The sequence below is a fragment of the Chelonia mydas genome, chromosome 6, assembly GCF_015237465.2.
Source record: "Chelonia mydas isolate rCheMyd1 chromosome 6, rCheMyd1.pri.v2, whole genome shotgun sequence".
NCBI lineage: Eukaryota > Metazoa > Chordata > Testudines > Cheloniidae > Chelonia > Chelonia mydas.
Window position 1 is genome coordinate 96,496,943 of NC_051246.2, and position 72,089 is coordinate 96,569,031.

At 43.2% G+C, this 72,089-nt stretch overlaps 1 protein-coding gene and 1 long non-coding RNA gene across 2 annotated transcripts; both read left to right on the top strand.

Moving 5' to 3' along the window:
- The first annotated feature begins 14,773 nt into the window (after positions 1-14,773).
- On the top strand, positions 14,774-20,053 carry LOC122466248. The gene is made up of 3 exons (XR_006291625.1): positions 14,774-14,898; positions 15,182-15,519; positions 18,571-20,053. It is a non-coding gene; the product is annotated as an uncharacterized LOC122466248 (long non-coding RNA).
- A 110-nt stretch (positions 20,054-20,163) lies between these two features.
- LOC102936464 (cyclic GMP-AMP synthase) lies at positions 20,164-28,271 on the top strand. The gene is made up of 6 exons (XM_043549391.1): positions 20,164-20,174; positions 20,664-20,919; positions 22,465-22,696; positions 25,070-25,324; positions 26,472-26,571; positions 27,407-28,271. Exons 1-6 carry the CDS (start codon positions 20,164-20,166, stop codon positions 27,750-27,752), a joined length of 1,200 nt encoding a protein of 399 aa, XP_043405326.1. The 3' UTR covers positions 27,753-28,271.
- Positions 28,272-72,089: the final 43,818 nt, after the last annotated feature.

Here is a 72,089-nt window from a genome sequence, read left to right on the forward strand (position 1 = left end):
CCTTTCCTGGTTTCATGTTTACTGGGATCAAATATAGGACAGAATTCTGCACCTAAATCCATACTGGGGATTTTGATAATGATAATAATTTATATCACGGTAGCACCTAGGAACACCAGTCATAGAACTGGATCCCATTGTGGTAGGCATTATACAGCTATTCTTCTCTCTCTTCATCGGTGGAAGTCCAGGAAATTCGTCACCCCAGCTTGCAGGGAAAGCAGAATATTGGTGTCGAGATCTGCCAACAGATCTGACAGCAGGAGTTCAAGATCTTAGGACAGTTGTTTAAACATTTTTGCCTCAGTTTCCCCACCTATAAAATGAAGATAACAACACCCTTCTTTGCGATTTGCTTTGACACCTACAGATGAAAAGCACAGTGTCAGAGACACGTGTTATTATTATTATTTTATTTTACATTTAACAATGTTTTCACCCGATCAACCCTGATACTTGCTGCGCCATGACAAATATCTCTTCTTTTAGGACATTGCTTTCAAATGTCATGAGAACCTGGCTTGATTTAGACTGACCCATTGTATCCTATGGGCTCCATTCACTGTCTGTTTTCCATTCTAATCAGTCTGCATGGAACAACAAATGAGAAACAACTGGTAGGGCTTTTCTGGCTTTTCCTCGGCAGTGGATTAACAATATAAAGTACTTTGCCAGACAAGTTATTTGTTTTTGCTGTGAGATTAAATGGAATTACTTGGAAAACTATGTGGGTTTATTACTATAATCATTTTCATAAAGTGATAACTAATACAAGCACCACATTATCATCCAAATCAGTCGTTAATGGTCACAACTGCTGTTTAATGTTCTTAAATCAGTTAAGGGAAACTGGCTCTGAGGATTATTTTGTTTAATAATACTAATAAAAGCAACAAGAAAATATCCAGATGCTGATTACATTAATCTCAGGGGGAGGAGGAAAGGCAGTAATTATAGAGCACACTGAGGCAGAACTAAGATGACATTCACTTGGCTTTTCCCGACAAAAAATCAGTTGAGTTAATCAGCTTTTAAAACAAGCTTTTCTTTTCTTTCAACAGGTGTGAAAAATATGCTCAGAACGTATCCGTATGTGGGAACATAACAGTGAAAGTCAAGCTGCTATGCTGGAACCTACTACATTTTGAATAAATCAGCATATTTGGCTGTGTTTTGGAAAATACAGGCTCTCCTGGTGGGAAACTGGGATCAAAGGAGTAGAGAACAATCACAGTACTATCCACATCCTTCCAAACAAAGCTATATGACTCACTCATTGCTCAGAGGCTTAGCTTTTATGATATACAGGTAAGTAAGAGTCCAGCTGGTGAGGTGCTACTAGGGCCGGTCAGAAATTTTCTATCTACATTGTTTTTCAATGGAAAATTGTGTTTTCAACTGCATGAATTTTTTTTGCAAAATTTCCACAGAAAGTTTTGATTTTTTGTCAAAAACCCAAATGTCCCAACTACATCTCTGATGATGCACCCTCTCCATTATGTACTACCTCCTCTCTTCAAAGGGGAGACTGTGCTGAATCATGGGAGTTGTAGTTTGACCAGGGAGCCTGGCCTGTAGAGGAGACAGGGAACTTGAGGAAACTGAACTAGAGCTCCAGTGAGGAGCATTTTTCAAATAGAAATATTTTAGGTTTTGGCTGAAATTTTAGTTTTCAGATGAATTATTTTTGTATTTGCATTTCTGCTGAAAATTGAAATTAGCCACAGAGAAAAAAAAAAAAACATGTTCTACAATCAGACCTATCGGTGACCTCTTATAGGTGCTCTCTCTAAAGCACAGGACCCCAAGTTTTCATATTACCTGGCTTGTAGTTAATGCATTTGCCTTTGATTCTGATGTCAGAATGGTGGATTGGACCATTAGATGCCTCCCGCTCTGGGTCTGATGCCTGAGGGTTGGGGGAAGCCCAAAAGCACAGGTCCCTAAGCACTCACTTACACTTAAGTGCTTGTTCTTATGGCTAGTCCTGATTGCTCAGTGGTAAATGAGAAACAAAGCAAAATAAGTGCTTTCAAATCCTAAATGGTTGGGCCTCATTTCCTGAGCCCAAGTTGGCAATGTGGCCCATTGATAGACCACCATTGGCCACAAAATTAAAGTGTTCTTCCACAGTGCTCCACATAAGGGAATATTCCATCAAGAAGACCCTTTGCTCCCACCCAGTACCTTGGTTTAAAGTAAACCCAGTAGTATCAAAAATTTAATGATAGAAAAAAGTATATCATCTAGCACAGTGGTTCTCAATCCACAGACCCCCTGGTTGTCCGCAGACTATGTCTAAGGGTTCCATGAAAGACTTAGATTGAAAACTGACTGAACAGAATTCAAATATTTATATAGACAATAGATTTCCAAAGGGGTCCGCGCCTCCATTCAAAATTTACAAACAGGTCTGCACCTTCATTTGAAATTTTTGTGGATTTGAATAAGCAAGAAATGATATATTTACTTCCAGTATTGTATTCAGCCACTGGATGTCACCTTGGGTTGCACAAAGTTCCAGACACTATGTGGTTCCTGGTAAACAAGGGAGACAAAGCTGTAACAAAATCTGTGTGGTAGTCTGATTACTTGATCCACAATACAGATAAGAGACAATTAGATCCCAAAAATTCAAGCAATTTTATTAGTCTTTTTTAAAATTTCCTTTGGAGAGCTTTTTTAAGACATATGGACCAAACTCTGAAACCTTTATTCAGTGAAAAATCCCATAGACTTTAACAGGAATTTGCTTGAATAAACACTTAATAACAACTGAATAAAAACTGAATAAGGGCCTCTGAGCTTGACCCAAAGAGATTACAGGATACTTTTCTCCAGTTGTAATATAATGTCCTCACTAGCTTTGGCACCTCATTCACAAGGTTTAAGAATCAGAGAGGTAGCCGTGTTAGTCTGGATCTGTAAAAGCGACAGAGTCCTGTGGCACCTTATGGACTAACAGACATATTGGAGCATAATCCTAAACTGATGGTGAATCCCCCCTGCACGTCCACCAATGTAATCTACACCATCATGTGCCAGCAATGCCCCTCTGCTATGTACATCGGCCAAACTGGACAGTCCCTACGTAAAAGGATAAATGACACAAATCAGATATTAGGAATGGCAATAGACAAAAACCTGTAGGAGAACACTTCAATGTCCCTGGACACACAATAGCAGATTTAAAGGTAGCCATCCTGCAGCAAAAAAACTTCAGTACCAGACGTCAAAGAGAAACTGCTGAGCTTCAGTTCCTTTGCAAATTTGACACCATCAGCTCAGGATTAAACAAAGACTGTGAATGGCTAGCCTACTACAAAAGCAGTTTCTCCTCCCTTGGTGTTCACACCTCAACTGCTAGAAGAGGGCCTCATCCTCCCTGATTGAACTAACCTTGTTATCCCTCGCCTGATTCTTGCTTGCATATTTATACCTGCCTCTGGAAATTTCCACTACATGCATCCGACGAAGTGGGTATTCACCCACGAAAGCTTATGCTCCAATATGTCTGTTAGTCTATAAGGTGCCACAGGACTCTTTGCCAAGGTTTAAGAAGATGACTTCTCACATTAGTGTTGTAATTTACAGAACCCTTTTCTGTAAATCAGAAATTATTTAATTGCCACATTCAAATCTTATAAATTTTTTAGGTTAATTTGACTAAAAATATTAGAGTGCCTTTGATTTCAGACTAGACGTCTTTGATCAATGCAAAGGGCCTAGTGTTAACTTGAAAGAATTTGCTCCTCTCCTTCATCTGTTTGTCCAGTGCAGCATGATACCAGCTCCTCTCATTCATGTGTTTGTCCAAGAGATTAACATTATAATTCTGAAATGACTCTGAGAGTCTGCCTTGAATCTGAAAATCTTAGAAATTGAACAAAGCATAAACTATTAAATCATCTACTCCAGATAGAGGCCAGTGTAGTATTCTCTGATGCTTTGTCCTATCAAGTTTTAAATAAGCCAGACTCATATTGTTTATTTTGAAACCCCCTTACTATCAAGTAGCTCATATATGAAGAAGAGATGCAGCTATGGCTCCAGTCTTCTGGAACCTTTATGTTAGCTCCTGGATGATAATGGTTGGTTTGCCTACTGTGTGGTGTCAGCCAAGATTCTGGATAGTAACTGAATGACACTTAAGCCTGGTGATGCAACAGTCTTTCACCTCCAGATCCCCATATGCAGTCCCGCCCAACTCAATAACAGTCATAAGACATTACTAGCTGAAAGACTCTTTGCTGGCCCCATTCCAAGAGAAGAAGAAATGAATCACAATTAACACCAAAGGGTGCCCTGGTTCAGTGTAAGAAGAGAAGTCAAGGATTGAATAGGCCAAACTGAATTCCCTTCTTGTTTCTGGAAAAAGTCCCTCCATGTCAGGGATGAGGCATATTAATGGGACAGTTTGATGAAATGTGCACTACCACTGCTACAATCTACTTGCTTTCTGGCTAAACAGAGGATGGGCTGTTAATCTGGTTCCCATCACAAGTATTAAATTCACTCAACTATTAAAAATAAATGAGGAATCATTTAGGGTGGTCCAAGGGACTGAATTGGGAAGTGGTTACAAAGAGGTAGATTTAGGCTGCTCACTAGGATTAATTTAATAACGTTGAGATCTTTTACTCTGTGGACTAGACTTCCAAGGGACACGGCACATGAGTAATTTAAAATGAAGCTGGAGAAAGCACTTGAAGATATGGTGTAGCAAATAGTCTGACAAGGGGTGGTGCTAGATCAATGGTTCTCAACCTTTTTTCACTTGTGGACCCCAAGTTGAGAGAAGGTTCACAATTCTTGGACAATCTGTGAACCCACAAAGAAAGGTCATAGCTGATGTTTGCCACAAATAATTGTACCAGCTGTGTTCCAATGTTTCAGCCATCCTGGCAACTTTCTCAAGACATTTTGAACAGCTGAAAAAGTGATTCCTTGGGTATTTTTGTTCAGTGCTTACAAATATCACAGACATTGTTCATAATATGTATTATATAAGCACAGTGTGAAAGGTTTTATAGCAGTTAGATAATCAAAACATTATTATTTCTTTTGTCAACTTCCCATTGTCCCTGAGATAAAAACAACTCTCACCCTAATTTAAGCTTGTTTTGATCAGTCAGGTTTAAGAGTATTAACCTTCACTCACAGGAGTTTCTGTCTCCCTTTTCTCCTTATGTTCTATCTAGGAAGACTATACAACGGCTTAAATCTGATATGACATTTATCTTCTCAAATGATGAGTTATCATCAGGTATCATCTCCTGCCTACTGAAGATAAATGTCATTTCAAATCACACATTATTTATTAAGCATAAACAATACAAGTCCTTTTGTGGATTTTCCTTCCATCCAGGGTGTTCTATCACTTTATTTTTTACATAAAGCATTAAAAAGAAAAGCAAAGAAATAACCAAAACGTTCATACTTTTTCCAACTGCTATTCTATTCTATTCTATTTGATTCTATTCTATTCAACTTCTTATAGTATGCCCATCACCATGGAGTCTGGATACCAATAGTGCAAGAGGACTAGCTTCCCAGGTGCACCAAAGAAGCTTTATGACACCCTTTTGTGCCCTCAACCATGGGGACAGCTGGAGACTGAACCAGTTCGCAGTGCAAATTAGAGCTACCTCTGGGCAACGCTTACTGGTGCCAGCGAATAGGAGTGCTTTAGGAGCTGCTCTACAGGTCAGTATTACTAAAATGGACCATGCTTTGGCCCTGTTCCCTCCCAAACTTGACATCTCTCCCCCATGCCTGGATTAGGCCCCACAGGATATGGACAGGTGTGTGTGTGTATGGACCTCAATGAGAGTCAAACAAGCTTGTGCTGTTGCCTGAGATATTTCTATAGGTAAATCACCATTTCATTCCTTTGGGGGATTTCAGTAGTACCTGTAGGTTCTCCATCAACTCCAGGTAGTGAAGAGGACTGTGTTTTATGCTTTCTTCAGGAGCATCCAACATTGGCAATGTCAGAGACAGGAGAGTGGAGCAGCTGGGTCATTTTTGCAAACTCTCCTTTCACTAATTTGAAAGTACAGTTACATTCCAAAAGTTGTGAGACCAGCTTGTAAAAATTTGCCACCTATTATTTGTGGTGTTGAGAAGTGCCAGAATGATAGCCCTGAAGTCTAAAAATCTCTTTATCCACAGAGCAAGGGAGCATCCAAATAGAATTCTCTGCCCTATGAACAGTTCTCACCTGGAAGGGTCAGGTTCAGTAGAGATGGGGCAGATCAGTCTTCATGTTACTCTCTATACTGATCGCAGTCCACAGGCAGCTCCCATTGGCATTAATACCATATGGATGAGTGTGTCAGAACAACAAATATAAATAGATCAGTGGAAGTTCCACACCTGGAGTGAAGGTCGTCACTTGCCAATCCTTACTGCTTACGGTTTGATTACCAATTTATAGGTGCTAACGCTCATGATAGACAGCTGTCTATTAGGAAGTGGACTGAGAGCAGGCCTCTGAACAGTTATCAGATAGAAGCAGTGATCTAGAGGTAAAAGGCTTTGTGTAGCATTATTGATCTCCCAATCCATACAAACCCCATATATTTCTGTGTTTGCCCCTCATATTAGATTGTGCCCATTACCACTGTAGCTAGGAACATTCATTTTCATAGGTTTTAAAGACACAAACACATCTGGTTTGTCCTTCTAGATGTCACAGGCATTTTTAGAATTTTTATTACTGCCCTGTTTTGTTTCTGGTTCTAGGTTCTCAGGTGAATTGATTTAAGTGTTTCCCAGTCATGAGACTATGTCCTTCAGTTTCTGAGTGAGCTTTCTCTCCTGATAGGTATTCTCAAGTTTTCCCAGGTGAGAAGTACTCTAGATATTGGTCGGTTCAGTACGTTATATGACAGCATACCTACAGAGGGATGAAATTGTTTTGGAGGGCAATTAAGAACTCGAGAGAGTTCCAGAATGACACCAGCTCATAAAGGTATAAGTAATAAGAAGGAAATATGATGAGCTCTGATCTCATTTCCGATTAGAGCAGTGAGAGCTTTAAGGTGACCCCCCCCCCCCCATGTGAAGTTCTTTAAGTTAAGGAGAACACTCTAGCACATAACATAGCAAGACAATTTCCCTATACTATCAGGAAGCACAGGAAAATAATCAAAAAACGAGCATCCCGGGAACAGAGTCACAGTGAATGCAATTTCATGCAAGAAGGTAATAAACACATGAAATAAGCTGACATGAAAGGTGACTGGGGCCAGAAACAGTGATATATGTAAGGGAGAACTAGATGAGCTTTTTACACAAGACATCAAGGGGAAAGGAAAGGAAAGAAACAGACAGAAAATGCAACCATGGCAACAAGGGACATTCAAAGGGGACAGGAAAAGGTCTATGGACTTGGTTATCAATGGTGCTTTATGAACAACATAATTATTTCATTTTTCTTCGATAATGATAGCAATTTACATTGAAAGAAAGCTGTGCCGATGTTAACTCATACATCCTTCCAACACTCCTGTGATATGGGTAAGCAAGTAACTAGGCATGTCTGGAATGAGGGCCACTAAGCACGGATGGAGAGTGGAAACTGGCGGGTAAAACTGGGGAATATGTGGGATGGAACTTGAGGACACCTGAAAAGAAAAAATAGCCTATGAAATCATTCTTTGGTACCTACTAGTTGTCCATGCTACCTCTTCTAGCCCTTATCGTTTCCCCTTTTGTTCTCTTTCCACACTTCCCTAAGAAGTCACCCACTTTGGGGTAAGTATTTGGTTAAAAAGATCAAGGAGTGTGTCGTCTGATGGTTAAAGCCAATGATTAGGAGTTAGGACTGCTGGGTTTTCTTCCTACATCTGTCACTGACTCACTGTGTGGCCTTGGACACATCATTTAATTTTTGACAGGTTTCAGAGTAACAGCCGTGTTAGTCTGTATTCACAAAAAGAAAAGGAGTACTTGTGGCACCTTAGAGACTAACCAATTTATTTGAGCATAAGCTTTCGTGAGCTACAGCTCTGAAGTGAGCTGTAGCTCACGAAAGCTTATGCTCAAATAAATTGGTTAGTCTCTAAGGTGCCACAAGTACTCCATTTAATTTTTCTCTGCCTCATTGAGGGTAATGATACTTATTTACCTCACCCAGCAGTTGTGAAACTTAAGGTTTGCTTTGAGATCTTCCAATGGAGGGAGCTAAAGAAGTACAAACTAGCATTAAGGATCATCTTCCTCTCCAGCTGATGCCAGTGCTGATCTCTGAACAAATAATTTCGGGCTTGGTGCGCCTGCTGGGAAGGCTTAACTGCCTCATTTCTCCACCATTATCCTCCCCAGCCTCTGTAGAGAATCCAGGCAAGGATGCCAGATTCCAGCTCCATGTGACAGTACATGCTGTAGTCCCTACATTAATAAAAACTATTTAAACAGTTCATTTTCAATAATTTGTCTAATCTATCAGTGGACATTTCAAGCAGCTGTGTCAGATCAACCACATCTGAATCTGAGATGACCCTCAACACACACACAGTAACGGTAGAGAGGGAACCAATTAACACATGAAGGGGGGATTTGGCATAATTTTTGTGTCTATTTTTAGAAAATCTTCATTTATGGACAAACCTCATTTCACTAGCTCTCTGCTGTTTCCTCATAGGCACCCTCAGTAGTGTCTCTATCACTTCTTTATTGCATTGTAGTCCTTATTGCACACACACTCCAGCTAGATCGTCCCAAGCCTAACGTCTCTTACAACTCACAGTCTTATGTCTACCTACTGGCTTGGCAAGGAATTTCAGCCTATTGCTTATTACTAATTCCTTGACAGTATGTTAAATGCTTTTATTTTTCAATAGCTACAAAAGGGACAGTGTACTGAAATATATGTATTTTACAGGGAAGCCACAGTTAATTGAACGCCTGATATTTAGAGTTATATTCAAGTTTTGTGAGCCCCAAAATACCAATTTTAAGGGCCTCATTTTTGTTTTCCCCTCTTGACTATAATAGTTAGTGAGTTAAAGTTTTATCCAAACCTTGAGGGGCTATGACTCATGTGGTTTCACACTCATGTTTAGCTTAGCTTCAAGCCTTTTTTCTCATAACATGACAAAGGAAAAACTCAAAATTATTTCCTCCCTAGTTACTGGAAACTCCTTCAATCAATGCATTTAGGTTCAATGGTGAAGTACATATCTTGGAGTTTGACTCTTTATGTCTACACAGCAAAATGAGGGTTACTGGTAACTGAGTCTGATTCTAAATCAATAAGTCTAAGGAAGTCTAAGTAACCATAAGTTGTTGTAACATACTTGGTGAAAGACTTGGGAGAAGTCATAAGTTTAACCAACTTCGACTCCCTCTAGACTCCACTAAACTTACTTTGACTCCTTTAGACTCACCTCTGAATCTGTCCCTCAGTCATGAAGAGTTTTTACTTACATTTCCCCTGTCGACTATTCTCCTGGCTACAAGGGAGGAATGGTTCTCAGACATCAGAAATCTTGGCTGACTCATCTCCTAACCTTACCCACTTCTGATCTTAAAATATTTTAAAGGCATCCAACAAATCTGGAAAGCTTTCAAGTGGGTAACTTATTTCTCCTTCCACCACCACCATCACCTTCAGTGGTCCTTCATAGCTCACCCATTAGAACAAGAGCTTCTTTAAGAGGACTGTCTCCTTCGAGAACAGAAGCAGGAAAGAGACTATAAATAGGCCGGGGAGCTGAGGGGGAAAAGTGCTGGTGGAAGCTTTTGAATTGGCTCTGTTCTGAAATAAAGCCATCCTTTTACGTGTGTGTGTACGTGTGTGTGGTGGAAGGCTTATGGTGCCAACGATTGAGATGTCACGAATAATTAAGAGACTGCCAGAAGGCCCAAAAGGAGAGAAAAAAAATACAAATCTTTGATAGCCTGATGAGGCTGCATGTGAAATCTTTTCTGCCTCACATCAAAGCCCCAACTGTGCTCTCCAATTATTTGATAAGTTCGGTTTCACCATGGATAACAAGGCTTTCTCTCTCGCTCTCTCTCTCAAACAGTCTCATACTGATGTGCTTACACTGCTCAGAAAACACAAGACTTTATTAACTCTTGCTTGGCTGTGGATCTTGTGATAATTCACCCTACAAATTGCAGCCGCTATGTGTTATATCTAGTGCTGTGCAGGTGCAGTATAAGCTTGAGGATGCTAGGGGAACTTTAGGGGAGAAGAACAGAGCGGGGGGAGTAGGTACTGTGAATGTGCTTGAATAAAAAATTCAGTTGAATTCTACTGATTGCTTCCTTTCTTTGGTCAAAATGCAACAGAAAAATTTCTCATCATGCAGCTGTTACAGAGGATTGGCCGGACTGCAGGGTTGTATGTAAGATTGTGAGGTGTACCATGTCTTGTGAGAGGGCTACGATCACCTGCTGCAGACTCAAGAAACAGAAGACATAGCCTTCCTGGTGTAATGAAATGGTCCCATCCTTGTTCTGTATGTGTATAACTTAGGGATTATTATTATTTATTTGTGGTAGCAGTAAATCCTGAACAGGATTGGGGTCCCTCACGGACAAACATAGGAAGAGACAATCCCCCAGTATAAACAGCTCACAATCTATAAATTGTTCAGAGAAATGGTTATGAAGCGTGGTGCTGAAAGGCAAAGCCCTGGGCCCTCGGTGTGGGTGCTGAGGAGCAGAAAGAAAATGGTCTAGTGAGGTGGGGAGGGAGACAGATATGAGGGATTAAAGGAGAGCGACAAAAATAGTCCAGTCATAAAACGGCAGAGCACAAATGTGTAAAGGTCTGATTTTCCCTTACTTACATTGGTGTAAGCCAGCAATAACTGTCCATAGTTACACCAGTGAAAAGCTGATGTGAGATCAGAATCAGGCCCTTTGACTCTGTTTAGTATTTTGAAAGCATTTGCTGCCTTCCTTTTAGTCTTCTACCTCCTGTTCTTGCCTCGGTCTGTTGAGGAGTAGTATTGCTACTTATATGCGTTCTTCTTCACACAGCTCACAGTCAACCTGTGGAACTCCTTGCCTGAGGAGGTTGTGAAGGCTAGGACTATAACAGCGTTTAAAAGAGAACTAGATAAATTCATTGAGGTTAAGTCCCTTAATGGCTATTAGCCAGGATGGATAAGGAATGGTGTCCCTAGCCTCTGTTTGTCAGAGGGTGGAGATGGATGGCAGGAGAGAGATCACTTGATCATTACCTGTTAGGTTCAGTCCCTCTGGGGCACCTGGCATTGGCCACTGTCGGTAGACAGGATACTGGGCTGGATGGACCTTTGGTCTGACCCAGTATGTCCATTCTTATGTTCTTATGTATACATCTTGTTCTGGCTGTATGCAACTCCAAATTAACGTTTGGAGTTTAACAAATAACATGGACACAAAGATGTTCTCAGGAGACCTACCCTGAGTGGACAAGACACAGTCTCGCTAGACTCCAGAATATTGTGTTTTGGAGGAGAAAGGAGGTGTAGAAGTCCATGCCTTTGGTGGGATGGTGGGCCAGTGTCCGGTGCCTGCAGTGAACCATTTCAAACAAAACAAAAGCTACTTTGTTTGGGGGTACATTGCTCAAGAATTCCTAAAGGAGGGTGCCAGTGTTAGCCGAGTTATGGGTGTGTCTCAATTTATGTAAAGCACAAGAAATTCTAGGCATCAGTTCCTAAGGCCTTGTGCTGACATAGATTTCAAAGGCCCTGCACTGTGACAGCCGCAGCACTTTTCAAAGTTGCACACGTCTCTGGGGAGTAGCACTGGCACTGTAGGAGACAAGACTTGCACTATAATGTTTATTTTCTCTTTAATTTTTTAAAGGAAGGCCTGTAACAGCAATAACAATTGCTTGGCACAGAAAAACTTCTTAGGGAGCAAATTGAGGGCTGGACTTAATGATTCCTCAGCTTTGCCTCAAGCCATCCTCTTTCCACTTGGTCATTAATCCCCAACCAGTGCCAAAGGCCTGGTGTTGTTGTGTTTAATTCATGGAGGTTACACAGGCTACTTCCCAGGAAAATGTTCTAATGCAAGTCGAGGGACGGGTTTACTTCTTTTCATTCTTTGCAGGAAATCTCTAGCCTCTGATGTGCAGATCCATGGAGGGAAGAGGCAGCCAGAGTCTAAACACATACATCACAGCACAGAAAGGGGAGAAAAAGCATATCTTTTGGTTCGCCTCCATGCTGCCCAGACTGAAGTGGTGTGGCTGCGGCTTTCTGGGCTGCTGCCTGGGCGGCACCTGTTCTAGAGTCACTGCTCGCCAGGTCTCTGAACCTGGATAAATTCACAAGCGCTGAATTTGTTTGTGTTTTAAGCAGAAAATTGGAAGCTACTTTCCTTTGCCTCCCAACTTATGGCAAAGATTGGATTTTGTGGAGAGGGAAACGGCAGGTTTCCATTCTGCCCTATGTTGCAGGAGGTGTCCCGGTCATTCTTGGCTGGATTAGATGTGAAGGCGGTAATGGGTAAACTTCTGGTCGTGCAACAGAAAGCAAATAAGAGAGTGAGGGGATGACACTTTGACAGGAAACTGCTGCATAAAGAGTAACAATCCCCTCTGGGACCAAGGTCAGGAGCTAACCTTGCCCACAGTGGTAACAAGACAGTGGCAGTGTGTTCCAGGGCTATTTAACAACACACCGCTACACTATGTAACAGTTTAGGACTGGAAGGAGAATAGCACAGAATGCCTTAGTGTCTCAGAGCTATTTCTGTGGCAAGCACGATTGGATTTGAGGATACAAACTGTTAATTTCTGCAGCACTTGTCCTTGTTTTCTAGGTGTGATGCTGGCAAACCAAGTGCCAGCTGATGCCAAGATCCCCATGCCCTGGAATCAGCCTGGTTCGGCTAGAATTTTTAAAACAGATATTAGAGTTAGAAAAATATATTTAGTGTTTAGACTTTATGGAACATGTGTAAGTTGCTACCTGCATTAATCTCACTTATAACATCTATATCCCACGTTGTAAGGTAATATCCGAGCATCTGGATTGTAAGCCTCTGTAAATGTGTAAATCATTAGACAGGAGAGAGACATTACTTAGTGCAAAATGCTGGCCTCCAACAGAAGATGTTATGTCTTACCCTACAAGGAAGGCCCATAGACACCAGACGAACTATTGTAGAACATCGAAAAGGACTGCTGATTGCTCTCCCCCATCCTTGAAGAGATGTACAAGAGAATTCCTCCCATCAGCCGGAGGAATTAACTTGAAGTAGAAGGGGGGCAAGAGATAAAAACCCCTAACAAGGAGGAACTGTATCTCCTTTCTGCTTGCACTCTTGAAGGTAAGGTTTTCTAGGCAAAAGCAAGAGATCACCTGTATTTAGCCTGGGTTAGCCCTAAAGGACATATAGATCTTGCTTATTGTAGAAGCTTCTATTACTTCTTGAAATTTAAGATTAACTAATTTGTGCATATATATGTTTTCCTGCTTTGACCTTGTAAATAACTCTCCTGTTTCCTTTTTAATGAATCTTTAGATAGTTTATTATAGGATTGGCAACAAGTGTTGTCTCTGGTGTGAGATCTAAGGTGCAATTGACCTGGGGTAAGTGACTGGTCCTTTGGGACAGGGAGTAACCTGAATATTACTGTGATTCATACTGTAAGGGACCATCTACCACAAAGGCAAGCTTGCCTAAGTGACAAGATAGATCAGAGTTCCCAAAGAGACTGTCTGTGCCTTCATTGTTAGGCCGTTATAGTGCCTGAGGAGATCACACTTCATACTTGGTTGGAGAAATCTAACTATAGAACTCACAACCAGTTTGGGATTTGTACGCTGTTCCTAACAGTCTGCCCTGAGGATGGCATCCATGTTCTTGAGCCACTGCAGGACAGTGGGACATGAGGCTGATGATCTTATACCTCTTATAAAGATACAGTATAAAATATACCAAACACAACTAAAATGCTTTCATTAAAAGGCTGTTACATTACTGTATATTTCAGTTTTCATATGCTTGTGGGGGAATATGAACGCAATGACAAATCCCTTCATAGAGTCCCTCATCACTAGCAAACCTCCCCATCAAAGCCCCATACATAAGCATCAAGATTAATTAAAATGACTTGTATGTTCAGTTGATGATGTGATGCTGCCAGATTGGTTGCCTACATGTCAGTGTCACATGCCTAGTGCCAATTAATCATGGCTGACTTAATGGGCAACCATCTTGAATCAGGGGGACTGGGTAATATCACAATATGAGCAGAGTTGAAGGTACTGTGCACCATACAGTATTGGGCCCTTCAGACATAGAACTGAGATAGGAAAGCATTTTTCTTTCACATATTCCATTTTGCAGTTGGAATCTGATCTGAGGTGCTCAGACCCTTTGGTGACCAGCGTGATATAAATGGAGATAGAGAGAGATTTTACAAATTTGAGACATCATTCCACAGCCACTTCTGCAGCCATAGCATCATGGATGAGGGAGATGATGATGATGATCATAATAAACAACTTAGCACTTAATAGTGCTTTACATTGCCAAAGTGTTGCATACATAATGCATTAACCAATTCATCCTCAGCACCCTAAGAGACATTTTCATCCCCATTTTCTACATACAGGAGACCGAGCCTAGCTCAACTGATATGATATCACAGCAGCCTCCTGCTTCTTCTTCCAACAACCCTGTGCCAAGTAAATATCTCTGGGCACTTTCGTTTCTTACTCAAGCCTCATGAAAGATCCGGGAAATGGCATTAGCTTGTGGGTGTGGCCTGGAGAGATGGAGTGAGAAGGGAGGGAGGTGGAAAGATACTGTGTCTGTATGCTGTAAACTGTAGACATAATATCACTTCAAGGAAGGAAAAAAGCAGATACCTGAGACTGTAAGACTGTTCAGTTCCAGATACAGTTATTCTCCAAAAGCACTGACCAGAAGGTAAGGATGAGGCATGCAGGGTGAGTAGTGTGAATGGCTATAAATGGTTCATCACAAACATTTTATTCATTGCTGCTCTCACCCTCAAGGGAACATGGAGGGGATAGGGAGACAAGAGAAAGATACCTCCTAAAGGGAACATATAGGGTGTGTGTGTGTGTGTGGGGGGGGGGGGGGGGGGGTGGAAATTGTGGGGAAAGCAAGAAACACCATGCTGTGTCTGGAATGAGCTGAGATTTGCTTTTTAAAAGGAGTAATAATCATGGAATGTATTTTTTCCAAGGAAAAACCTGCAATCAGAATTAATGCTTTTGGGGACCACACATAAAATGTCTAAATCAATTCCTTCTGCAAGAACCAAGCAGGGAAAAGTTCCTCAGAGAAAAGCTGGGGACAGTAGAGGCAGAAACTCAAAGCCTGATGAGGGGACAGAAAAACCAGGAGTTATGGGTGCTCAGTCTGTGTCACTAGCAGCAGAATTTGCAGTCACCACATCTGGAAGAAAGTTAAGGGCACCAGAGGCTCCAAGTACTCAAGACTCAGAGTGCTCACAGCAGCCCTCAAAGACATGTCTACAGCTGAGGAGGGCTGGTTCTGCAAAACCAATAGACGAATCTGGAGGTTAGTGCATCTCATTTCATCTGGGTGCTTGTTGTTAAAGCTCATTTAGAAATGCTGCAGGCTTCATATTGCTGCCTTAAAGAAAGGAAACAAACAAAGCCTATCTATCTATGTCATGATGATCTTATCCCCCCTACCTGGAGCTTTAGGTAATAGTGCCACTAAATAGTTCAGTTTTTTGTGTCCTCTCTCTCAGGCTGTCCTAAGATCAGGATATTGGGAGAGAGTGTGGTGGATGGGTGGGCACAGCCGGATGAGGTGAGACAGCTGCAGCAGTTGCGGATCAGTGATGTGGCATTATCTGTTCTTATCTGTTCTTCCCTCCTGTATGTTCTGTACTATACAGAGACAATAATTCAAGGTCATATTATTACTACAAAGATTTGGACTTTCTAGCTGTTGTTACTATGGGTTCCTGCAAACTCTTACCCGTGCAAGTACAGCATGTCCTCACTATAATGCCCTGCAAAATAGGCTTGGGCTATAGTTAGGACCCTACCAAATTCAGGGGCCATTTTGGTCAATTTCACAGTCACAGGATTTTTAAAATAGTAAGTTTCATGATTTCAGCTATTTAAATCTGAAATTTCATGGTGTTGTATTTGCAGGGGCCCTGACCCAAAAAGGAGTTGTGTGTGTGTGTGTGGGGGGGGGCATCACAGGTTATTGTAGGGGGGGTTGTAGTACTGGTACCCTTACTTAGGGTTGCCAACTTTCTACTCACACAAAACCAAACACCCTTGCCCCACCCCTCCTCTGAGGCCCCGCCCCTTTTCTGAGGCCCTGCCCCTGCTTATTCCATCCTCACTCCCTCTGTCACTCTCTCTCCCCGCCCTCATTCACTCACTCATTTTCACTGCTCTGGTGCAGGGGCTTGGGGTGCGAGAGGCAGTGAGGGGTTTGGCTGGGGATGTGGGCTCTGGGGTGGTGCTGGGAATGAGGGGTTTGGGGTGCACAAGGGTGCTCTGGGCAGGGACCGAGGGGTTCAGAGGACAGGAGGAGGATCAGGGTTGGGGCAGGGGTTTGGGGTGCTTACCTCAGAGCCAGCGCTTGGGGCAGGGGCAGTGTGTGGATCCTCCTTGCCCCCTACGTGTAGGAGCCAGAGGGAGGTCATGCTGCTGCTTCCAGGAGCCACACAGAGCCACAGCTGGCAGGGAGCCTGCCTTAGCCCCGCTGCGCCACCAACCGGATTTTTAATGGCCTGGTCAGTGGTGCTGACTGGAGCTGCCAGGTTCCCTTTTTGACCAGGCATAAACCGGACACCTGGCAACCCTACCCTTACTTCTTCACTGCTGCTGGTGGCAGCACTGCTGTCAGAGCTGGGTAGCTGGAGAGTGGCAGCTGCTGGCCTGGAGCCCAGTTCTGAAGGCAGAGCCACTGCCAGCAGCAGCATGGAAATAAGGATGGCATGGTAAGGTATTGCCACCCTTACTTATAGGCTGCTGCCTGCAGAGCTGGGCACTTGGCCAACAGCTGCTGCTCTCTGGCCGCTGAGCTCTAAAAGCAGAGCAGAAGTAAAGGTGGCAACATGGCAACCCCCCTAAAATAACCTTGTGACCCCCCCCCCCCGCAACTCCCTTTTGGGCAGGACCCCCAATTTGAGAAACACTGGTCTCTCCCGTGAAATCTGTACAGTACAGGGTAAAAGCACACAAAAGACCAGATGTCGTGGGGGAAGACCAGGTCCATGACGCATTTTTCATAGCCATGAATTTGGTAGGGCCCTAGCTATAGTGAATGTTGTCCCTGGATCCCACCTCCAGCCCTGCCTGCTGCGGTGGGGGGATGAGATCTCCTCCAGCCCTGCAGCTGCAACAAGGGACTAAGAGCTCCTCCAGCCTTGGGTCCATGTCTGGGTTAGAGTGCTCCTCCAGCCTTGGGGTTACAGCAGGAGGAGCTCTGCCTCCCTGCCATGGCCCTGGGGCTGAGGAGCTCTGTAACTGCCCGAGGGGTTCATTATAGAGAGGGTGTACTGTAGTCCTATTGACATTAGGAGGTCTACTCATGTGAGTAAGGGACTGCGGGGTCAGACCTCAGATACTTCCCTGAACATACAGATAGGAACCAGACAATGGTAGATATTTTGCACATATCTCTTAATAATTGAGACAACCTGAGAAGTGTTTGAGCTCAGATATCACATGCTGGGTCCCTGAAATCCATCCTATTTTTCTCTCCACTTCAAATAAACCCAACAAATTTAAGTCTTTTTATCGAGACATTTTTAAAAAAATTATTATTGGACTGGTTTTGGTCCTGCATTTTTAACTATAGTGGGTCAAAAAATATTTTTGTTTGTTTGTCTCCATGGAAAATGTTGATGAAAATGAAAAAAAAAAACCCACCATCAGAATTTTCTATGGAACATTTTTCCACAAACCAAACCACAACAAAGCAACAAGTGAAAATGTTTCCATTTGGGGTTTTTCACCCCAAATATGACATTTCTGTTGAAAATTTCATTGTATCAGAAAACTCAGTTTCCATTGAAAAACAGCTTCAATGGACATTTTTCAACCAGCCCCATTTATAGCCCTTTCCCAACTTTGGTGCCTCCTCTCCCCACTAGTTACAGTTAAACTTCTGGAGGCTTGTTATGGTTTGTTTTTTTTAATGTGTTTTAAATGGTTTTTATGTTGAAGTAATGAAGACACGCCCCGAGCTCACATTTGCAGGCTCTCTGCACTTGCAGCAGTAGCATCTGAGTTTTGCACCTGCTTCGCCATGAAGTTCCAAGTGTCCATAGAGATAAACATGAAAGCCCAGCTGACCACAGATCCGCCCCACTACTTACATGCCTCACATGGCATTAGCCAGGCTTCATTCATTAATGTTTGTAGAAAAGCCAAGCTTATTAATGATTAATTACTGTTGTCATTATACTGAGGTAATAGATCTGCTTTTAGCTAGATATCTGCTTTTAGCTAGATACTGCACAGGGAATTCTGGGATGCATCTGCAATGACTTGTAACTTTCTCTATGTAAAGGCAAAAGAATCAATAAATGTGTTTGTTACTAGCAATAAAGCTAAGACCTTGGGCATTCTTTAGGAGCTACATCTGAGGTGCCTGAAACAATGCCAGCCAAAAGCCGGAGAAAGCAAAGTAACTGGGCTCCTGAATGTGAGAAGGAAAGAAAGATTCCTCAGAGAACAGCCAGAGGAGGGAGAGGCAAAGGAGCACAGGATGAGGAGGGGATAGAAGGCTCAGAATCGGTGGCTATTCTGTCTCCATTAGCCCGAGAGCAGCTCTCTGCGCACTGCCCACACCCCAGGCAGACCGGATCTGCCCAAAGAAGGAGAGAATCTGCAGGTTGGTGCAGGCAATTGCTGATTGGATGAGTAATCTAGGAGAGTGCCACAGTCACACTTCCTGTTGTTTCACCTAAGGAGGTGAAGCAAAACCTTGCTGTATGTGCTGTGATTATGTTATCCCTTCCTGTTGTTATTACTGTTACTGGGAGTGCCCAGTCAAGGGCCATGATCCTATTGTGTTAGATGCCATACAGGCAAGTAACCTGGAGATAGCTCTTGTCCCAGAGAGCTCACTGTATAGGTCTATAACAAGATGCAGCAGATGGATGAGTCAAACAAAGAGGATGAAAAAGTAGGAGTAAAATGAGCCCCCTTTGTTTTGCCACTGGGAAGCAGGGGGGAGGGGGGATCAAAAAAATAAAAAACCCAAACACCATAAAGGCTACATTTTTCATAGAAAAAAAATCATAAGGGGGGGAACTGTTATGAAAATTTCCAATTTTGAAAAAAGGCTTTTTCAACAACCACCAACAAAGACAACTACCAACAGACCACAGCAAACCACCCTCCCCCCCACACACATCCAGCAACCACAACCCACAACCACAACACATTTTTCTTCAAAATATTTCAATCAGATCTACTTCCTCCGACATAAAATGTGTTTGTTTTCATTGCTCCTTTGCCTTTTAAGTTTGCTACATTACCTGTCAAACCTTTTCATTAACCTAGGCTGCAAGGGCCGGGGCAGTCTACCTGTTGCGTGTCCATACAGCACCTAGCATGATGTCTCCCTACCTTAGATATTTATATGCCCCCCCACCCCCTCAATTACTGTAGTATCTGAGCATCTCACAGTCTTTAATGCATTTATTTTCACAACACCCCTGTGAGTTATCGGAGTGCTATTATCCCCATTAGAATAACAACAGGAGGAGATCATTCCTGGAGCTTTAGCTAGTGGGCTACCAACAGATTGTGCAAGTTACTCTCCTGTCTCCCTCACTTGGGCGTCCCTCTTGGGTTCAGGATATTGGGGTATCAAGAAGACACGGTTTTGGTGGGTGAGATGGCTGTTACAGTAACCCTGGCCATCCTAAATGGGCATCATGTTTTCTTCCCACTGGTGGATTATGTGCAGAAATAATAAAGACCTTTCTGTTGGCTCAGGCATCTGGCTATTTTTATTGTTGCTGCACTTGTTCTAAGAAAGAACCAGACACAACACTGGAGATGAAGGTGGTTGTTGGACACTGAAGAATGTTTTCATAATATCATTTATCTGGACTAAGTAACGGAGGTGCAGCACCTCTTGACAGGGAATACCATTCAGACCAGCCTTGTTTCAGGCTGAGGTAGAGGCATCTTTCATGTAAATTAATTCTGAACCATGTCAGCAGGGTGCATATACTGAAGGGATAATGTGTGGATGATATATGTCATTACTCTAGTCCTTATTTATCTACTTCAACATTTTTTTAAAAACAAGGAGTTCTAGTGGTAATTGACAAATGTCTGTATAATAGAAGGACATGATTATCCAAGGGGCTCAGGAGGCACTTGAATCCATTGGATAATCAGGAGCTATTGGGTTAGGTAGGGACCAGGGGTCAGCACTAGAAACTTGCTTGGAACTCTGATCTCTTTTACAGTGCAGTGAAGGCAACACTAAACCTAGGAGATCTGGGACTCAGTCCTGCAAGGTACTGGGACTTTTCCAAGGTGATGAGTCCCCTCTACCCCCATTCAAGGCAGTGGGAGCTGAGGGTTCTCAGCACCTCAGAGAGGGTACATTTTGGAAAAGCCAGAACATATCTCGTCTCTTGGTCTTTGGTTTCTGTCCTCTCTTAAATGTTCCCTTGTAGGACACCTTGGACAACTCTATTCCAGGTCCACCTCTGTTGACCTGTGTGAGAGCTCAGAGATAGCAGCAGCTGTTCTCACCACACCAAGCCAAGATGTTGCTCTCCGCATTAAAGAGAGGGTAAAAGCCCTCCCTCTGAAACACGAGGAGAGAACCAAGGCTGCTGGAATAATTAATGGGTTCATTGACCCATTCATTAGCTACCTGAAGGAGTATCCAGAGAGGCCCTACTTTAAGGAGGTGACCAAGTTGACCACGGGCAGCTACTATGAGTTTGTGAAAGTGAGTAACTCTCTGCTAACTGTCCTAATAGCATCATGAATTGGGATCCCAGTGCTGTCATTTTATCCAGCAGGACTAACACAAAGGAGAGACAGGTCTAGCATTCAGTCTGGGAAGGAGATCCCCAGATTCACTGCTTTTCGGCTGATATGGCCAGATCCTGCCCTCAGCTATGCCCTTCTATCCAAGGTTTTTCTATAGTGCCTAACGTTGCGGATTTTTTTTATATAGCAACTTTTACCACAGCATGTTTTATATATTGTCTGTCACTGTGGTGATTTTAAGGGATTGCAAGGGCATAACTGTATTTGCCCATAATTATAGCTTTCTATCCAGATTCCTAAGAGCCAGAATCTGATACTCTTACTCACTTTGAGTAGCACTTTAATCCTCAAGTAGTCTCTTTGACTCAGTGATTAGTCAATGGGACCACTATTAGAGTAAATTAAGATGCTTATCATGGTGGGTTAGAGTATCAGAATCTGGTCCTAAGTAGTGAATTCAGTTCACTGTCCAGATGCTTTATAGTGCTTGTGCTGTGTTGGGGTCAGTTTATATTCAAATTTCATTCATATTCATAAGTCTGAGGATCTAGCTCTCTCTGTACAGAGCTATACATACCGACAAAGAAGAATCACTTTATCTACTGCTGAAGAGCAGCCTTCAATGAGGCATAGGTGGCAGCTGTTTAACTGCCCCCAACTGTATTACACAGAAATAGTGTAGAAGTGAAGGAAAGCTTATCTCCATAAATACAGGGAGACTTTAGAGCTACAGGTGTAATTAACAAGATTGGGATTAGGCCAGGATATCATGTCTTATATCCTAACTCTTGCAAAAAGTGACATGGAACCTTTAATGACCACATTTGTTCAGGGCTGAAATGGCACATCTAGCAGCATGGTGACCCACATGCCACATTAAAGCAATGGTTTAGTGCTAACTTGGAGGACAATCGCGTATTGAATCACCAGTATCAGCTCCTGCATTCTGGTGCCCAAGGGGTGACTTAAAGCTGCCCTAGCTGGGCAGCTGAGGATTCTCCCAGCATGAGAGACTCTTTGGCTGATACAGAGCCAGTGTAACGATCTCTATGCCATCCACCCCACCCTATAAAGGGGCATCTCAGAAATATGCTGGGGTAGCAGGGGTGGATGGGGATGTGGCCAGAGTTCATGGTGCTTTGGCAGTCTCCACTGGCATAACAGCTCCTAGGGAGCTGTTGCAAACCAGCCTAACGTTGAGCTGCTAACTTCTGCAGGGGGCTGAACTGGCCCCTGGCAGCCCCCAGGGCGGTACAGCAGAAAAGTGCCGCACCTCAGGCCATTATTCCTTATGGATAAGTTGACCAGCACTATCTACAGCCATCAGAATCCTTCCCTGATATGTTCTCTGGAAAAGCTCAGGAAGCTAATGTGAAATAGTGCGGACAGCCCAATCTGCCACAACAGCAAATGAGGGGCCAGGATTCTGTCCTCCCTATATGCCTGCTGCTTGCACAGTTATTCAGTTGCACAGCCTCTAATGATGAAACCTTTCCTATAGATTGATCACCCAGATGAGTTTGACCTGATGCTGGCTCTGCCAGTTCCAAGATATGTTAAGTACACGGAGGTGGATGACTGCAATGGGCTCTACTACAAAGTTACTTTACTGAGGAAGCCCCGGAGCTTCCCCACACCTTTCCTGCTGGAGGATAGGAGTACCGTGTCACCTGTGAAAGTCCTGGAGGAGTTCAGGAAACATGTCAGTCAGTTCATCGCATCATCCTACAAAGGTAAGCAAGTGCCCATGACTGCAGATATTCCTGATCAACCTTTTCAGCATGGGGGCTGTGAGCAACTTTGCCTGCCATTAATATTATTAAATAGATAAAATTGTGAATGAATATAGTGGGTATGAAAGTATGGGATGGAAAAGCACTGCCTTGAACCATGCACTGGGTAAACTTCACTGGCAAAGCCACCTATCCCACTATCCTATGTATAGTCAAGCAAATGTGATATTGTTTTTGATGAGATTACCAGTTTGGTAACTGTATTGACATAATATGCTTAGACTTCTTAAAGAATTTGACTTAGTACTTCCGGACATTCTGATTAAAATTCAGCACTATACAAAATTAATATAGCACATAATAAATCAATTAAAAACTGGCTAGCTGATGGATTTCAAAAAGTTATCCTAAATGGTGAATCATCATCCAAAAAGTCATTTCTAGTGGGGTTCCACGGGGACTTGTCATTGGCCCAATATTATTTATTAATTATTTGGAAGAAAATATAAAATCATTGCTTGTAAAATTTCCAGATGACACAAACATTGGTGGAGCAGTAAACCATGCTAAGGCCAGATCAGTTATACAGAGCAATCTCGATCACTTTGTAAGGTGAGACTGCTTGACCAACGTGCATTTTAATACAGCTAAATGCAAGGTCATATACGTGACGGGTTGGATCACAGAAACCCCCTTTGGGACTGCCACCTGATGTGCTGAGACTACCTCTGAGCCTCTTTTCCCTGCCAGCTTGGGACTTCAGTGCCCTGCCTGGTTGTGCCAGACACGCTAGCCTGCTACAAACACAGACCCAGGTGTGAGCCACATCCACCACAAGCTGTAGGCTTAACTGAAAACAGCTTAAGAAGTGTTCCTGTCTCCAACACTCAGGTACCCAGCTCCCAGTGGGGTCCAAACCCCAAATAAATCCATTTTACTCATAAATTGTTCATCTTCTATAACACTGACAGAGATATCCACAGCTGTTTGCCTCCTCCAGTCCCCAGGTATTAATACATACTCTGGGTTAATTAATAACTAAAAAGTGATGTTATTAAATACAAAAATTAGGATTTAAGTGGTTCCAAGTAATAACAGACAGAACAAAGTGAATTACCAAGCAAAATAAATTAAAACACGCAAATCTAAGCCTAATATAGTAAGAACTAAATGCAGGTAAATATCACCCTCAGAGATATTCCAATAAGCCTCTTTTACAGACTAGACCTCCTCCTAATCTGAGTCCAGCAAGCACTCACACCCCTGTAGTTACTGTCCTTTGTTCCAGTTTCTTTCAGGCATCTCCTTGGGGTGGAGAGGCTATCTTTTGTGCCAGCTGAAGACAAAATGGAAGGGTCTCCCAGGACATTATATAGTTTCTCTCTTGTGGGTGGAAACCCCTCTCTCCCCCTGTGTAGAATCCCAGCTACAAGATGGAGTCTTGGAGTCACATGGGCAAGTCACATGTCCATGCATGACTTTGTTCTTTACAGGGACGTTCCCAGGAAAGCCCAGATGTGGAGTGGCGTCTATAAAGGTCCATTGTTCGCCAAGTACTTCCATTTACTTGAATAACCCCTTCACACTATGTTGATCAAATCTGCCTTAGGTGCTTTCTACAGCAAACACTTTAAATACAAGCACAGAGCCAGCACTCATAACTTCAGATATAAAAATGATACATGCATATGAATAGGATGCATACATGCAGTAGAACATAGCCTTTGCAAAGATATGTTACATGGCATATCTAGCATAAAACATATTCCAGGTATGTCATATTTACATTCATAAGCATACGTCTATAAAGCGTTATGGGGTGCAATGTCACAATATAGACCTTGGAACAAAGAATGTAGGTTACACATACAGGATGGGATACTCTACCCTGGCAAGCTGTGACCTGGAAAATGATTTAGGAATCCTGGTAGATAACCAGTTAAACAAGAACTCCCAGTGTGATGCTGTGGCTAAAAGGACTAAGGTGATTCTTGGATGTATAAACAGGGGAATATTGCATAGGAATAGGGAAGTAAATTCTATCTTTCTATATAGTGATGTGCTCTAACAGAGTCTTGGATGAGAGCATTAAATACATTAATTAGTTGGGAGTTGAACGTAGATCTCTGGAGGTGATTAGAGAACTAAAGCACTGCACTGTATGGGCCTATTCAAGTGACACTGTGAATATTACAGATCTCCATCATCCTGAGGAAATCTGTGGCTTTCATAGTCTAAAAATCCCTTGGTGGGTTTGTATAGACGTGGTTGCTGGATATTGAATTGGAGATGCTAAAATCAATCAGTTCTGCTTGATATCCTCTGGTTTTGAGCTCCACAGTCTAATTCTGTGTTTGCCTATTGGCTCCCCAGTGCCTTTCCCAGGGTGGAAAATGAAGCTAAGCAGGAAGAAACAGAACAGCCCAGCAGCTACTGTCGTGCTGCTGGATGACAAAGGTGGCGAAGTCATGTCTATAGATCTCGTTCCTGCTTTGGAAATCTCAACCCCCTGGCCTGATTCATGCGGCGTAGGGAAGGATGTTGAAAAATGGCTGGGGAAGAAAACCAAGCAGAGGAATAAGTCATTTTATTTTGTTGCCAAGCAGCCACGTGGGCACGATGACAAAGGTAATTTAATACCTTTCCTAACAAACTCTATCCACCTCAGCAGACTTCTCTGTTATGGTGCTGATATTAAGATAGAGTTTGCAACTTTTCTACTTATGGGAGGGATACAATAAACTAAAGAACCAAAATCTGCCTTGGAGCTGGGAGACCTGCCTAGTCCTGCTGTCCACCATAAGGTCTGGAGCCCACTCAGTCTGTGATATTTCCTAGATCTTATTGCAAATCTAAGAAAAATGCCCTCTCTGAGTTATATCAATTTTGATAAATTAGAGAGGTTCAGAGAAGAGCTAGGAAAATGATTAAAGTATTAGAAAACATGTCTTATAGCCACAGAATCAAGGTGCTCAATCTATTCAGCTTAACAAAGAGAAGGCTAAGTGGTGATTCGATTAGAGTCTATAAGTACCTACATGGGGAACAAATACTTAATTATGGGCTCGCGTCAGTCTAGCAGAGAAAGGTGTAACATGATCCAACGGCTGGAAGGTGAAGCTAGACAAATTCAGACAGGAAATAAAGCATACATGTTTAACAGTGAGGGTAATTAACCATTGGAACAATATACCAAGGGTTGTAGTGGATTCTCCATCAATGATCATTTTTAAGATCAAGATTGGATGTTTTCTCTAAAAGAACTGCTCTAGGAATTGTTTTAGTAAAGTTCTATGGCCTGTCTTCTGCAATTTCCACAGTATGCATCCGATGAAGTGAGCTGTAGCTCACGAAAGCTCATGCTCAAATAAATTGGTTAGTCTCTAAGGTGCCACCAGTACTCCTTTTCTTTTTGCGAATACAGACTAACATGGCTATTACTCTGAAACCTGTTCTATGGCCTGTGTTACACAGGAGGTCAGACTGGATGGTCACAATGGTCCCTTCTGTCCTTGGAATCTGTGAATTTGTAAAAGGACATACAGCCAAACCGTCAACACCTTTCTCCTCTCTTCACCCAGTATTTCATACACTAATTTCCTTATTTGTTTTTTAAGAAAATAGAAATGATAACTTTAAATTATCCTTAAATACCTTTTCAATATTTAAGTAGCTTTAATTTGAGGACCTAGATTTAGGACAATGCCATTGATGTCTATTCACACCTGGACAGCCTGGCAGTGTGATGGCTATGTAATGTTGTTCTACATTGCAGAGGTCTGGAGAATTTCTTTTTCTCATATTGAAAAGGAGATTTTGAATAACCATGGCAACACTAAAACCTGCTGTGAATCTTATCGTACCAAGTGCTGCAGGTATGTAAGCCTGGGGATCAAGGGCTAGGCCAGCTGGATGTAGAACACCTGCTCCCTTGCATTAGTACAGGTGGAATCAAAATCCATACTAGAATAGGGCAAATAATTCGTAACAAACAATTGATTCTACGCATTTTACCTCTTTTTCTGTTCATGAATTGTTCATGGAAAGAGTATTATTTTCTCTGATTTACTTGTTATTTAAAAAGATTCCCCGAAAAAAACATTATTCTGTAGCTGGTTACTGAATTGTTTGCTTTGAGTATTCAGTATTCAAAATGACTTTTTTTTTTTTTTTGATTGGACATACAGGTGGCATAATGTGATTTACATTCCCAAACTGAGTAAATGTTACCCTTAAATTGAGGGTTCCACTACAGACTCTCCCAAATACAACCTAGAACTCACAAGGCCTGATCGTACTCTCATTAAAATCAATGGAAAGACTCTCATTGACTTTAATGAAAGATGAGCTGGGCCCTGAGTCAGAAAGGATAGTACACATACTTTTGCATCTTCTCTCCCCAGCAAACGTATTTCAGTCTCGCCCTCTAGAATGAATCAGGAGTCATGTACCGGATGCAAGTTCTGCTCTCACTTACACCACTGTGAATCTGAGTAGCACTGAGGTCAGTGTAACTGAGATCAGAATTTGGCCCAGTCTGTTTGAACTGTAGCACAACAGAAATATCAGCAATTAGTAACTTTTTAAATGTCCAGTGCTATATTCTGTAAAGCACTAGGTCCCCTGCAAAGTGCTATAATGTGGTTAATGGAATAATGATAAGTAGTCATGATTATAAATACATTTAACTTCTCCCTCTGCTATACATAGGAAAACCTGTATCCGGCTGCTGAAAAGCCTTTTTGGGGCCCTGAAGAAAGATTATCCCAGGCAACTAAGTCACCTTTGCTCTTACTATGCAAAGACGTCCTTTCTCCACACTCTGACGCAGTGGAAAGAGGACTCGGACTGGAAACCTTCTGACGTCGCCTGCTGTTTTCTCAGAGTGCTGGATGACTTCGTTCAGCACGTGGAAAACACCAGCCTGCCCCATTTTTTTATTCCAAACTGCAACCTGTTCTATAGCTTCCCTCCAAAGGATTTGAAATTCCTGCTCGAGCGCTTACGAGAGCAGAAAGGGAATGGGTTGCAAGCATTTGCAGCCCATGAGAAATAGTTTCTTCCCAGCCATGACTTTGAGTGAACATGATCTATTGCTATGATTGTTATGGAACCAGCTAGCATTTCTTTCTCTGTGTTTTGATGATTCAGATGCCAGACTCTGGAGCTCTTCGGCAACAATTTCCAAAAGAAGCCACTGATTTTGAGTGTCTCAGTTTCTGAGTGTCCAGTTTACGATCATCTGGGGGCCTGGTTTTCATAGGTGCTGAGCACTGGCAGCTCCCCATTAACTTCTGTTGCAGGTGTGGGTGTGCAGCATCTCTGAAAATGAGATCCAGAGAATCCCAAGTTGGGTGCTTAAATATAAGACACCAAAACCTAAAGGCCACTTTTGGAAAATGCGCCTTAATCCCTCTGTGCCACATTTGCCCATTTGTGAAATTGAATAGCAATATCTATTTACCTCATAGGACGCTGAGTGGGCTGGGTTAGACAATATGTGTACAGCAATTTGAAAGTCTAAAATGCTTATAGATAAGTGCTAAGTCTAAATTCACCCATCTGGAATTGCAAGGATAGGAGACTATTTCAGGTAATTAATCATGAGGCAGAGAATTGTCACAACTCTCCCACCTGGTTGCTGATAAGACAATAAATAGTTTTTAAACTGTTCTGCAATAAGAGGCTGATGTTTTATGTGTTTTACCTTCTTGGGGTGATTTGGGCTGCTATTGACATGCACAGAGTCGGTGGCAGTGTCAGTGTCGAGACGAATCATGCCAGTTTTCTTGTGTTTTTTTCTCTCTTTTTGTACCACAGCGAGAGGTTTACACCTGGGCATCTCAGGGCAGGATTCCTATTGGTGCTCACCTGTCCCCCCGACATTTGTGCCCAGGCTCTCTCATACCCCGAACCTCTGCTTGACCAGTGTGGCTTTGAGGCTGAGCTACCAATGTGAAATCTTGGCAGTTTACAGGCATTCTTTTTTGAGTAATCATCTCTGACCTGGCCACATTCCAGTCAGGCTCCCTAAATTCCCTCCGTAATTAGAACGGAATAGGCTAGGACTCGCCATGTAACCCCTTTCTGGGCTATATTCTGTGAAGCACCTCCTGAGAGTTGTGACACTGCAGGTGCTGTTCAGAAGAAAAGGCAGAGTTGGTTTGAAGCCGCTCTGGCACAGCTGGATTCTGCCTGTCCTGAGGTCTGGTGCAGCAACTGATGTAAGCTAGAGTGGTTCTGGGGGATGTTTTAACTTAGATCAGCCTCCCTATGGCTGACCTGAGTGCTACTTCCACTCCCCTTTCACTGCTCCCAGGATAGGGAATGGGTTGCAAGGAGGGGATATTAAAGGGCCATGTGTGCCAGCCCAAAACAGCTGGGATAGCCCTAACATATTCTGGGGTCTATGCCAGCTTCTGGAGCAGCAATTGGGCAACAGAACACTGGATGTACCCGCTGAATTCTCATTGCATCTTCACTTTAAATATACTCTCCCTTCCAATCCAGCCTTTGCTGCTGTTGGAATCTGAATGTACACATTGTTTAAAGTCTCCTAGATTACTCATTAACTCTGTGCTTTGGCTTTACTACTCTGTAAAAACTGTCTCTCCGAGGAACTTGGCTTGAAACAGCCTTTCAGTCAGGAGCTTGGCTGATATAGGGTGCAGCAACAAATGTTGCCATTCAAAGTCTCACCTTGGAATGCAGAGGGCATGAATGGGCTTGATGAGAGGAGATCTCTTCTGACTCCGTTCTGGAGAAAAGAAAACAGACAATGCACTGCTCTCAGAAATGTACTTACTGGAATCGAAGGCAACCAAATTATGGAGAGACTGGGTGGGGCTAGCTTTATTTTAATCCTACAGGTAGAGGGAAAGAGCTGGTGCTATCCAATCCTGTCGGCTGCTGAGCACCTTCTATGAGGTATCATCCGTGCTACCACCAGACAGGAATGGGTCCTTAAAGGACACCGTTTTGTGGCTGAGTAGAAGCATAGGCTGAGGCACAGTCTAAGTAGCTGTTCCTCTGTCTTTGAAGGATCTGTCCATCTAGTTCCTCCTCCAAAAGAACACTCTTTCTCTCAGTCATTTGAGGACTTTGGGTTTCAGATTTGCTCTGTCTGATACCTTGGAACATGCACATAGACAGAAGCTCAGCCAACAAATTTGTCATGCAGCATCACGGCATAGTTAGGGCTTAACGTAAGAAGGATGAAGAACAACTCCCCTTCCTTTGCTAAAAGCAAAAGGAGAGCTTCCCCCTCCTCTCCTGACCTGGATGTGCTCTGTCCCTCCTGCTCAGCTGATGTGATTAGAGCTCTTCCTCCCATTTCAATTTTCATTGACATAACTAAAAGATACATGCACTGGCTTTCTGAATCCCCCAACTGTACTGCACATAGCCTTCTCTCTTAACAGACTCCTGGTTTATTGTCTGACTGCAACAGCAGCATCTCCTTTAAAGCACCATGGCAGCCATTGCAAAGAGTTCTGAGCTGTGTACGGGAACTAAAGCCACCTCCTTCAGACACCTGTTTTGGAGGTTGAAATAGCACAAACAGAAGGCTGAGTGGGTTGCTGAGCTGAGAAGGTTAATGGGATTCAGGCAAGCAGGAGAGCTCCGAAGAAACCAATACTGACTCATGGATTTTGGCATATGTGTCTAATTTAGGAGGACAAATTGACAAGTCCTTGTTGGCCCCTTGCTGGTGGAAAGCCATGTGAAATATTCTGTGTTGCTGTTGAATGTGCAGCACCTTCAGATAGTGAGCACACCGGATTGTGAGGATTCCCTTTCGCTTCCATGTTTCCAATGTGGCCTAACTGGTGAAAAGGGTCGGCCAGAAACCAGGACCTCTGGAGTCTAGTCCCCTTTCTGTCTTCTATTTGCTATGTAACGTTGGACAAGTCTCTTAACCTTTCTGTGCCTCCATCTAACCATAACATGGGGCTAATACAACCTGCCTAACAGGAATGCAGTGAATCTTCATTTGTTAATCTGTGCAAAGAGCTTTGAGAGTCTCAGATAACAGGCACTACCGGAATGCTCTGTATTATCATGCATCAAAAGCTTTTCATGCTGGTGAAATTGGGACATGGGCAGTTGCTTAAGGAATGTTTGCTTATGGAAACCTCCCTCTGCCAAAATTCTATTTGACATGACAGAAAATCTTTTGCTTCTGTCAAATCCTAGGAAATGAGATTATTTTTTGCTGTTGATGAGAATTTTTCTTGTAACCAGACAGAGTTCTGTGGATTTTAGAGGGTGTGTGAATCCTTACACTCATAAAACTCACTGCCTGTTAGTACTTACACAGCTCTCTAAAGCTTCTGAGAGACAACAGCCTGGCAAACTTCACACATCTTTCTTTTGCATAATTCCTGCACAAGGTACAGCTCAGCTGAAGATTTTATATGCCACCAGAGGGCGCTGTAGCTATGTACTCTAGCCATTCGCTCACCCAGGACAGGGTGAGTGATACAGCATGTTTCTTTTATCAGAATTACTTACTTCACTGCTGGCAGCAGCAAGGCGGTTTTTAACGTAAAGCCTGTGCAGGGTGGTGCGGCGCCTTTTAACACAGTGGGGGGTTTGGTTTGGCTCTGTGAATTTGCATTGGCAGTGGCTGAATCACCACCCTTCTCAGAGCCAGGCAACGAGGAACTCTGTTTGTCAAACTGTAACAGGCCATTTATTTAGCACTTTTCATGCAGCTTAAAGCGCTTTATGTTAGACATGGAACACAGATCTAATAGGCTGGATTGCAAGCAGGGAAAATATCGCTACTGGCATTCTGTCTACCCTCTCCACAGCCGTTCTGATCTCAGTCAAGTGCCAGGCTGGAGAGAGGGATATGTACCAGACAGGGCAGATGTCCACAACTGGACTAGATAGGTTAAGACATGCCCATCTCTCCCTCTTTTCCCACAAGGCACTTATTGGCTAATTAATCTAATAAGCTATCTGCATTTCTGGGTAACATACCACCATGGTGCCTAGGCCTCCCGCTGCCCAGAGGGCAAGGAGGTACCTTCTTTGTGCCAGGGAATATCAGTCTTAACCACAGCACACACAGGCAGAGATACGAGAATTATCTTGAAATTATACGACCCCTTTCTTTCCAAGGATCCCAAAGAACTTTACAGACTGGACATAGGAAACTGCAAACCCATTGCTGAAATGCAGCCACCTCTGACTGCAACGCAGTAGCTGCTTAACAATTTGACAGAAGGGAAGGTAGGGAGAGAGAATTTAATTACCAGAGTGGAATTTTGCCAGACTAATATCTCTGTTTGTATGCAAATTGCCATTGGAACTTCAAGGCCATATTAAGGTACTCTGCAACGCACAGTCTTCTGTTGGGGTGGCACTGGCAGGGCCTCCCAGAGCAGTGGATCTAGGCATTAATACCCTGTAGAGATGAATGGGGCAGGTCACCTCTCTCAGAGCTATTGTTTCAGACTGTCTGCATACTCAGACAGACACTATTTCATCAGTTTCACATGAGCAGCTGGATTCCCTAAGCATAGCCTACAGTGCCTATGTCTTAATGCCTCAGAATCTTAACAGAGTACAGGTGGCTGGCTAAAAAGCCTCCTTTTGCCATCACATCTAAAGGCCAGTACCTGAGGCCTTTCTCCCTAGCATACCAGAGTGATGGGCATTTTAGTAAAGGATAGATTAGATCTTTAGCACCTGGCTGAGGCACTGGTTCACTACTGGCTTAAATGAAAGAGCACTTTCCCCAATCATCATTCCCAGCTCCTGCAGCTCCCCTGTATTTCCTTGGAGTGCTCCCATTCAAGTACCGTCCAGGCCCATCTCTGTTTAATTTATGAGATCTGACAAGGTCTTCGTGCAAAAATTATAACATGGCTGCAGACTACAGGCTATTGTTTTAGTATCTGAAATGCCAGCTTTCTGACAAAGCATAATATAGTGTCACCTTGTATCTGTGTTTGATAGGGAAACCCCAGAAGTCACCTCAGATTAAAAAGGGGAGAGTTTAGACTGTTAAATGTATAAAAACAAGGAGAAAAGCAAACAGTTCAAGCACAAATCTCTAATCTTGCCCCAAAAAAGATTAAGCAAAGCAGGCAAATGCAGTTTCACTGGAACCCTTCACATTTTAGCCCCAGTCTAGCAGCAATGTACAGTTTGTCTGGGTTTCTGCACAGGCAGATGTATTCCATCCCCAGGATGCAGGCAGCAATTCTTCATGGTCTCTAGCAACCCCTCTGGCTGGTTTAGGAATGGCACTGTTGAATTTAGGCAAGGAGCTGCACCCAGATCCCTCCAGTTCAAGGGACTGTCAGTTTGATAGGGTGCCATGAGGGTGTTGAAGATGATTAGAAGGAGGACACAAGGAGGCTACTCTGTGGAGCTGGGTCAGGTACCCTTCTCTTCTTTCTGAAAAATCTTAATGATAAAAGCCTTAGTATGAAAAGATTTGCAAGCCTCTGCCCTATTCATTGTAGGCTTAGTCTAAATCCTGATTAAACCAATGGGACTCATGCCACTGGCTTCAGAGGGATTTCGATTAGGCCCTATTTGATATCCTCATTGTATGATTTGCCATCTAAGTCACAAGATATGCTTTTTGTTCTCTGACTGGAGGACCTAAACTGCAGACTAATGTATCTGCAGACTAATCTAAATAAATAACTCTATTGTACGAATAACAAACAGCTTTTCAAAATGACTCTGAGTTTATGTTTGATACAGAGACTCTCAGGAACATGCAATCTCATGAGTATTTGCACAACCTGTGTTTTTTCTAATCAAAATATTCAGAACTAAATGGACTGATGAATAACACTAAAACAAGCTGGACTGTTTTAGATGCAAGAATATTCACAAACACGGTGCTGCTATATTTGCCCACCTACATTGTTGGAAACCCCAATGCAATGATACTGCATGGAAACCAGAAGGTGAAACTGAGTAGTCTCGATTTATTCTCCCATCTAAGCAAAGTGCAAAAACTTAAACTGCAAGTTTGGTGAAAAGTGAATTTAATCTGTATAATTTGTACAATTTGTACCAATCTGAAATATTAGAAAGAGGAAAATATTGATATATCGATATAGTTAAAGATATGGGGCCAGATTCTCAGCTGGTAGCACTGAGTTGCTCCACTAGTGTCAATGGATTTATGAAGTCATGTATACCAGCTGAGGATCTGACTCATGATTTACTTTTTATCCTTTAAATGATGTTCCACTACAGGAACTCTGGACTAAGTAGGTATTCCTCATTCTGCCCAGAGACTTTGAAGGCTGAACATTTAAACTAAAATCCCCATAACTCTTCAGAGGTGATCAGACTTGAAAGTAAGTTGATGTATAGCCATTGATTTCAAATAACGTTATTACCTGTTCCCCTCAGTAGCAGTATGGTACCTTAGTAGGACTTAGAATAATGTTTGGTGACATTTGGCTCCCTTTATCAAATATTTCATACAGAGACACAGGACCTGATTTTTGCATGGATGTCATAACTATATCTGTCATACCTACAGGTTGTGGCCACCTATTTGTATTTGCCATATGAGGCAATTAATTAATAAATAATTAATAAATTAATGATCCTGTACTATTAATGCCTTCTATCTCTCGGGCACATTCCACTCAGATCTCCACAATACTTTATGCTCATTAACGGATCCTGCCTTACAATACTCCAGTGGGACGGTGGAGTATCGTAATTGCCATTTTACCTATGGAGAAACCGAGACGCAGAGAGGTTTAAGATTAGAACTGTGTGGGAAATGGTTTTCTGTTCCCACAAGAGTTTTTGAGGTTTCAAAACTTTTCCCATCCCAAATCAGGACGAAAAGTCAAAAATCTCAATTTTTTTTCATGATATGATAATCAAAAAAATGCTGTAGATTGGGTTGTTCAAACTGTTTCATTCTGTTCATTTCAAAATGTTTATTTTTATTTTGACCTTTTAAATTTTTTAACTTTTATTATTCATTATTATTATGATTAGAAATTAACTGAAATTTTGAAATAAAAAGTTGTTTCAAACCAGAAAATGAAACTTTTCAGTCTGAAAAGGTCGTAATGTGTAGTTTCAACAATTTTAATTTTTTTTTTTCAAAAAATGTTTTGAATCAAGAGATTTCTGCGAACAGAATGCAGATTCCTGATATCCCAAGGAGATGGAGTGGTTGCTCGGGGATTTTGGTCCAGCTCTTTATAGAGATGGAGCCAGTGGGGATGGAATTCAGCTTGGAGACGGGAACAGGATTGGGATTATCATTTTGAGGTCAGACAAAATGTAGCGATTTCAGGGGTCAGAAGCTCTTCAGAGCAATTGTTCTGATCAGTGGAGTGTCACAGTGCTGATGATCTCACCACTCCAGGTGGTTCTGTGAAACCAGACTTTGTCCTTCAGGCTCAGAGTATCCAGCTGTGACCAGGAGAGGAGCAGCCAAGAACCCTTCCCTTGCTCTATCACTGCTGTTACAGAACTAATGACAAAGCAGGGGAATGCTAGGTAAGTGCAGTGGGGGCGGGGGGGTGTCTCTTGAATGGATGTAAAAAGGGTTTGTTGAGATGACTGTCCATTTTCCAGCTCTCCTGAGAGATCACTCCGTGTGTGTGTGTATGTGAAGGGGAAAGGTGAGGTTGGAAGGCCTCCCTGACCCCACACTGAGCGATGGATCATTAACAGAGATGGGGCCGAGGGGCAGCATTTGATCTGGGTTCAGATTTCTGACACTGTCCAGGAAAGGGGAGATTGGTTCTGGGGATTTGGGTCAGTTATTTATAGAGATGGTGTTCTAGAGGTTATAGATCTTTTTGTCCTTGTTCTCCTGCATCCCATTGGTCACCTTCTGCTTTGGTCAATTGCCTTTGGCTCCTATTTACCCCCTCGTCTCCTGTTCTTGTCCCTGCATGCGCCTATTCACACTATACCCCTCTGCTCCTTTCCCCCTCCCACTGCTCTCTGTTCCTCACTCCTCTGCATTTGAGTCAGGATGCCTCCTCCTTCTATTCCATGATGTCTGGGCACCAGCCAATGACCATTGAGAATGTAGAGGGGACAGTCTCCTTGCTCTCAGTTCTGGCGTTAGCACCACAATGGTCCCTGGTTGCAAGGTGGAGCAGTTGCTGTTAAAGTCCTGCTCAGCAATTACATCCCCAGATACAGCATGCTCAGTTGGTCTGTGCGGTTGGCACACGTGACTCTGGCTGGCATATAGAAGCTGTGAGATGCTGAAGCATGTTCAGTGCCGATGGAATTTTTGCAGAATTAAGCTGCCAAACTCTAGCAAGTTTCAGAGTGGCAGCTGTGTTACTCTGTATCCGCAAAAAGAACAGGAGGACTTGTGGCACCTTAGAGACTAACAAATTTATTTGAGCATAAGCTTTCATGAGCTACAGCTCACTTCATCAGATGAAGTGAGCTGTAGCTATGTAAGCTTATGCTCAAATAAATTTGTTAAACTCTAGCAAGTCTCTACTGTACATGTATCTACTGAGCTGCAATTTTTTTTTTCAGACACTTATAACCTAGCCAAATTTCAGCAGGTTTTCTCTGGAATGGCAAAAGGCACATAAGAAAATAAAAACATAAGAATGGCCATACTGGGTCAGACCAAAGGTCCATCTAGCCCAGTAACCTGTCTTCCAACAGTGGCCAATGCCAGATGTCACAGAGGGAATGAACAGAGCAGGTGATCATCAAGTGATCCATCCCCTGTCACCCATTCCCAGCTTCTGGCAAACAGAGGGACACCATTCCTGCCCATCCTGACTAATAGTCATGATGGACCTATCCTCCATGAACTTATCTAGTTCTTTTTTGAACCCTTTTATAGTCTTTGCCTTCACAACATCCTCTGGCAAGGAGTTCCACAAGTTGACTGACCATGCTACCAGCTCTGCTTATAAAGAGTGATTTTTGTGTAAAGTTTGTGAAGTGCTCTGAAATTGTTCAAGATGAAAGTTTTTATAAAATGGACGTTGCTCCTTCACAGGGTTGCACCCCCAAAATTCAAAAATCATGAGTCAGGTCCCCCAAAATAATGAGTCTGGCCCCCAAATCATGAGATTTTGTTTAATCTAATTTTTCCCTATCTGTCTTTTTGAATTATTGAGCTTCCAATGCCCAACCCCAGTAGGTGTGGGTGTGCGCGCACATCTGGAACAACTTAGTGTTGCCAACTCTTCTAAATATATAAAGTAAGGTGATTTTTGGCTCCTATTGTGGGAGCTCTCTCTGGAGGAGCCAACTGAGATCACATTTTAAAAGACTGTATAAAATGACGCTTCATGGTGTGGAGCTTCCAGCTTCTCCACAACCCCCCAGATTCTGTTTAATTAATCTGCACCTATCCTAGCCCAATATTTACTCTCCAACTCCACATCTGCCCCTTAATGCATCTCTGCTCTTCCTGCAGCACCAGGGGTTGTTCTCTCCCGCTCCCCCTTCCCTGGGTTGATGTTGCAGGGATGGAGAAGGAGAGGGAAGGAGCAGGGAGCAGACTGACCCAGTGTGCACAAGAAGGGAAGAGGTAGGAGGGAGCACAGCCACTCAGAGTGCTGAGCTCTTTCTTCTCCCTCCACCCCACTCCTCTGAGAAGGATGTCAGAAGCTTCCTCCCACCCCCAAAATCCATCTAGGTCCCTGATTGGAGTGAGGGGAGAGCCCTGCCTGCCGCCTGCAGCAGCCCTGATTGGCTGCTCTTCCCCAGCAGTCAGGGAAGGAATGACAGCATCCAATCAGAGCGGGTTGTCATAGGGAGACTGGCTCCAGCAGGATCAATATCATCTTACGCATGAAATTGCAGAGCTGGCACTAATGCCTTCATGCATTTAGGCAGTGTGTTCCTGGGGATGTCTTCTTCTCCTGTGCCCAAGGGAAGACCCAGATGTTCCCAAATGCTGCACGTTTAGCTCAGGCGTTGGTGCTCAGCTCTCATGTTCTTAAGCAATTACTGACTTGCTAACTGGCTAGTTCAACACACAGGAAGGTGGATCTGCTGTGGGTGGGGAATCCTTGGAGGCTGGCAAACCATAATCCTAAATATGGAGGGGCTCTCTAATGTATCCCAGTGCTTCAAATTACTCCACACACATTTTAGAAGTCCATATTTTAATGTATCCCAGAAATCACTTTCTTGGAAGATTTGCTGAACTGCCTGATTTCCACAGTACCAGAATTACCAAAAGGACAGCCCCTGGAATCCTGGTGTTTCAGCCCTTCTCCTTCTAGCCGGTACCTCCCAAGTGTGGAGGGAGCTGTGAAAATAAAAAAATAATAATAATGAAAATAACTAAACTAACTCTTTAAAGACCTCAACAAATGTTTGATGAAAAGGGATTTTTCTGATGGGGAATTTGTGTTTTACCCCAAATGATTCAGTCATTTCTACTTCAACCCCCGATTTGTAGTGCTGCATGTAGATTTTACCCATGTGAATTTCATTAGCATGGACGCTGAGGTTGATGGGTGTATTCAATCTGTGTGACTATGCTACCCATGGTATTCTTTGAGCACTTAGGGGTTAATATTGGGATAATTTGATTGCTAGGCTTTCAACATGATGTTTGTGTGCAGGGAGCTGGTCTCTTTTTAGCATGATGTTCCTTGTGCTCCCTGATCTGAGTCAGACAGTTGGATGTGGAAGTCAAACCTAACCTGGGGCAATGTCTGTGCTGTCCTTCTGTTGCTGAGAAACTGGGCCAGCTGGCTAATTAATTAATGATGAGCAACTTGGTGATGCACACCTGGAAACCATTAGTTTCCTGGAGTTTAGATATTCATGAACTTTTCCCACAGAACCCTAAAAGCTGTTACTTTTAGTTTGTTCCCTCCAGCCCCAAAATAAAGTTCAAAAGGCCCCCACTCACCTCAAGGAAAAATGTAAAGGTAGAGATCTCCATGAAAATCTCAAGCAAGATCACGTTTTCCTCTGGCCAGGTGCAATGAGTTCAATCTGTTGGTTCTAACAGACCATAGATTAGACATTGGCTGGGAGTTAAAGTGAATGAAGCATCTGAGGTCACTCTGTGCAATTCAATTTCTCTTGGAAAATAACTTCCATCAAGAAAAATAAATAAATAATAATAAATGAATTAAGGATCACACCGACTTTTTTTTAGGTCAGCTTGGAGAGAGAATTGAAAGGTCTATGTTCCGGAGCCTTTCCCACACCTTTGAGTTTCATATTAGAGATGCAATATGAATTAATCACTAGTTATTGGCTTTTGGTTCTTTTTCTTTTCTCCATGACAGCCTGAAGCCTTTGAAACCATAGGATCTGGTCTGCTGCCTCATGATCAGAGTGTGGGATGGGATGGGTAGTTAGGACTCCTGGGTATGGTTCCTGGTTCTGCCATTAACTTGTGGTGTGATCTTGTCAAGTCACTTGTGCCTCAGTTGAATTTACCCAGCTACTCCTTCTACTCTGCCACATGGAGGATTGTGAGAATAAAAGTCTGTGATGTGCTTTGAAATGCCTGGATTAAAAATGCTACGAATTGACAGGAAAAAATCTTAAATTTAAAGGATATCACCCCACAATGGTTTGTTACAAAATCATCCATTTTGCATGATTATTGCTTGAAAATATAGGATGGCATTTTCAAAAGTGCTCAGCTCTGGCCTAACTCAGTTTCCACTAATGTTAATGGTAAAACTCCCACCACTGTGAATGGGAGCACAAATTAAGCCAACGCTAGGTGCTTATGAAAATCCCACCTGTACTCTATTTATGTGATCAAATGTTTCTGAGTAGCTCTTTAGGGATTGCAGGATATTAGGGACCAAGGATGTCTTTTTGCGGATACAGACTAACATGCAACATGGCTGCTACCTTTAAAATACAGAAAGTATGATCATCCTCTATATAGTGTATTTGCAATTAGTTTTCTGTTGACATCTCCTTTGATATCAGTTTGGAAAAATAATTGGCATCAGAGCAATCTTGTCCTATTATTATTATTTATTTGTACTGTGGTAGGAAACGCCATCATTGGCCAGGACACCATTGCTCTGGTCTAAGAACCTACTGATTCAGAAAACTCAGTTCTTTAAAGATGCTAATCCTTGAACAGACTTTTTGCTGTAACACGTGAGTTAATAGTGTATAAGTAATTGATTATATTAGAGCTGACTAAAATAAAACTATTTTTCAAAAGACTTCCCAAATATTTTTAATTGTTTGTTTTTCAAGTTTTCAAAAATAACTGATTTAAAAAAAATTGTGAAAATTTTTCCTGAAACTTTTAGTTTTTTATGTTTTCTTTTTTCCATTTTACTACAGATAAAGGGTGGGGAGAAAGAAGGGATGGAGATGGAGAAAGGTAGAAAAAAAGGAAAAATTGAAATTGAAAACTTTTCTACTTTTGTTTTTTATTGGGGCAAAAACACACAAAAATCAATAAAATTATTTTTTCTGAAAAATTTTCATTTTTTAAAAAAGGCAAATTTTCAGTTGTAAGCAGGATCTGAATGAGCTCTCCCCTGACATCTACTGATGAGCTGAGGGAAAAGAATCCAGGAACTGACCTTGTTTGCATAGACATGCCTACTCTGCTTATGCGCACAGCATGATGGAGCTGCTTTGCCCAAATGGTCACTATTGGCTGGTGTTGAATTGAAAATCACTTTAGTATTGGGTGCAGGGGTAATAAAGTGTTGTTACCCGTCTTGTGTGAGTAAAGGGCAGCAGAACTGTACTTGGCATGCCCTGACTGAGGGAGTCACCCTCAACTGAACTGCATTCTCTAAGCAGGGGATGGGGTGCAAAAGGCTGGTAGAGATAAGAGAGAATCAGGACAAGTGTTTGTACTTGGTTTTGCCTAAAGAGCCCTAGACACAATTTGACCCTCTTCTCTCCACTGTTTAAAGCCAGGGCTGCTTAAACTCAGTTGAGAGTCTTTTGTTAAATGATCACTAGAGCTGAAATCACTGATAACCTGGTCTAAGTGCTAAGCCTTAAACCTGATGTGGGACAGCCTTTTTACTGACGGAAAGAGACTGCCCAGCCTTCACTAGCAGTGAGGTTCCCCACACTAGCTGCTGAAGTTAGTGAGAGCTGTGTTAAGTGGGGGGACCTCAAGACATCACAGGGGTTGCAGTAGCAAGACTGGTAGCAGCAGAGAAAGTGACAAAGCAGCAGCCCATGGCAGTGGAGTGAATGATGGAGTGAACAGCAGTGAATAGTGACGAGAGGGAACAGCGCAGCAGCTGAGGCATTGCTCAATGCCTTGCCCACCCCCCAGGGTAGTGGGAGAAGAGCTCATGTGAATACAACTTTGAACTATGTGTCTTCGCTAACCAAGGACAGCAACTGTGAGTGGGGTGCAGTGGAGGGAGAGGGGAGTGGCATGTTAAAGGAACATTTGTTTGTAAGACAACTGAGGCAAAAGGCATTGCCCACCGTACTCTGCGGTGGGTGTTTTCCTCATGATCATATGCTTCTGAATCATGCTTGTGTTTTTCCCCCAAATTAATGCCGGTTCCTTTACCTTTTTTTTTTAATAAGAAGTTTTCTTTGCTATACACAGACTCAGTACTTGCAAGAGGGAAAGTATTGCTTCTTACAGGTGCCCAGGTCAGTGTTTAATTTCCCCAGATTATTAGGTGGGGAGTTTGAGCCAGTTCTGTGTTGTAAGGAACCCCCTTGTTGCTGCCGACTCTACCTGGCAGAAGGATTACACAATTTAAAAAAAAATAATTTGAAAAATTTCAACCAGCTCTAGATTATATCCTTTTCACTGGTTTTCAGCCAGTAGAGGGTGAAAGAAATTCAGTGGGAAACCCCTGAATAGTTATGACCACATCCAGAAGAGGACGGTGGTGGCATGCATGCCAGGCAGAACATTACAACTAGAACTGGTCAAAATTCTTTGAAATTTCCATGTTTTCATTACTTTTTTTTTTTAATCACAACAAATGTTCACCATTTTCAACCAACTGTACTGGCAAACTCCCATCACAGAGTGTGAACATCACAGGAGAATAGCTTGAAGTTTTTGTATTGTCATTATTCTAAGATGTCTCACTTCCAATATTTAAGAGGAGAGCTCCATGAAAAATCATTGGAAACCAGACAGTCACCACCTTGACTGAGACACTGTAAACAGAAAGTCCAGAGAGTTTGTCTCTGACGTCAACCACATGAAGGCAAGGCTTGTATAGAGAACGCTACTCACACATCTGAAAAGTGAGGTGGTGTTGTGGAGGGACTTTCCTTCTGTTATTCCTGCTGGGTTCTATTGTATTTATTTAGATGGAATATATGGGCCAAAGGTGTTGTCATAATGCAGTCACTGTCCAACATTAAACAGTTTCAAACAGTTTGGGGTTTGGTACACAGAGACCTCAGCCTGCTTAGTACCATGGCAAACACACCCTTAAAAATCCTTTTAACCTTTTATTAAAGAAAATAAGGAAAAACAGTTAAACCATTTGAAATGTAAAATATTAAGTAAGGCTTTCATTTTAACAGCATCTTTTGCCCCATTTCCCTTTTGCTGGAGAGAGTTTTTTAGACGGAGCCCCACTCATTTTACAGTCTCTTAGATAGTATCAAAGATGGTAATAACTGTCCTTGAGGGAGAAAGAAGTTAGTTGAGATGAGCTTCAGTTGTTGTTGTTGTTAAAGTCCGATCCCAGGTGGTGTTTGGGATTCAGCTGGAGCCAGTATAGGTGGCAGTGGCCTCTGTCTCTCTCTCTTTGGCTCAGTCTAGTCAGGACATCTCTCAGGATCATGAAGACAAAGGCCTAGGTTTCAAGGAGATGATGGCAGTGGCAGCCAGGATGGTGCAGCTTGCTCCAGTAGCCAACTTTTCTCCCTAAAGTCTCTTTCTTTAAGGACCCACAAAGTGCATGGTGGGCTGAATTGCCCATCCACTCACTATTTTGTCCACCAATTAAGCCTAGTTTCTGACACGCCAATTTTAGGTCACCGATTTCTGGTTCCACACCTAACAGTCCTTGAGTTATATCAGGAGGCCTTGTTATTTGGACTCATTCAGTCTGTCTCCCTTTCGTACCTTCTCCCATCAACATTTGTGGATATCATAGGCACCAAGTTTCTAATTTGCCAGGGGGTGTTCCCCCCTGGCTCCGCCCAGGCCCAGCCCCCACTCCACCCCTTCCCTCAAGGCCCCACCTTTGCCTTGCTTCTTCCCATCCCCGCTTCTACCCTGCCCTGCCCCTTCCCCACCCTGTTCTGCCCCCTCCTCTGAGTGCGCTGCACCCTTGCTCCCCCCCAGGGCCTCCTGACATGGCGAAACAGCGGATCTGTGGCAAGCGGTAGGTGCTGATCGGTAGGGCCCGCCAGCAGGCAGAAGGCACTGGGGAGGAGGGGAAGGTTCTGGTATGGGGGGGGGGGGGGGGGGCTGCTGGTGGGTTCTCAGCACCCACCATTTTTTTCCGGAGGGTGCTCCAGCCCTGGAGCACCCACGGAGTCTGCTCCTATGGTGTTTATAGGTTATTGCGGCAACTTATGAACTTACACTCACTTCTTACAGTTGAGTGCACAATTAGGGTAAAGCTGTGGGACCAGTTATCACAACAGTTCTGTGGAGATGAAGGGCAAAATTCTTCTTTCTCAGAAACGCAGCATTTCTCTGATGCATGTACAATACCCACATATACCTTTGTTTGGTGGAGTATATTTCATAACAACTGTGTCCCTGATTCTGCAAATTGCTAGCACATCAGTGGGGTGCTGCAGCCATGTGAAGCCCCAATGATTTCAGCAGAGCTCTGTGCAGTTACAGCACTCTGCCTACACACTGTCAGTGGCAGAATCAGATCTATTATTAAATGTAGAATTTAAAAGCCAATTCACACCAGCTGAAGATTGACTCATATATATATGTGTCCTCACTGAAATGTCAACATTCCAGTATGTATGATGGCATTCCACAGTGAAATTGAAGGCAAATTTTGGAGGTGTTTCCTGTTGTTGTTTTTTGCACTCAATGCTGGGATTTTTAACAATGCTTTTTTATTCCCCTCTTTCTTTTATTCTGGAGCTTCTACAAAGCTCTCCCATTAGTTTGTGATACCATCTGCTCCTCTGTTTCAGCACCCAAAATATCCAATAGACTTATTTGTGTGGGTGCCAATATCATTGAAGAGAGAGAGAGAGAGAGAGAACAGTTGAGAAAGATGCAGGAGGAAAAGCTGCAGAGAGAAGCCTTTATGTTTGTTGACAAGTTTAAATGAAAGATCAAATATGCTTTTCTGAATACGTGGTAGTATCACCGCTATGCACCCTCAAGCTGACACTCAGGGTTTCACTTGACTAGAGTCACAATGTACATTCCCTTGGTGAGGGATGAGGCGACAGAAAGATAGATGGTAATTGCACACAAATAATACCAGACTCTTTTGGGTGACACTGGTTCAATACTCCCCAACAAACATTACATTGCCTTTTATGTTTTTAATAACACAAGGGAAAAGAGACACAGATCATGACATGCAAACACTCTGGCACCAGTTGCAACTGAAATATCTGGGTTTGTTTGTTGCTGTTGACTTTTGCCCTCCTGCAAGAAAGAAGAAATTAGACGGATATATGACATCAATGACAAATATCAGTTCCAGACTCTAATTATTTTATTTAAAATTCTGCACCCTCTATTGTCTATTCATTAATTAAATGTGATGATTATTTATTATCTGTTAAGCATGGAATTGGCCCTCTATATGAAATAGATAATGACAGGATCTGCCCAGAGGAGCTTAATATCAGTAAAAAAGATGCAGTGGTGAATCCCAGAGGAAGTACTGACTTAGAATGCTGAATATATGTGTAAATATCTGCTTGTCATGTTGTATTATATTTATTCATGCACCTCCCCCCTACCCTATCCCCATATACTGATGAGAATTAATGTTTTCTGTTCTAAGGAGGAAATACGTCTTCAGGAGGGATTTGAATGGTATGGAGGAGGGGCCTGATGTACTGGGAATGGAAGTTAGTCCATTGATAGGGGGCAGCATGATAGAAGACATGAATATGGGAGTGAGATAAGGAACAGATCAGCGAAACTGTCATGCATGAAGAAATCACATCCAAGGTGCGGACTGAGGCATAGTTTTGCAGGACTCTGAAGGTTAGGGTAATACAGTGGAGGCACTCAAAAGGGAAGGCAACACTGATCTGATGGGAGTATGATCTGACTGATAGGTGAGTGCAGGCAATCTGGGAATCAAACTTGAAATCTCATGAGCAAATATATTCTAGTCAGATTTCCAGTTCTTCTGCATTCTAGTTGTGCTGGAAATATGAGAAGAAAAAATCTTTCTTGAAGGGTTAGCACCTTCTGCTTCTCATCCTGGCTGTAACTGCAGAAAGAAGAAAAAACCTGAAAAGAAAAAAAGTTAACAGAGTTTGTTCTTCAGACTGATGAAGGGGATGAAACGGAGCTTGGGAAAATTCAGCACGAATGTCAGGAAACATTCTTAATGGCAAGATTTACTGGGACTGTGGAATAATCTCCCCAAAGGAAGCTGCAGCAGCCCATTCGCTTGGATCATTTAAAACTAGACTGCCTGATGCTCTGGGGAATGTACGGCAGGGAACAATCCTGCAATATTAGGCAGGGAAGGGGAAACGGACTGGCAGATTTAATAGGTCTTTTCCACCTATAACATCTGTCATTCTGTGAAAGCCCTTTGTGCTGTCTGTTTGGTTTGGGGAGAAGGCTCAAGTCATTACTTCCTTTGACCTGACCAGTCTGCCCATTCCCAGCAATCTTCCATTTCATTCTCTGAGAGCAGGTTGAAGCTTGACAGCTGTAATCCATGGATTTTTTTGGTATCCTCTCTCTCCCCTCTTAATGCATCAGGAGAATATATAGGCTTCCAGCACAGCTGGAAAAGAATAGTCCATTACAGTTTCTGCTTCAGTTAATGCTCCTTTGACAGTATGTGAGAAATTATGTAAGGAGCCTTAGGATTCTGATTTCCATTGCCAGCAGCATACAAATGCCCCATAGACACATGACGGGAAAGATGATTTGTGGGGCCTCACTGTGCCAGAAGAGGAGGGAATTAAACAGTTGACCACTTCTACACTGGGACCCAAAATTAGAGAGAGAGAGCTTGAGTCATTAGCTGTAAATCACTTGTGCTTCAGGCCCCAAGCACTCACTGCGGATTCAGGCCAGGTCTGATGAGAATAAATGACTCTGGAAAACTGAACCTGTTGAGAGGAGAAAGTTAAGTTTCCCATCTGGTAGTGTCCTGGCTGTGCTCCAGCTAGTAGCACACATGCTTATTCCTCACAGCACAGAACCGTGTGTTAGCAAGGCTTTCACAAGGAAATTTCCAAAGATGTGCTCAGATACCACCACAATGACGGGAACATTAGAAACACCTAGATGTCAGTGACGTTACTTTAAATTCACAGTGGCTGTTTACTTCACCTGTCTTCCTACTCCTTGATATTCAGGAACTTGCCTACAGATGGGTTTGTTATTTGCATATGTGTTTGAGGAAATGCTCCTCTTCATATGAATACATATTTTACTGCGGACAAGGGCATTCATGCATGGATAAGTCTATTTTTTATTCCTTATTCCTTATTCTCTTACTTAAAAAGTTTCATCCATCTAGTTGGGGAACAGAAAAAAATACCATGTGACTTAGGTAACCAATCACACACCTCAAATGACAGGTAGTCAAAGTGAGCAACTCCGAGGCTCACATTTGTTTGCAGAGATCAAGATCAATTTGGTACAACTATCAGGTTATGTAATCACAGTGATTATTTGGATCAGATGAATAAGTGATAGATAGATAAACTGCTCACAGACTCCCTGCAATAATGTCTTCAGTCTTGCAAGTGAAAATAATAATCACAGATATTAATATCTGAATGAGTAAAGTTGTGATAATTTATACTGAGAGTGGCATCTTTAATTCCAAGATATCCAAAAGGCTATGCATAAACATATTTACTCATCACGTTACTATCAGTGGAATGCAGCCACCTCTGGTGAGGAATTTAGCTACTCTTTAATCTTCCTGCTTTCCAGCACTATTTCTTTCTATGGGAAATAGATTCCTTTCTCTTTCAATTGAGTCTTCTGGTATGTCTATACTTAAGCTGTATCATATTCCCCCTGCCATGGAAAATGTATGAAGAAGTTATTTTCTAATTATCTGAGCATAAAATGCATGCAAAGTGGAGAAAACAAACTCTAAACATTGGTGACAGGCTCAGATACCTTCATTTGTCATACAAATGTGTTGTCAAGTTGTTCACAGTGTTAACTTTAAAGATGAAACTCCCAAAATACAACTCTAGGCTGGAAGGACTGATTCAGGAAGACAGGCTAACAGACTAAATATGTATAGCTTGGTCAGATGACCCAAAAAAGCATATATAGTAACTGTTTTCATTTATTTGAAGCATACATACACAAAGGCTGAAATCCTTGTACCATTTAAGTCAGTGAGAGTTTCATCCCAAGGAGAGAAAGAAATAGTTTAAAGTGGTCCTAGGATACAGGGTATAACTAGAGTAATGGGATGAAACTGAGCTTAGAACAACATCTCAAGCAGTTGGAGTTGTCAGAGGAGGGAATTCACTGGCAAATAGCTTCCCATTTCTACCCCTGTATTGGAGAGGTTGATGAAAATGACACAGGCATGATAGAATATGGGGCACCACAAAAAGCAGGACTACAATTGTCTGCTTGCTTTTCTTATACTTAAGTCTGGCCCTCAAAAGCCCCTCTTCGTGCCAGTCACTTCATTCCATGTCATGGTTCAACATCATTGTATCCCAGCATAAATTCACAGCTGTCCTGAAATAATACTTGATGTTTTTCAATGATCCTTCCTGAGGAGACTGAAACACCACAGTGCATGTTGGGTGACCCATACAATTCAGGTGGGGAGAAAACCTTGCTTAGGATGGATCAGATCTGTAAGCAAAATGTGTTAACAGGCAGAGGCAACCATCACATGGAAGAGGCCTTAAATTACCCAGACTGTGTTTACAGAAACACTACAGGGCACTGAGGGACTGGATTTTAGTTTGCCCCCTTGTAATTTAATTGGTTCTGGATTATGTAAAATAAAGAAAGGAGAATGACTGTTAAATTATCACCAGTTGCACTATACATCATCTGTCAAGGAAGCTCTTATCCCTTTTAAAGGTGCTGATAATGTAAGGTGATGGCATTTTCCTTCTTTTCATATTAACACTTTGAAGATGAGTTTTAGTGCTTTCTGTTTGGAGGTTTGAGTGCTCTGGCTTCAGGAGCCAGGGACACTGTAGCTAGGAGCTGTGAAAGTCAATTTTGACTTAACATCAATCCTGCTGCTTTAGCCCTGGGCCTCTGCTATTTCTGACACACATTGGTGTCAGATTGATTCGGGGCGGGGGGGTTGTGAAGCAATTACAAGAGCACTTGGATACTTGGCTGAAGCTGCCAAACTCTCATGACTTTCCATCAAAGACAGAAACCCCAGGTGGGACTCCGTAGGTTTGGAAGCTGGCACCTTATCTCCCTCATACCCCCACACCTCTCCCTGGTCTTCAAGTTCTTTATTCTTAACAGATAGTGATAACCCACTTTATAGCATGTTTGTTTTCTTCTTCTCCTATTGCTGGAAGAAAACTAAATTACTGACAATGACACTTCTAAAACCATACTGAGGCCAGCATCTAATGTTGTCTTGGGTCCCCTCTCAGGGGTGTATATTATCATTATCCGGTGGCTTCCGGGATAGTCTTATTCAGAGTCTTATTAAAACAAGTTGATGGATACAGTAATGAATTGGCTAGTATAGATGTGTATCACTTCTCTCTCCTGACCAGCTATGTGACATACACTCTACACAGCTAACAGCTGATGGAGAGTCTCAATGTGCTTTTGCAGTACACAGATCTTTGTTCTATCCCGGCTGCTACCTTGAAATTCTAGTAGACATGGTGTGTAGCATCATGACAAATATGAAGTCCTGAATAGTCATGAGCTCTTCAGGGAAGGAACTGCCTTCATTTTGTTTTCACTTAGCAAATTAATAGTTAATCTATTTGGAGGGGATTTTTATAGCTACATTTACCATTTGTCACCTGCATATAAGTTGAAGTCCTTTCCCTGCAGTGATGTGAAAGGGTGACCCTCCCACACCTGGATCCCTCACAGTCACTCACTGAGGGATTTCACTGTGAGGAAAGCTCTGACACTGCCTTCAGTTGAGAGATAATAAGAATGGATTAGGACATTAATTTGTCACAGCCACATGATTGTTTGCTACATGAGAAGCGAAGTGTTTATTGTCAGAGCAGGAGACACTGATCCTCTGACAATGCTCTATTATGATGTTATCCCAAATGGCTGAGATAATATTATCTGGTGAATGTGGCTGCATTAGAATGGCAGTTGCCCAGTGTCTTATCTTTTTTCTTCCTTAGGAAAGCTAACATTCATTCTCAAATGTTAGTGAGGTACTGGAGATAGCTTCTCTGTTAGGGGAGCCCAGCGTACTCATACTCCTTATTTATACCTTGAACAGGTTTAGTCCAGGGAACTTAGACTACCCTGGCAAAGTTCTCTTGCCCTACAGGTACCACCTTTAGCGGGATGTTCAGTCTCCCTGGACTTTACTATTCCATTGAGAAAATACAAAATTCTCACCCAGAGCCATACTTGTGCCATCAATTTTGGATTTCATCAGGGGGATACACAGGTTAATATGCCATTTTTCTCTGCAATAAAAATGGTAAAGGGGAAACATGGCAAACATGCATGATAAATTATATTTTCACCCAGGTGTGTGTGAGTGTGTTGCTTTGAGATCCTTAAATAAAAGATCAGTCTTGCCCAACAGAGAGGCAGGATGGCTGAATGGCTAAAGGTGCCAGGCTAAGACCTGGGTCTGCTCTGCCACAGAATCCCTGTGTAACTTTGGGAAAGCAATTTAGACCCAGATCCTCAAAGGTATTTAGGCTCCTAGCTTCATGAGCCCTAGTCTCTGCACCTCAGTTCCCCAACTGTAAAATGGAAATAACAACACTTCCCTACCTCACAGTGATATGGTGAGGGCAGACACATTAAAAAAGATCATGAGGCACTCAGATTCCACAGTATTGAAGGGTAATATCAGTACGTCAGGTAGACGCCTAGAATTCCATGGGTATCATTAGGATGCACATCATAGCCACTCAGAATTACTCTGAAAGCAGGGATAGATCTTGTATCCTTCTGCGGCATAACAGTACATTTTTTAATAACTAAATAAAGAATAGGTGACAGGGAAGGCAGCCCAGTGAGTTAAAGATCAAAACCAACAGCTCTTTTAGCTGGTCATTCACTGCTAAGAAATGGCCTCTGGTTGGGCCATTATTGCTTGACTAATGTGAGGATCCCTTAATAGGTTTTCCTCTAGAGCTGGGTGAAACTCAGTTTATGTTCAGATAGGAACTCAAAGTTTGACATTATCCAAACATTTGCAAAAGTGGGCCAGAAATCTCATGAAAAGAGGTTTTGTCCTGAGATTTCTGACACCGCTGCAGACAGTCATGACCAGAAATACCTCAGAAATGATCTTTCCACAGTATTTTAGCTCTTTCTGGTCAACTGGAAACCGTAAGTGGAGAAAATAGCATCTGAATATTGCACTTGTCTTTAAATCCACTCTCATTCACACCTGTGCACTGCTATTGCCTTCAGCTGACTGTAGAGAGACTCAGACCGTGCTATTCCTGGAACTTAGTTAATAACTGGGTTGATGACGCACGAGCCAGAAGACAATCCAGCTCCCACCCCCAGAGCTGTGCTGGCTTTGTAGGACTAATAAGAGTAACAGCTGATTTTTGCCACTATGCTGAACAGAGGTTGTATAATTCAGAATGCATAAAGCAAGTAGATCTGTTGAGCTAGAGGATGACATTTTTACATGGTGACTTTTCTAATTAGAACCACGCTTAGGATAATTGCAGTGACCTGAGCTCTAAGGGTGAGATCCTAGCTTCGTTGAAGTCAGTGGACAAACTCCCATTGACTTCAATATGACTTGGACTTTACCTGAGGTTAGAACATGCAGACATCTCAGGCCCATATGTTGAAATCCTAGCAGTGTTGAGTCACCCCATCCAAATTTCCAAGGTGGATACATTGATCTCCGTGCAGTTTGGGGCTTTGTGGAATGAGAGTATCTTATATATGCATGTGCTTCATGTACGTAAGATCCCGTATCACTTTGTGTAGTAGCTGGCCTTGATATCCTTGGCCCAATATGCACCTTCCTGCTCCCCACTCCTGTGCAGATCTTGTCTTCTGTGGTCTGGTTTGTCCGTCCCTAATTTCCACCTTACATTACAAGATTTTTCTTTCTTTCCAGCATTTCTTGCTTTTTGGAAGAGCAAGCAGTTAGTTCCCCCCTCTGTCCTCCAAAATAAAGTTTTCTTTGGCAATCCTTATAAGGATAAATTCAATAACTGTTTCACTCACAAGAATCCCTAAGGAGGAAACCAAGAATCAAATGCTACAATTATTCACATTTTGGAGAGAGGAATCAAACTCCTTGAGCATCATTTCAAACAAAATGGCAACAGTTTTAGCCCTGCTGGGTAGAAGCAGGAAGCATGCTGCAGGGAGCCAGCCAGACTGCTGAGCACGAACAGAAAGAATCCAATGGATGGGCAATAAGAGGAAGAGAAAGAAGCATTAACGAAGAAAAATGTTACATTGCCCCCTCTCCCCATACTAATTGTAAAAATGTGTTAATGATGGTGGCAATGGTAATTTCTCAAGGTGCTAATAGCCTGTTAATAGTTAACAGGACCAACATGTCCTGTAATATAATTGGTTAATGGAAGGTAATATGGATGGTGAGCGTTCAGCTGTTGTTACCTGCACAGAATGTGCCATGTTTGTATTTCTTCCACAGGACAGAAGCGACTTAGTCTGTACAAAGTGCAAGCTGGTCTCCATATTGGAAGAGAAGGTTCAAGATCTGGAGAAACAAGTATCGACCCTGCATTGCATAAGAGAAACTGAAGATTTCCTGGACAGATGTCAGGATATGCTTCTACTGGCACAACATTCTGAAGATTCAGAGCAGGCTGCGCAGCAGGGACAGAAGGACGGTGAACAAATCTGGCAGCATGTGACCTCCAGAAGAAGAAAGGGGAGCGTCCATGTACCAACAATGCACATACATTGTAAGCAACTGTTTTCATGTTCTCTCCCCAGGTACTAATGCGGAGAGTGGACTAGATAATACATCTGAGGGAAAGGAGCAGAAGGAGACTCCACCAATTGGAAGGCATGAGATGCAATGTCTTAGGGAAGGGAGTTCCACAACCACCGCTCCTAAGAGAAGGAGGCGGGTGGTGATCGTCAGGGACTCCCTCCTCAGGGGGACTGAGTCATCCATCTGCCACCCTGACAGGGAAAACTGAGAAGTCTGCTGCTTGCCAGGAGCTAGGATTCACGACGTGATGGATCGCTACCCCTTCCTACTTCTCCACATGGGCACCAATGATACTGCCAAGAATGACTTTGAGTGGATCACTGCAGACTACGTGGCTCCGGGAAGAAGGATAAAGGAGTTTTAGGTGCAAGTGGTGTTCTCGTCCATCCTCCCTGTGGAAGGAAAAGGCCTGCGGAGAGACCTTCAAATCGTGGAAGTCAATGAATGGCTACGCAGGTGGTGTCAGAGAGAAGGCTTTGGATTCTTTGACCATGGGATGGTGTTCCAAGAAGGAGGAGTGCTAGGCAGAGATGGGCTCCACCTAACGAAGAGAGGGAAGAGCATCTTCACAAGCAGGCTGGCTAACCTAGTGAGGAGGGCTTTAAACTAGGTTCACCGGGGGGAAGGAGACCAAAGCCCTGAGATAAGAGAAGAAGTGGGATACCAGGAGGAAGCACAAGCAGGAGAGTGCAAGAGGGGAGGGGAGGGCTCCTGCCTCATAGTGAGAAAGCGGGACGATCAGCGAGTTATCTTAAGTGCCTATACACAAATGCAAGAAGCCTGGGAAACAAGCAGGGAGAACTGGAAGTCCTGGCACAGTCAAGGAATTATGATGTGATTGGAATAACAGAGACTTGGTGGGATAACTCACATGACTGGAGTACTGTCATGGATGGATATAAACTGTTCAGGAAGGACAGGCAGGGCAGAAAAGGTGGGGGAGTTGCATTGTATGTAAGAGAGCCATATGACTGCTCAGAGCTCCAGTATGAAACTGCAGAAAAACCTGAGAGTCTCTGGATTAAGTTTAGAAGTGTGAGCAACAAGGGTGATGTCATAGTGGGAGTCTGCTATAGACCACCAGACCAGGGGGATGAGGTGGACAAGGCTTTCTTCTGGCAACTAATGGAAGTCACTAGATTGCAGGCTCTGGTTCTCATGGGAGAGTTCAATCACCCTGATATCTGCTAGGAGAGCAATACAGCGGTGCACAGACAATCCAAGAAGTTTTTGGAAAGTGTAGGGGACAATTTCCTGGTGCAAGTGTCGGAGGCACCAACTAGAGGCAGAGCTCTTCTTGACCTGCTGCTCACAAACTGGGAAGAATTAGTAGGAGAAGCAAACGTGGAAGGGAATCTGGGAGGCTGTGACAATGAGATGGTCGAGTTCAGGATCCTGACACAAGGAAGAAAGGAGAGCAGCAGAATACAGACCCTGGACTTCAGAAAAGCAGACTTTGACTCCCTCAGGGAACTGATGGGCAGGATTCCCTGAGAGAATAACATGAGGGGGAAAGGAGTCCAGGAGAGCTGGCTGTATTTTAAAGAATCCTTATTGAGGTTACAGAAACAAACCATCCCGACGTGTAGAAAGAATAGTAAATATGGCAGGCGACCAGCTTGTCTTAACAGTGAAATCCTTGTTGATCTTAAGCACAGAAAAGAAGCTCACAAGAAGTGGAAGATTGGACAAATGACCAGAGAGGAATATAAAAATATTGCTTAGGCATGCAGGAGTGAAATCAGTAAGGCCAAATCACACCTGGAGTTGCAGCTAGCAAGAGATGTTAAGAGTAACAAGAAGGGTTTCTTCAGGTATGTTAGCAACAAGAAGAAAGTCAAGGAAAGTGTGGGCCCCTTACTGAATGAGGGAGGCAACCTAGTGACCGAGAATGTGGAAAAAGCTCATGTACTCAATGCTTTTTTTACCTCTGTCTGCACGAACAAGGTCAGCTTCCAAAGTACTGCACTGGGCAGCACAGCATGGGGAGGAGGTGGCCAGCCCGCTGTGGAGAAAAGTGGTTCGGGACTATTTAGAAAAGCTGGACGAGCACAAGTCCATGGGGCCGAATGCTCTGCATCCGAGAGTGCTAAAGGAGTTGGCGGGTGTGATTGCAGAGCCATCGGCCGTTATCTTTGAAAACTCATGGTGATCGGGGGAGGTCCCAGATGACTGGAAAAAGGCGAATGTAGTGCCCATCTTTAAAAAAGGGAAGAAGGAGAATCCAGGGAACTACAGACCGGTCAGCCTCACCTCTGTCCCCAGAAAAATCATGGAGCAGGTCCTCAAGGAATCAATTCTGAAGCACTTAGAGGAGAGGAAAGTGATCAGGAACAGTCAGCATGGATTCACCAAGGGCAAGTCATGCCTGACTAATCTAATTGACTTCTGTGATGAGATAACTGGCTCTGTGGATGAGGGGAAAGCAGTGGACATATTATTCCTTGACTTTAGCAAAGCTTTTGATATGGTCTCTCACAGTATTCTTGCCAGCAAGTTAAAGTAGTATGGGCTGGATGAATGGACATTAAGGTGGATAGAAAGCTGGCTAGATCATCGGGCTCAATGGGTGGTGATCAATGGCTCCATGTGTAGTTGGCAGCTGGTATCAAGCGGAGTGCCCCGAGGGTCAGTCCTGGGGCTGGTTTTGTTCAACATCTTCATTAATGATCTGAAGGATGGCGTGGACTGCACCCTCAGCAAGTTTGCAGATGACACTAAATTGGGAGGAGTGGTAGATCCACTGGAGGGTAGGGATAGGATACAGAGGGACCTAGACAAATTAGATGATTGGGCCAAAAGAAATCTGATGGGGTTCAACAAGGACAAGTGCAGAGTCTTGCACTTAGTACAGAAGAATCCCATGCACCGCTACAGACTAGGGACCGAATGGCTAGGCAGCAGTTCTGCAGAAAAGGACCTACGGATGAGAAGCTGGATATGAGTCAACAGAGTGCCGTTGTTGCCAAGAAGGCCAATGGCATTTTGGGCTGCATACGTAGGGGCTTTGCCAGCAGATCGAGGGACGTGATCGTTCCCCTCTATTCGACATTGGTGAGGCCTCATCTGGAGTACTGTGTCCAGTTTTGGGCCCCACACTACAAGAAGGATGTGGAAAAATTGGAAAACGTCCAGCGGAGGGCAACAGAAATGATTAGGGGACTGGAACACATGACTTATGAGGAGAGGCTGAGGGAACTGGGATTGTTTAGTCTGCGGAAGAGAAGAATGAGGCGGGATTTGATAGCTGCTTTCAACTACCTGAAAGGGGGTTCCAAAGAGGATGGATCTACACTGTTCTAAGTGGTAACAGATGACAGAACGAGGAGTAATGGTCTCAAGTTGCAGTGTGGGAGGTTTCGGTTGGATATTAGGAAAAACGTTTTCACTAGGAGGGTGGTGGAATCGCCTTCCTTAGAAGTTTTTGAGGTCAGGCTTGACAAAGCCCTCGCTGGGGTGATTTACTTGGGGATTGGTCCTGCTTTGAGCAGGGGGTTGGACTCAATGACCTCCTGAGGTCCCTTCCAACCCTGATATTCTGTGATTCTATGATTCTATACTGCTCACACCCACATACCGAATTAATGCACTTAAATGCAAATGATGGACACTTTACTTTAAAAAAAAAGATACTATGACTGTATAAGGCTTTCTTTCACACAAGAGCTATGTACTGTTTCTAGCACTACTCAACATTTATATTTGCTGAAGAGAAAGTGTGTAACTTGGGAGAAAAACACAACCTTGCATCTCTCTTTTTATATAGAACTTTCATTCACTCTCCCCTGATGAAGTTACACTATCTCAGCAAAAGGGATGGAGGATACTGCTGAAAAAGAAATCATCCTGACCTTGCAGGACCTATATTGCAACTGGATCTACAGAAAAAAATATTGAGGCAAATACTGGTGTATATATTAGGCCTGGATGGAAGTGGATTACATTTTTTCCAGATCAATGAATCATTGTATTCTCCTATGCTCTCCCAACATTATAGTATAGATGTTTTCGTGCACGTGAGCTCTGTTTGGTGCAGGGTGGAAGAGTGGGGATCAGGAATCCAATGATGTGACTAGGGTCTGTCCTAGCTCTGATCACTTATAGCAGTGGGTAGGCTACTCTAAGTTCCACTACTAGAATAAGGTCCTTAAAGAACCCTATGCCTGTGCAGAATTAACATAGCATAGCTCCTCTATACCAGGCTTCCTATCCCTGGCATGTCCTCTTTGCTAGGTCAGGGGAGGGGTCACAAAGGAAGAGCTGGTTGCTGAACTGGTAAGCCAAGCTGGGAGTTTTCTACCAAAAAGTGAATTGTCAGCTGCTGGGCATTTTCAGATTACAGACCCTTTGTGCAGCCTGAATGGCAAAAAGAGGCCAGAGTGAACTAATGAACCTGGCCTTTACACACACACACACACACACACAAAACTCAAGATTCTAGCTATTGCAGTCTCTGCATGATAAGAAACCCATGAGCACAGAGCGACAATTCCCAAAAAACACAACACTGTTCACTGTATTGAACTCTTCCTGATTTATTTTTCAGAATAAAATCTTGATCCAAAATGTTTGATTCTAATATATTTTTGTACAGCCAGACCATGACATGCAGCTCAAATGCAACACACAGGGATGTTTTCTGAATAAGAATTACAGAATCTGGCTCTTTGTAGTTGAATTTCAGCAATCAGAATGCCAGAACCACTGATTCAAATTCCACCATCATTTACTCAGCTCTTCATCTTTGTGAGGTGGATAAATGGATTTTCATGCAGTTTTCTCTTTCTCTCTCGGTTAGTCTCTAAGGTGCCACAAGTACTCCTTTTCTTTTTGCGAATACAGACTAACACGGCTGTTACTCTGAAACCTCTCTCTCTCTCTGTGTCTTTCAGATAAAAAGTTTTTAATGGCAATATGGGAGAGAAAGGGGCATTCGGGGTTATGTCAGTGTAGTGAGGTGGAATGGCCTCCCACTGAGTCAGAGGGCCACTCACTGAAGCCTGCTGGGCGGAGCCAGGCTGTGCCCGCCCCTCCCACCGAAAGTCAGGGAGCAGAACAGGAAGTATAAAGGGCGGGTCCTGGAGCTCAGTTGGCCAGCAGCTGCTGAAGGAGGCAGATGCTTTCTGTCTGCTTCTGAGCTGGGAGATTGCAGTGGACCCCCGCCGAACTGAGGACTGGCCAGAGCTGGTGGAGTCGCCCTCCGACCAAAGCACTGAGGAGCCGCCTGGACTGCCGCTGGCCTTGTACCCCAACGAACCGGAGGACACTGCCCACACGGATCCAGGTACAACCCGAGGGGAGGGAAGGAAGTGGCTCAGGGACAGCCAACCCTCGTCTGGCTGTGTTGCTGTCAGAGATCTGGTCAGCATGTTGCAGCTGGATTCCTCGCTGACCCAGCGGTGGAATACTCCACCACTGTTAGGGCCCGGTGCTGGGATGCCATGGAGTTGGGAGGGCCCATGTCCCCTGGCCACCACACACCTGGGGTGGCAGTCCACCCTCTCTAGGCCAAGAAGCCTGTGTTTGTCGGCTGTCTGCTGGAGCTAGGATGCCCGACCCTCTCTCTGCCCAGCCCTGAGTATAGGCCTGAGCCATAGACCCTTTGTTACATGTCCCCCACCCTGACTGAGGGTTGGGTGGATAACTGTTTGTTTGCTGTTTGGTCCTGAGTACAGGCCTGGGCCTCAGAGTCTTTGCTGCCCCCACCCTGACTGAGGGCTTGGACTCATAAGTGTGTGCTGCTCTGCCTTTGGTAGACTAGGGACCCTAATGGACTGCCGTTCTGCCCTGACTGCAGGCCAGAGCCACAGACTGCTTGCTACCCTACCCTGACTGTGGGCAATGCCAGTGACATAGTGAGGTGGAGTGGCCTCCCACCGACCCAGATGGGGAGGGACAACTGCTAACCCACTACAGTCAGACACCAAAGTATATTCCTGCTAGTAGGGATGAATCTGAAATTAAAGATAAGGTGGTGGAGGTTTGACTGAGGAGAGATGTGTATTGAAGAATCACAAATCATCCACTTGCATCTTCTTAAAGAGGCTTCACTTTTATTGAACACAGAAAAAAGATTTCAAGAAGAGATCAAATAGCATCTCTCTGTTACCAACTTTCAGACTGTACTCCGCAGCCAGCACCCTTCAGCAGCTCTCAGCACAGTCCCTCAGCAAATAAATTAAACATATGTGCAAGATAGAGCATTACTGGCAATAATGAATCACCTTTTATTATTCTCAATCATTTCTAGCCCATATGAATCCATGACTCCAGCTTAGGGCATGTAAATACCCTATAAGATAAATGAAACATTCAGTTGCCAGAATAAAATATAACACTGTGCAAAATGCATATCAACAGTTTTTTTGTTTTGTTTTAACTGTTAGTAGGACATCAGATTTAGAATGTATTAAATAAAGTTGTGGCACAGTCAGACTGCAGGAAAGTAGAAAACAGAGAAACGGCTGAAGTGCAAGGGATAATAGGTAAGGGAAGCTGTACCCAAGGTTTAATTCAGCAAGCAGGTGGTTAAGGAAAATGAGATGGATAAAGAAGAGGAGGCGATCCTTGGGCAAGAGCACAGAGGTGACATCTGTTGCCAGAGTGTTCATTGCCAGGCTCTCAGAACTAAAACAAACAGCAGTTACACAGAGCAAAATTAAAAGGAAAGGGGGCTCAGGATCTGTGTGAAGCCATTATTAAAGAAGCTTGACCATATCATCCATGTCAAACTTCTTGATAATGGCCTCTCACAGTTCATTGGGATCCTGAGCCCTTTCCCCTCTTAGGCAAATTGCCTTCACTTCAGGTACTATATAAACATATTAATCAGATATTATTATTTCACTCCAATCTCAATAAATACCCCTTGTTCTGAGAATAAGAAATGAGGAGAGTTGATTTTTCATCACTGACTGATGTGATGGATGATGTGCATTATTTCTCATTTGGATGCTGTGTTACTTGGTTCATATTCTCATCCCTCTTAAAATCCAGCTCATCCAGGAGAAGCTGCTGCCTTGCATAAAACGGAATGCAAATGTAGCTGGAGACACACCAATGCCTAACTTAGCCGGCTGTGAAGAGCAGCAGAGGCACCGAGACACTCTTGAGGTTTCAGAGGGCAAAGAGCTAAGAGAAAAGTCAGTCAAATTCTCAGATTCATTATGACCCACAAACTGCCTGCCAGAAATGAAATGTCCATTGGAACTCAGAACTCAGCAGTGAGTGTGTGTAGTAGCAACAGTAGAAGAACTCAGCAGGGTGGGTGGATATTTGTCTGGGCAGAGAGGGGAGCAGAGAAGGCAATTCAAAATTTCTCTCAGAGCTTTCCCTTTATTGCTGAATTTAAGGTATTTATACGGTGTGAGTAGGAGGGGAAATTCAACTGTCCCACCTTGCACCCAGAGACTCAGATTCTGCTGCCTTTACTAATGTGGAGCAGAGTAGTACCTTCCTTCTCAAATAGTCCCATTGATTTGAAGGTGAGTAAGACTAACAGAATCGGGTCCTAAAGGCTAATTGTGAGCTATGTTATGCACCCACACACCGCAGTAAGAGGGCATACAGCATCCCCTTAGAGTCTCTTGTGCAGTCTGCCTACATCACAAATAGCACGGTGGGGATAGAGTAGTAAAGTAGCCTCTGTGGAGCTGCTATTCCCAGTTAGGTGCAGGGCCCAGATGGGGAGTGGGCATTGCCTTAGCTCAGTGGTTCTCAACCTGCGGCCCAATCAGCACACAGCTGCGGCTCATGTGACAGTCTCAGGGCCATATAGGTAGTATTGGATGTGGCCTACAATGGTAAATAGGTTGAGAACCACTGCCTTAGCTCAATCTCTCTGTCATGCTGGCAGGCTCAGCTAAGCCAGTTGAGAGAGGGCAGTAATCTGCACCAGGTATAGGTACAGGTTGCACAAATCACTCTTGAGTCACAGTCTGGTTGCTGGCCAGTTCCTGGGGCAGCACAACTATGCATGGTCCCTGGCAAAGGGTCTATTGCAAAACCACAACTGGGCTTTGAGATGGAAAATCCCACGCTGTGCCAAGCTCTAGCCTAGTGGGTCTCAACCTTTCCTGACTATTGTTTCCCTTTCAAAAGTCTGATTTGTCTTGCGTACCCCAAGCTTCACCTCACTTTAAAACTACTTGCTTATAATATCACACATAAAAATGCAAAAGTGTCACATCACACTACTACTGAAAAATTGCTTTCTTTCTCATTTTTACCATATAATTGTAAAATAAATCAATTGGAATATAAATATTGTACTTACATTTCAGTGTATAGTATATCGAGCAGTATAAACAAGTCATTGTCTGTATGACATTTTAGTTTCTACTGACTTCGCTAGTGCTTTTTTGTAGTCTGTTGTAAAACAAAGCAAATATCTAAATGAGTTGATGGACCCTCTGGAAGACCTTTGCATACCCCCAGGGGTATGCCTACCTCTGGTTAAGAACCATAGCTCTAGCCCCTACTATCAATCCCTTATTGTCATCACCATCAACTTGTCATAATAAACATTTTCTAATAAATGTGTGTGTGTGTGTGTGTGTGTACACGCGTGGGGGGAATCCTAAAATAACAGAGCGTGTGGAATATTTTAATTAAGAAGCATATATGTCCCTCTCTCTCTATCCAGAGTCCTCTGGAGCAAAGAGATCCTATCTCCAGGATCAATGGAGCACTTATGGGCTCAGTGACTGCAATACGTCCACTAGCCCATGAATAATTATCTCCATCTTGAGTGCTTGCCAGCATGACGCATCTTCATTCCATTAAGGGGACAGGCTAGAATGGGCAGTGGCAGAATTCATTTATCACATTTTAATAGAGAGGCAGCTTGGGAAGGGAGGGACTAATGAGATATTTCTAAAGAAATTAGCCAGCTTCTATTACAGGGTTGTCTCCCGTGAGGAAGCTACAGTGATGACGGATGGCTGGGGCCATGGCCCCCTGAAGCTTTCTCCTTGCCTCCCGCCTCTCTCCCTCCCCTGCCCCCCCACCCCAAAGGCTGACTTATGATGTATGATTTCTTTTTGATTATTCCTCTGCTGCTGGAATATGAATATGGAATATCTTTAGTAAGTGATGCTGAAGTCTGATCCACAGATATTCCAAAGTGCTGCCTTTTGCATTCAGGAGTACAGAGCTCTCTGTGGGGATATCAGCGATCTAGGGGTGTTGCACATATCTAGCACTGAGAAGTTTGTAATCAGGCTTTTAACACATTGCTCACCGCTGAGGGCTCAAGCTCCAGCTGTTTCCCATCCAGTTTTAGAGGTGGGCTGACTATGGCCAGAGGCCAACCCCATTTTTGTTTGCAGTGGTGGTGTAGCCCACATTGTTAGAGAGACTCATCTTGTCCCAGCCCCTTGTTTGGACATTTCCACTGACTCCTCATTGCTTTCAGGATCCAGCTAGAAACTGCTCACAGTTTACTCCCTCTTCTAGATATTAAATGAGGCCCACATTCAGCAAAGCACTTAGGCATATGAATTCAGTGAAGCACTTAACCGCATGCTTAGCCCTTAAGCATGTCCTGAAGCCCCATTGACTTCACAGGTTTATACGCTTTGCTGCATCAGGCCCTGAGGCTGGATCCCCACTGGAAACTGCTTCCCATCAACTCAATACTTCGCTTCTTATTCAAATTGAAATTTTTTCTTTAAAAAAAAAAAAGGCTTGTAATCTCAAACATTTTTGTGGAAAAAATCTTACATAATTTTTCATGTGAAACAAAAATTTGAAAACTTTTGAATTATTTATGTTTAGGTTCCCCCCAATTCAAATTCCACCACTAATTTTATAACACTATCAGAAAAAGCAATTTATCTGTTCAGCTGAAACCATATGCAGGTCTTAGAAACTACAGTGGTGGGTGCTCTAGAAATTCCTAAGACAGAGGGACAGACTAGACAGATTAGACAGACAGATCTGTGGTTATGCAACTTCTTGCTTATCTGAATAAACCCCACCTCCCTATTTCCTTTGGATACATATCTGCTTCTACTGCATATTCATCAGATCTCAAAAGATAGGCTTTTCCTCAGAGTACAGTATGTCCTTACAGCTTTCTCTTTTTTTACACCACATTGTACATAGCCCTTCGGTGGTCAAAATGAATGGAGTTTTGAATAAATGGAGCAAACAACAAGTGACAAAATGGTCTAATCGTCTTTAAAGTCATTAGCTCTAACTCTGTATCAGTCATTCCATATTGTTAGGCTAATAATGCCTAATTATTAGCAGCTCCCAGTGTTAGCACTATTAACTGCTTTCCATTTAAATGTAGATGTGCGCTGACCTTCCGCTTCCCTCTGAACGAGAGGGAACTCTATCTTTTCAAAGTCAATGAAAGGGAAAGATGATTGTCACGGCAAGCAGGGAAAGCATAACGTGGTGGGGCAGAAGGACACTTTTCCCCATGTGAACATGTGAAGTGTTTGTTTTGTTTTAAATAATAGATATATGCAAAGTTTTGGGGAAAGGCACTGAAGAATAAGAATGCAGATTGTTTATGCAGACATCAGGTACTGCATGGTCTGTTTATGGAAAGTTTTCACCATCCCACATTATCAGTGTGGGACCTGCCCCAGAAGAAGCACTTCAAGAGTTGGGAGAGAAGTTCAGTTTCCATGGCCCATTCAGTCCTTGGCCCCCGTTAGCCTGCCACAAAAGACCAATGCTGATGGCGTTTCCTGTGATATGGACCCATTGGGAATTGTGCTGAGACCTACTGATTCATTGCACACAGGCCACCAAACAACCCTTTAGAGGTAACCGGCTTTGGTGACTATATGCAACATTCACCATCAGCAAACATGGGAGAAGTCAATGGAGCAGTACGGACCTGCAGTAGCAGCCAGTTTGATCATGGAGAATAGGAGTCAGAGCCAAACCTAGGGGAAAGAGGCTCTGAATCCCATCCACCATTATTTTTGACATGAGCCAGCCACATGCTTCTATTTGTAATATACTGATAGGATTTTTTTTGTTTTTTACTTTCCTCCTTCCTTGGGAGGATTACACATATTCTGAACTAGAGACATGGATGTGCTTATGTCTTTCAGAGTGGAGGCCAAAGCTCCCTTTATCTCTCTATTTGTGTCATGATTATCACCCAAAAGGCGGCTGGGTGAAGAAAGTGCATTCACCCTGTGCCAGTATGGTCTAGTAGTCCAGCTACAGAAAATGTCCGTTAGAAATGCCTGAGTTCTTATTCCCATCTTTGACAGTGATGCTCTCTGATCCATGGGTAAGTCACTTCACCTCTTTTCTTCAGTTTCCTGGGGCTAAATTTTGTTTGTGTGAATGAGAGGACAATTTATCCCACTCCAAAAAACAGAAGTGCCCCTCATGCAGATCAGTAAGTATTTCTTCAGTTTAAAGGGGTTACATTTGGTGGAGCATCTGAACATTTGGACACTTATCAAAGCGTCTTGGGCTAATGCTGTTAAATCCATAGTAACTGTATTGAAGTCCAGATCTTCACTGAAGTAACAGAGATCAGAATTTTGATTCTTGGGTCTTTCATTAGTGAGCTGACAGTCTTGTGAGGACAGGCTTTGCTTCCTTATAAAATTCCTGGTGCTTCCTCTATGCTTGAAGTACATGAAGAGTTTTCCTGATGTACAAAAATGAAATCCAATTGGAAGAGGAAATAAAAAAGATTGTGAAACTGGACGCTACCCAGGGTACTAAGAGCTGTGGGGCATCTTAGTATGATGCAATCTTGTCTATCTCTATTATGGTTCAGCTCCCTGAAACCAATAGCCGCTGGCCCCACAAGCACTGACTTCCAGGTCTCCTCAGACCATGCTAACTCTGGGCAGGCTAGTGCTAAGTACACACCAATCTCCAAGTCCTCAGAGCACTCCCTCCAGTATCCAGCCCCTGTCACTGGACACTCACAGTAATTACCAGGTAAGCTGCCCCTAGAGAGGCAATGTGTACACAGCTTGATTGGTACAACTCAGGATTAGGTCCTTTATAACACAACAGTGAAATATATGTGTAAGAAAACAATAATAATTTTTTTAACCAATATTCAGATTTAAGACACTGAGAAAGGATAATGAGTAGAAACAAAATATGAAATGTAATCCTAGGTCTACACTTATTAATAGTTACCTTTCCTATTTAATAAAATAGATCTTCTCCCAAGTATTCAGTCTTTGACAGAGCTGCTCGTTTTCACCCAAAACCAAGATCCAAGTTGTCATGAATATCCCCATGCCTTTTGAGGGATTTCCTCAGTAAATGGGTATCAAAATGGCCTTTTGTGTTTCCTTATTTTCTAAAATATCATTGTTTTGGTTCCAGAGTGAGGATGTGCTGGCTTCAAGTTGCCTTCACATCCTCATGTTGACTTGAAATGCAAATGTAGCTCCCATTGTGTTTGGTTTACAATGATTAATCTACATATGAATCTAAGCAGACGTGAATATACATCCTTTTGTCGGGCAAAACCTGTTTTTCACCTCTTCTTCAGTGTAATATCTTGACACAAAGTAAAAGGAGATATTTTCAGAATATACAGAACCTTTTAAATTTTATCAACACATACATTTGACAGCTATATTAAGGGCCAGCATGATCTTGGATTTCATTTAATAACTCGTACAACATTCTTAATAGATAAATATTATCTCAGCACAGTGTTAGGTGTAGTGAGTTTGTCAGGCTTGACAGAAGATGGTGTTACAGAACAGAGAACCCTTTGTCAGTTGGCATTGAGGGGTTCATAGGAACACAGAACCCCAAAGAAAAGTTTGGTCAGGTTCAATATAGGTTTGGGGTGAAGGTTCTGGTCAGTGCCTGTTTTATTCAAGCTCGTTTGTAGATCCTCAGGTAAATACTAGCTATCAGTCAAAATGGGAATCTTTATCTAACCCCATCCTCTCATACTTTGTTGGTTTGTCTAAAAAGGAATCAGAATCACACCTCATTGTGGCTTTAATTTTTGTAAACACGCAGATGAGATTTTGCAAATCCAAACACAGCCATCTCAATCCACTTCTAGTAAACACTAATATATAAGACTGAATTTTCTCTAACTTATTAAGTTAGACTCTCTCCTGTTAAATAGGAGATGCACAAAGGGCTGCTACCCTGGGGATCCTTACTTACACAGTCAGAATCTGAATGAGAACCAAGCAACATGTCTGTTTTGTTTATTTCTTGGTTTGGTAGTTGAATTCTGCTGGGAACTCTAGAGCACAACACATTCTACAGTGGTTCTTACAGAAAACAGTGGTCATTTTTTGTTATTCTTAGTGTCAATATGTTGGGTTATTTAAACATAACTCTAGAATCTGGAGGATGCTGAATAGCATAGACTCAAGACTGAGCAGAGGAATAAGCCAGTTTAGCGAGGCACTGGCCTGTGATAGGTCAGATAGACTTACAGACACCCTCCAGCAGTGACTTAGCCGGAGGCAAGGAGAGACCTCCGTGTCTATAGCAGTGACATCTTGAGGATAAAGAAAATTAGGGCCTGAATCCACAGCCATTGACTTCAGTGAGCTTTGGACCAGACTCTTAATTGGGTGTGGGGACAAAATGATTGAAATAACTTGTTCTAAATCTAGGAATATTTATCTTTTTGCTATAGTTTAATTTTTAAAAGAGCACGATAGTTCAGATGACTTTTGCTAAGACAGTAAAGTTTTAAAAAATCCTCCATATGCAAATGTTCATAAGTAATATTTATTCTTGGAATGCAGCAATGATTTCTGAAATTGAATTGGATCTATTTTTACTGCATTGTTCAATACTTTTACTGCATTGTTGAATATTTATTCCTCTCTTGTGTACTAGCTTCTTTTTGATGTACTGAGATTTTATAAATATATCCCTTCATGGCAAAAGCCAGAGAAATAAAGTAATTGCGCAGTGTGTGTACACCTACACATGCACACCCACACATTTAGCATAGTTGGTAAAATACTGTATATGTTTCGTAAAACATTTTAAAAGAAACAAATTTGGGTTAAAAACACTTTCATTGAATTTTTGAGATTTGGTCTCCAATATAAATTATTTATTTATTTAGCATGTGCATAGTCGTCTAGCCAAGCGATGGTATCTTCAGTGGTGTGATGCAGTTCTCTTAGGCCACCGCTGAACCTAGTCAGCAGGCATTCATTGACAATGTGCGTCATCATCTGTGTTGTACCACAGCTGCACAAAGGGCTGTCACGAAGGCCGCAGTGATACTGGTTGGCTGCACAGAGACCTTGCCGAGTCTGGATCCTGTTCAAGAGGAACCATTGGGGATGGGGCAGGTCAAAACCAAGTGGGCAAATTGTGGGGTTGGCGATGAGGGACTGGTTGGGGATTATAACAGATATCCATTCCTCTCACCAGAGTGTTTCCGTCTTAGCATCCTGGCGTGGCGGATGAGACCATTATGGGCGACGTGATAGCAAACATGCAGCTGGTGGTTTAAAAAGGTCATTATGAAGTGGCCGGCTTGAGTTGGCGCATATTTTCTCCAGTAACTTGCCAGTGGCAACCTCTCGTCTGATATGAGGAGGAGCAATATTGCTCAGAACTGGAAGCCATGGAAGTGGAGTTGGATACAGGGTGCCGGAGATGATACGCATGGTGGCATGTAACTGCGTATCCATCAGTTTGGTGTGTGATGATTGACTCCAAATTGGTGGGCAATATTCCGCCACCAAATATGAGGTGGCAAGAGCTGACATCCGCAAAGTTAGAGCACGAGCACCCCATGACGAACCTGTCAGTTTGCTAAGAAGATTGTTGCATGTCTAGACTTTAGATGCTGTCTTCTTCGCGTGGGCATGGTAACTCGTACGGTCTAAGGTCACACCTAGATAGACTGGTTCTACTTCATTCTTCACCTTCTGACCATGCAGATAAACATTCAGGTCTCGGGTTGTGCTAGCATGATGAAGATGGAACAAACTGGAGACTGTTTTTATGATGCTTGGCTGGAGGCGCCAAGTCTTACAATAGTCAGCTAGCTTTATCATGTCCCGGTTTAAGGTGGCATCAAGCTCGTGAAATGTCTGGGCCTGGGTACTGAAACAGATGTTGTCTGTGTAAATGAACTTTCGTGACTCCATTATTGGCAGGTCATTGATGTAAAGGTTGAACAGAGTTGGAGAAAGCACAGAGCCCTGGGGTAACCCATTGCTCTGTCATCTCCAAGCACTCGTCTTCTCCCCCATATGGACTCTGAACTACCTATCACAGAGGAACAGTTTAACAACACCTGTGACCCAAGGTAGCAGGACCTGTGATACTTTCACAAGCAGGCCAGTGTGCCATACTGATGATATTTATCTATTAAGAATGTTGTACGAGTATCGTACGCAGCTGTTAGATCAACAAAAACAGCGTCTTGTTTTCAAGTTTCACTGGAAGCCATTTTCAACAAATGTGGTCAGCGCGAGTAGTTGGTCACGTGCTACGGCCTCAGCGAAAGCCAGCTTGGTCAGAGCTCAAAATTAGAGCAACTTTATAGGACATCCTGGGACCCCCTTGGCATGTTCCCTTTCTCCTGAAAATGCTCCTTGCACCAGAGTCCTGGATTGGGTGGTGTTGGACCCACCATAGAGGAGCCCACTCTCCAGAGAGCCACGCTCCAGGGCAGATGTGCTGACTCTATATCAGCTATACTGCAGTGCTGTTGACCAGGCTTAATCATTTTGTGCCATGTGCAAATTTTACCACCTCAGCATTCACCTTCTTTTCCAAATTACTAATACATTTGTTAAAAAGCACCGTCCTCGTCGAGTCCTTTGTGGCACCTCATCATTAACCTTGCCAATTATAAACATGGACCATTTATTCCTGCTCTGCTTTTTGCTTCTCAGTCAGTTTCTACTCCATGACAGTATTTTGTCTCTCACTCAAGTCTACTTATTTCCTTTAACAGTCTCATGTGAAGGACATAGTCACAGGCCGCAATCAATTATTGTTACCATGATCTTGCTGACATGCTCAAAGAACTCTAGTGGAGTGAAGAGGCCTGATTTTCCTTTACTGAAGCCATGCTGGTTTGTTCTACAATATTATGTTAATCTAGATGAGCACACTGAGTAGTGAATACTTAGTACTGAAGGAAAGTTTACCTAGTCTGTAATCCTCAGGATCATTGGTAGCCTTTTTTTTTTTTTTTTTAAAAGGCTGGTGCAATATTTGCTGCCATTTACGATGCCAATATAGTAGGTAATTTTAATAATCAATTGCCAGCTAATTCCTTGACTTTAACATTGTATCTCCATTAAAGTAAATGATTTACCCCCACCTGAAGATCTGGCCCTGCATATTTTTTGTCACTTCATTTTTATGTACTTTCAGCACTTTTGGATGTATATTGTTCAGCTCTGGTTACTCACTGGTGTTTAATTTATCTGGTTATACATAAAGTGTGTGTGTGTGTGTGTATATATGTATATATAATATATATATATATATATAATTTTTTTTTTGAACCTCAGTCTCTGGTGGTACCTCTACTACATGAAAAGAGTAGGTATGAGGTAGATATCTCCCTGGTATCCTTGGTGGTGAAGACTGATTCAAAAAAGTCATTCATCTTCTCTGCAGAGTCCTTATCCTGCTTAATTGATCCCTTTTTTTCCTGGTAGTTCAAGAGACCCACTGATTCTCCGACAGGCCTCCAGCTTCAGATACACTTAAGGAATCCCATGCTATTATTTGGTTTTATGTCTTTGGTTAAAAAAGGCTCTTTAATTCCCTTTTAGCCATGGTGGTTCTAAGAGGCCAGCGCAGGCTAAGCATCCCCAAACAGCTGGCCCACCACCTTTTGGAGTGTTCTGCCACCGAAAGGGCCCCTGGGCCGTGACCCTGCCTATGCTCTACCCTGAGGCCCTGCTCCCACTCATCCTCTTCTCCCCGAGGCCCCGCCCTCACTCCGTCTCTTTCCATCCCCATTCCACCCGCATGGGGGCCCTTGGGGAGAGGCTGAAGAGGCATGCGCGAGTGGTGAGTGACCAGCTGACTGGCCGGCAGGCAGGGGGCCTCGGGGGAGGGGCAAAGAGGCACGTGCAAGCAGTGAGCATCCAGGTGGGCAGGAGAGGGCAAAGAGGCTCAAATGCCACAGGGAGGAGCCTTGGGGGACAAGGCCAAATGGGGCCGGGGGTCGAGCAGGAGCTGGACTTCAGGGGGAGGAAGCTGAATGGGGGCAAGCCTTGGGGCAGGGCTATGATCCAGGTGCACCCAGCCTCCCCAGATGGAGAAGTCACGCATCACCCATGCGTTTAGCCCTCCTAATTTCAATATGCCATTTACAAGTTTATCTCTGTAAATGTACCAGCATGTTTGATTTCATAAACTAAGAAAAATATTTAATTACAAAGATTTGAAGGGAGGAAAAAATGAACAAAAACCTTTCCTTTATAATTCTCTCCACTTCTTTTTATCTGGTACTGTAAATAACTTTTAATAAGAAGGGGAATAAGCTCTCCAGCAATCATCTACTCTCACCCAGCTATTATTCATCTAAAATAGCCAGTGATTCTCCTGCAAGATTGTTAAGCTCCCCCTCTCCCCAGCTCCCTTGCCCTGGCATGCAGTCAGAAAAAATGTCAGCTGATCAGGTTAGATGTAACATGAATAATGAGAACAATCCTAGGAATAAATATGAGTGTGAGAGCAAAGCATAGCAAATCAGGGGACGGAAGCCCAACCCAGCAACTGCCCTCCACCCTGACCAGTATAAATAATAAGAGCTCAGAATTAGAAGACACAAATACCAGGTATCAAAATCATTAATAATGCAGTTGCCATACAATATATTACTTGTACATTCCATTTAAAGGGCATGTCACACCATTTAGTACAATCCATAAATCAATAGCTTACAGAGAAAGAAACCATCTATCTCAGTCTGTTCCTCAAACCCAGCCTTTTTAATAAGGAGAGATTTGTTCAAGTTCACCATTAACTATTGCAAAATGGGGAGCTTGTTTCACCAAAGGTGAGCAGGGAGGGATGTCTACTTTCAGCCTGGACTGATTTCAAGGTAATATGAATCAGCTGATTTCCCTCTCCCCACTAACCACCATGAAAATGTTAGGGATCTTTATCAAGTTACAATCATGTTTGCCCTGCAATGAAGTTAAAATATAAATCAAAGCAAGTGAGCAGCCTTAAATTATATATACACTCCTAAGAATATACTGTAGGAGTGGCCATGGTGGAATAGCCTGATGGTCTATTTAGTCTGGTAATTGTTCTCCATCTATGGCCAATGATGGATTTATTAGAATGTAACTCTTCTGCCAGGTGGAGCCAGGGCCGGGTTCAATATCTAGGGGTTCCTTTCCATCGAGCCAACACAGAACTGGCTCGAGCCCTCACATCACTCCTGGGTGCCTCTGAGAGCCAATGCTTCCCCAACTATTAATAAAAGGAGGGAAGTAACTTGGCATTAACTTGGGAAAACACCACAAAGAGGGTTCATAAACATAAACCATGAGTAAAAGACCCACTCCAAGTAGGCTGGGCAGTGTCCTTTTCCCCTCAGGTTCTTAAGTCCAGCAACCCAAAAGTCCCCTTCACGTGCCCAACCCTTCTCTGCACCCCACTCACAGTTGCTGCCCTTGCTCAGTGCAGATCCAGAATACAGAGGTGCATCTGCAGAGTTCACCTCCCATCCTCCATGGGGGGTAGAGCGGGGGTAAGAGGCACTTTACTCACTTATCACGCCTCTCCGCTGCTGCCCTGCTGGCTGCTCGTCACCGGCTACTCTCTCCGGCTGTCTGCACACTGCTTCTGCCAGCTGGCTGCCCCACCCTGCCCCGCCCTGCCAGGCCGCCTGCTCACTGCTCCCCCTGGGCAGTCTCTTAGTGATTTTAGTTCTGTGTAGGCCTGGCAGAAACACAGTCATGCCCACAAGTGATTTTACCTCTCAGTGATTTCAGTTCTGGGCAGAAACACAGTCTCACTGGTTTCATAACCTGTATAACATAACTGGTTTCATAACTGGTATAAGCATAACTGGTTTCAGCTCTCAGTGAGCCATTTAACATAACAAAAAGCGGCTCCTAATGAAGCCTATTTAGCTCTATTCTTCGAACAGTGGGGAGGGACAGGTTGAAACAGTCTTACAAAGGACCCTGGTTGAGGGTGTGCAGCTTTCTGACTGGGGAGATCTGTTCTCCCCCATCCCCCTTTACTTTCATAGATCTGGGACCTTCGAGCCCTTGTTTTACCAAGGTTATTTAAACTGAAAGTGACTCTGTCCTTTGGGACAGGTTAAGCACAGTCCTTCTTTTCTGTATTTCCACAATAATTACAAACATTGGTAACCATATTTCACTACCCATGCGTTCAGTACTAACATAATTTGTGACCCAACACCAGCCAACTTTATTACAATGAGCAAAACACCGCTCCATCAGCTGAATATCTAGCAAATCTAAGCAAAGTAGGAACAAACTGTATTTACATAAACACACCAAGGCTCTCTTCCCCACTCCCCGCTAGCTGACAGGGAAGCATTCATTCAGACCCTGCTTACAAGAGAAAGGAATAAATCCCTCAGAATGCACCTAATTGTACTATACTAATGGCAGGAGTTATTTCATGACCCCTGCTGGTGGTGCATAGGCCTTGAGCTGGTCATCTGCACAGAGGTGACTTTGTCCCATAGGTACAAGCTTGCATTGGCCCTGCCTAGCACAAACTCAGAAATAAATGTGCTTCATTGTGATACAAAGCCTTTCAGAGACCCCTGGCCGTGCTGCTGCTATTATATCCCTTAACATGGGGGCAAGGTGGGCTCCTCCTTATTCCTCTCTGTCCTTTGAGCAGGCGTAGTTCTGTTAGTTTCACACAGCACCATTGCAAGCACCATGATTGTGATTGTGTCCTATACAGGGGCTCAAGGAGAGCAGACTCCTTGCAACCCGTGAGACCTCCATACCTGGATCATGCCCTCCCACACATGCACAGCCATACAGTGGCTGGGTACAAAGTAGCCCGCAACATGGATGTCTCTTCCATTTTGGATATATACCAAAATGCAGTGAGTGGGGGAACACTTTGTTCCATAGTTCATATATCTCTCTCATCTTTTCTCCCACTCTTCTTAGTCCTTCATGTCATCGTGGTAAGGTGGAGGCCCTAGTCTCAGTGACTCAGTGGCCTCCCCTCTGGTTCTTTTAAGGCCTTTTATAAACCCAAAT

Bases quoted from the DNA above. Each gene is read 5' to 3' on its own strand.
- LOC102936464 (XM_043549391.1), top strand. The intron at 20,920-22,464 runs GTGAGTAACTCT...CCTTTCCTATAG, and splicing joins GCTACTATGAGTTTGTGAAA to ATTGATCACCCAGATGAGTT. The intron at 22,697-25,069 runs GTAAGCAAGTGC...TTGGCTCCCCAG, and splicing joins CATCGCATCATCCTACAAAG to TGCCTTTCCCAGGGTGGAAA.